Consider the following 72,089-nt stretch of genomic DNA (forward strand, 5'->3'; position numbering starts at 1 on the left):
GATAATTGAGACAAAAATTGAAAACAAATCTGCATCTTCTCTCCTAAACCAGCCGGCAGCCACCTCTCCCATTTCCACCATTGTTATCCTTCATTACACCTTGCTAACTTTGAAATTTTCACCATAAAATCCCTACCTTCCTTCATAAAAATTTAATATTACATCTTGAGCAAGTGTTTGGCTGCCAAGAAAAGCCAAGAAAGTGAAGGAAAAATTGAAGTTAGCTAAGGAAAAATTCTGCTCAAAGAGCTTAGTGCCCAATTTATTCTCTCTCACTCAATTCATGTTTAAGAACATGATTTAAGTTGAAATTGTAAGTTTAATGTATAAATTGAACTTTGAGAACTTGGAGACTTGAATAAAAATTAGGGTTTGCTCATGAAATAGTATATGAACATTCTAATGGTCAATTAGTGACCATTTGAGGTAATTTGATCATAACTTGGAGTGAATTGTAGCATTAGAAAACTGATTTGGTATGCTGCCTAGTGAGACCAGCAGGGTGGCTGTGAGTCCAGCCTGTTTGGACAGCCATAACTTGGGCTGTGCAGGTTCAATTTGTGTTTGACCAATTGGACATGAAACTAGACACATAATGACACAATTTTGGTGAAGAAACCATGCCCAAAAGACCAAAGCAAGTGGATCAAAAACTTGCCCCAATCCGGATGTCCTGCCACCAGATTCTGCAGAATGACCAAATGAACAGTGATTGTTCATTTGGCCATAACTCATTGTAGAATGGCTCAATTGACCTGAAATTTTTACAGCAACAAGTTAAGATATAGACCAACAACTTTCATGAACAAATCTACCCCAAATTATGACCAGAACCTATCCAACAAGGCAGTTGCATTCACTGTTCACTGCACTGTAGATATGGTCAGTTTTGAAATTTTTCAATCCGGCCAGTTGTGGTTTTTGGACCATAACGTGAGTTAAAAAACTCCAAATGGAGTGATTCCAAAAAATAAATTTAACTAGACAAAATAAGGAACAACTTTCATGTTTATCATTTTCTCAAATTCCCACTGCAACAGTAACTAATGGAACAGTAAAGTTAGGGTATAAAAACTGAAAATTCTGCTCCATTAGTTTTAAGCTTAGAAATGGTATTGGTGATTAATGCCAACAAGTTTTGAATGCACAATGTGGTATGTTGGGAGTGTTAAAACCAATGTACCTATTTTCTATGCAAAAGTCAATATTTTTGTTGACTAATGAAGTGAATAGTAACACCAAAGCTTGAAATTCAAAATTACAAAATTCAAAAGTATCAAATGCCCTAGTATACCTAACAAGATTGGTTTGGATAGTTTGGCATGCCAATAGGGTTCAGTTAGCAGTACTGCACATGGAATTATGCCATTCTGTGATTTCATGGCTTTTAGCCATTTTGACGTTGTGTTGAGATTTGGCCTTGTGCCTGATGTTATTACAGCTTATTAGCTGTTCAGTTGCACACCGGGAGATACATATGTGACCGATGGTGTGACGGCCCAAGGTACTTGATACCCAGTGCCAGTTTACCCGTTTATCCAGTCCAGTCGTCCAGTATAGGTTACTTGGGCAACCAAAAATGAAAGTGGATAAATTTAATGAAATAATGAATACAACAAGTATAAAATAAGTAAATCTACAAATACTCAACGAAAATTCATTTGCAATGAGATATCAATACATTCACTGCATATTTATTTTCTGTTATTTCTTTTTATTTTATTATTGGCACCACTAAGCATTATTGCTTAGCGCGTTGCTTTTGCCACGCGTAGGTTCTGGAGATACTGACCGAGAGCCCAGTAGACCACAGACTGGGTGAGACTTCCTACAGCTCTGCATAGTGTCCGTGTCACCTCACCATCTTCAGTGCGTTGGTAGGACATTAGGTTTTATTTTGGTATTTTGTAAATAAATTTTATTTTCTCATATGTAATTGAAACTTATGTAATGTATTTTGGTATTAATGTATATAGTGGAAATTGTGTTTGTGAATGAACAAGTGAATATTTATTTATGACTTTTACATGATTATCATATGATATGAATGATTGAGAAATGGAAATGTTGTTGAAAAACATATTGAGATTCTGTTGATGAAATGGAATTTGGGATTGATTGGAAATGATTATTGGAAGTGTTTTTCATAGGTTCCGAAGAACTGTTTTCTCCATTTTTAGCCGGTACTCTGCCGGATTTTCTATAAAATTTTCGGAACCTCAAATAAATTATAATTTCAATAAATGACTTAAATGAATTATATTTCACAAGTTATATTCAAAACTATGATAAAAATTAATTAGGGAAGGATAAAAATGATTAAGATAAAATAGAGTGTTCCGGTACACCGTGTGACATATCTTACTCGGATATACTGTAGACGGGTAAGGGGTGTCACAACCATGTTCAGTAATAAATTTGAGTATTTCTTATTGAATTGAGTATGATATGAAATGAATTAAAATTTGAGATATTGAAGTCATTTGAGAAATTGTTGAAAAGATGTTGGCGGCTAACTAAGATTGATAATATGATTATATTGGAAGTGTTTTTAATAGATTCAGAAGAACTGTTTTTCCAATTTACAGCCGGCACTCTGCCGGATTTTCTATAAAATTTGCAGAAAAATTCAGATTAATCAAAAATTGTAAATAAATGAATTAAAAAGGGTAAATTGTAATGGAAATATGAATTGGTGCTCTGACACACTGTGTGGCATATCTTACTCGGCTACACTGTAGAGAGGTAAGGGGTGTCACATTTAGTGGTATCAGAGCATCGGTTTAGGCATTTCTGGGTCTAGATAGAGTGCATACCATTGCATTGCATTTGTAAGTGTTGAGGTGATTTTTTTTGTTATTTTGATTAGGATATGGATCCTGCTTCTCAAGGAGCAGTTGATGAAGAGGTGGAGAGTCGTGCTCCCCCAAGAGCTGAATCTGGAGGTAGGGGAGAATCTGCTCCACCAGCAGCTGAGGCACCTGCCCAACCTCAGTTTGCATTATTTCAGCAAATGACCGAGTTTTACCGATAAATGATGGGGGCAATTCCACCACTACAACCACAGCCACAACCTCGACCAGCACCACAAAAGTCCCATATGGAGAAACTGCGAAAACATGGGGCTGTGGATTTCTTTGGAAAGAAGGAGGATGACCCTATGACAGCGAAAAACTAGTTGGATAGAACAATCAGAGTGTTGAAATAGCTTCATTGCACCCCCGAGCAGAACCTAAAGGGTGCTGTGTCCCTACTTCAAGATGATGCATACCAGTGGTGGGACACAGTAACCAGTGAGGTATAACCCGATCAAATCACTTGGGATTACTTCCTTACAGAGTTCAGGAAGAAGTATGTCAATAAAGTATATTTAGAAGAGAGAAGAAGAGAATTTATCAGTCTGAGACAGAGGCAATTATCAGTGGTAGAGTATGAGCGAGATTTCGTCAGACTAAGCCGGTATGAGAGGGAGATAGTCCCTACAAAGGCAGAGAGGTGCAGAAGATTCGAAGAAGGGCTCAATGACAATATCAAAGTCATGATAACAACATTGGAGATCACGGATTTTGCCAAATTAGTAGATGCTGCATCGAAAGTAGAAAGAGTCTGAATAAATGAGCAAAATAGAAGGGAAAGACAGCAGAAGAGGGGTCTAGGTCAGTCCAGTTCATTTTCTGCTCCCAATAAGAAGAGTAAGGGTCCTCCTGCTTAGGGTTCAGGACAACCACAAGGTCAAGGTCAGTCCCAAGGGTCCAGACCACAGTTCACACCTAGGAGAGGCTAGTCCACACCATCAGTGGGCAGCTCTCCAGGGACAGTGTTCAGGGGACCAACCCCAGTATCTTCTGCCTGTCCGTACTACCAGAAGTGGCATAAGGGGAACTATTGGTGATTGACCAGTGCATGCTTACGGTGTGGATCTACAGAACATCAGATCAAAAATTGTCCAAAGAGGACTACTATAGTTGCCCCAACACAAGCTGATAGGCCTGCCCCTACACCTCAAAGGGTAGGAAGCCCGGTAAATATGAGGCAGCTGGTCCATCACTGAGGCATGTATCTGAGTCAGCTGAGAGGCCAGAGGTCAGAGTACCTGCCAGAGCCTATGCTATAAGAGCTCAGGAGTAGCAAGATGCCCCGGACGTCATCAGGGGTACGTTCTCCCTCTGCAACACATCTGTGCATGCATTAGTGGATCCAGGATCCACTCATTCATACATCTGCATCAAACTACCCGTAGAGAGGGGAGTTTCAATAGAGGAGAGTGATCAAGACATTCTGGTCACAAATCCACTAGGCCACAGTGTGGTAGTGAATAAGGTGTATAAAGGTTGCCTGTTGAGGATTCAAGGGTATGAATTCTCGGCAGACCTAATTGCATTGCCCTTCCATGAGTTTGACGTGATTTTGGGATTGGACTGGTTGTCATGTAATCAGGCAATAGTTGATTGCAAATTAAAGAGGATTTCTATGAAAACTTATGAGGGTAATGAGATTACTGTTGTGGGTGAAAGGACAGATTTCCTGTCTAATGTTATCTCAGCCACAGTTGTAAGAAGATTGATGAGAAAAGGCTGTGAAGCTTACCTAGCACACGTGGTTGATACTAGGCAGGCTAAGCCGAATTTGTGTGATATACCCACAGTAAGAGACTTCCCAGATGTATTTCCTGAAGAATTGCCTGGTTTACCACCAGAAAGGGAAGTCGAATTTGCTATTGAAGTAATGTCGGGTACAACACCAATTTCCATTGCCCCTTATAGGATGGCACCCACTGAATTGAGGGAGTTGAAAATTCAGTTGCAGGAGTTACTTGATAAGGGGTTCATACGCCCCAGTGTGTCACCATGGGGAGCTCCGGTGCTGTTTGTGAAGAAGAAGGATGGAACCTTGAGATTGTGTATTAATTTTCGACAGTTGAACAAAGTAACTGTAAAGAATAAATATCCGTTGCCCAGAATTGACGATCTGTTTAATCAGTTAAAGGGAGCCGGTGTATTTTCAAAAATTGATCTCAGATCAGGGTGTCATCAGTTAAGGATAAAGGATGTAGATGTGTCAAAAACTGCATTCAGAACCCAGTATGGGCATTATAAATTTCTGGTGATGCCGTTTGGGTTAACAAATGCACCAGCAGTATTTATGGACCTTATGAACCATATCTTCCATCTATATTTAGATCAGTTTGTAGTGGTCTTTATTGATGATATTCTGGTGTATTCCAAGACCAGAGAAGAACATGATAAACATTTGAGGATTGTTCTGCAAACCCTGCAAGTAAAGAAGCTGTATGCTAAGCTGTCTAAGTGTGACTTCTGGATGAGTGAAATCTCTTTCCTTGGACAAATAGTATCAACTGAGGGGATTAGTGTGGATCCCAAAAAGATAGAAGCAGTGATAGAATGAAAGCTTCCCAGAAATACAACTGAGTTTAGAAGTTTCTTGGGGCTAGCTGGGTATTATAGAAGATTTGTGAAGGGGTTTTCTCTTATAGCTGCTCCAATAACCAAGTTATTACACAAAAATGTGAAATTTGGCTGGAACGATAAGTGCCAAGCTAGTTTTGAGAGGCTAAAGGCTATGTTGACAGAAGCACCAGTGTTAACATAGCTAATGTTGGGAAAAGATTTTGTGGTCTACAGTGATGCCTCGCATAATGGGTTAGGGTGTGTATTGATGCAAGAGGGGAAAGTGGTCGCCTATGCTTCCAGGCAGTTAAGGCCACATGAACGGAACTACCCTACTCATGACCTAGACTTAGCAGCAATTATCTTCGCACTGAAGATATGGAGGCATTATTTATATGGTGAAAAATCTACATATATACAGACCATAAAAGTCTGAAATACTTGCCAACCCAGAAGGAGCTCAATCTTAGACAGAGGCGATGGATTGAGCTCCTGAAGGACTATGATTGTGTGATAGATTACCATCCTGGGAAGGCAAATGTAGTTGCTGATGCCTTGAGCAAAAAGTCCATCACAGCTTTAAGATCACTAAATGCCCGTCTGTCCTTAGCTCAAGATGGAGCTATTTTGGCTGAGTTACAAGTAAGGCCATACCTGCTATAGTAGATACAAGATGGGCAGAAGGCAGATGAAAAATTAATGGCTATTGTGGGTAAAATTCCAGAGGGAAAGGAAACTGATTATGAGGTGAAAACAGATGGGTGTCTGTACTACAGAGGAAGAGTGTGTGTACCAGATGATGGGGAACTGAAGACTAGTATTCTGAAAAAAGCACACACTAGTGTTTATGCTATGCATTCGGGAAGCACAAAAATGTATAATGATTGGAAGCCTCATTATTGGTGGCCTTATATGAAGAAGGATATAGCTGACTATGTGAACAAGTGTTTGACATGTTAGAGAGTTAAAGCAGAACATCAAGTTCCATCAGGATTGCTACAGCTTATAAGCATACCTGAATGGAAATGGGACCGGGTCACTATGGATTTTGTTAATGGTCTACCTCTCACCCAGAAGAAGCATGATGCAGTATGGGTGATAGTGGATAGATTGACGAAGTCAGCACATTTTTTGCTAGTTAGGACTGACTACTCACAGGAGAAGCTAGCAGAATTGTATATCAGTGAGATTATTAGATTGCATGGAATCCCACTTTCCATCATATCTGATCGAGACCCAAGGTTTACATAGAGATTCTGGAAAAAGTTGCAAGAAGCCTTGGGCACACAACTCCACTTTAGCACGGCTTTTCATCCTCAGACAGATGGACAGTCGGAACGAGTAATCCAGGTAAACCGAAAAACTAATTGAATTTTCACAATTAATAAATTGAAATGATAGTAATAATGTGAATTATGTGATAGATCCTGGAGGATATGCTGAGGAGTTGTGTCATTGAGTTTGAGGGGAGTTGGGATAGATACCTCCCACTGGTAGAATTTACATATAACAATAGCTACCAAGCTAGCATTCAAATGGCCCCGTATGAAGCACTGTATGGGAGGAAGTGTAGAACCCTGGTATGTTGGACTGAATTGGGTGAAGATAAGCTGGTCGGACTAGACCCAGTGAAACAAACTGAGGAGAAGGTAAAGCTAATCAAAGCCAATTTGAAGGTTGCCTCAGATAGATAAAAATCCTATGCCAACTTGAAGAGAAAAGAAATAGAATATGCAGTTGGCGATAAAGTGTTTCTCAAGGTGTCACCGTGGAAGAAGGTACTAAAGTTTGGAAGAAAAGGTAAGTTGAGCCCTAGGTTCATTGGCCCATATGAAGTCATTGAACGTGTGGGACCAGTAGCCTACAGGCTAGCTTTACCACCAGAGCTGGACAAGATCCACAATGTGTTCCATGTGTCTATGCTAAGAAGATACCGCTTAGATCCTTCACATGTCATCTCCATGGCAGAAATTGAAGTATAACCAGACTTGACGTATGAAGAAGAACCCATACAGATCCTAGCTCGAGAAGTGAAAGAGTTGAGAAATAAGCAGATTCCACTAGTGAAAGTGCTTTGGAGGAACCACAACACCGAGGAGGCAACTTAGGAAAGTGAAGAGACGATGAGGCAACAGTTCCCTCAATTGTTTGCATCAGGTAAATTTTGAGGACGAAATTTAAATTAGAGGGGAAGAGTTGTAACACCCTCCCTGTAGCAACTCCGTACATTCTACTGTTTCGTTGACCAGTGTCGGTCCGGAAAGTTAGAACGTTCGGAAAAATATTTAAACTAAAGTGAGGAACCATAATTAACTCAAATATTAATAAGAAAAATTTAGAAAAAATTTTAGAAATAAAATACAACCAAGTTAAATGAGCCGGTGCCCTAGCGATGGGTAACCTAATGGGAAGTTGCGGTTCACGCAACTAGGAGCCCTAGACCCAAGGAAAAATTCATAAAATAACTTTTGGGGCTCTAAAGAAGGGTCATTGAAGTTCTTATGGCATTAGAATGCCAAAAAAATGCTTAGAAAATTTTTTCAATTGGTACAGACAATTTTAGTCTGTTAAGCCCAACAGAGGGCATTTTGGTCATTTCGCTTCAGAGGTCATTTTTAGCCGACTTGTCCAGTTAAGTAAATAATTATTATGACACAAAATATGAATAAATATTGCTAAAAATTGAATTGAAATTTGGTAGAAAAGAAAAGAAAGAAAAAGAAGTTAAATTGGGAATTATGATGTCATGCTTATGTAATTAAGAATTTCCACCCAATCGCCACTTAACAAAATGACTTAAGAGATAAAAGGGACATAAAATAAGATAAAAACAAAAAAAGAAAAATTCTAGCAGCCATTTCTTTCCAAACCAGCGGAAATATTAGAGAGAGAGAAAGAGAAGAGAAACTCTATGGAAGCTTAGGAAAGCTTGAAATCACCCACTAAATTACCTTGAAACTCAACTTTGTCTTAACAAAAAATTGTTCATACATCTTGGGCAAGCTAAAGATAGAAAAAGGAAATAGAAAGGAGGAGCTTTGATAAGCTTGGAATTTACTTCATTAAAGGTTAGTGACTAAACTTACTCTTTCTCTTTCAATTCATGTTGAAGGAGTGAAATTGAAAGCAAACTTACAAGAAAATTTAATAAACATCATGTGTATGTCTTGCTTAAAATTCTAGCAGCCTTGGGCTTGGTAGGGTTTTGAAGATTTTCTTGAATTAAAATGGTACCCTAGCTGCCCTTAACACTAACCTATTGTTTAGGATGGTGAAAGGTAAGTGAATGCATGATTTGAGATGGAATGGGTTAGGGTTTGGGTATGAAATTGAGACTTTGATCATGCAATGGTGAAAGTAAGTTTTAATGGTCAATTATGACTATTTGTTTATGTGTGAATGAGAAATGAAGTGGTTTGTGTAGTGGAAATTGAAGTTAGTGTTGCTGCCTTGGCTGATCTGCAGGACTAATCATGAGTCCAACAGGTTTCGGCAGCAATAACTGGAGTTGTAGAGGTTTAATTTGTGCAAGGCTAATTGGACATGAAACTAGACACATAATGACACAACTTTGGTGAAGAAACCATGCGCAGAAAATCAAACCAAGTTAACCTAAAGATTGCCCTAATCCGGGTGACCTGCATTCTGCCTGGGCAAAATGACCAAATGAACAATGTTTATGTTTTTGGTCATAACTCAGCGTAGAAAGGTCCAATTGACCTGAAATTTTACCAAAAAATATCTAAGACATAGGCCTACGACTTTTATGAAGAAACCTAACCCAAATTTTGACCATAACATGTTCAAAAGGTGACCTGCAGTCACTATACAAAACACTGTAGATTTGGTCAGTCCAGAAAATATGGGAAGTTGGCAATCCGGCCAGTCATGGTAATTAGGCCATAACTTGAGCTACAAAACTCCAAATGGAGTGATTCAAAAAAATAAATGTAACTAGACATAGTAAGGAACAACTTTCATGTTGACAACTTTGCCAAATTCCCACTGCAAAAATAACTAATGGAATAGTAAATACAAGGCTTGAAATCTAAAAATTTTGAACAACTAACATTAAGCTTGGATATGGTATTGGCAACCAATACCAACAATTTTAGAATGCAAAATGTGGTATGTTGGGAGTATTAAAACCAATGTACCTATTGTTTATGTAAAAGTCAATATTTTTGTTGACTAATGAAATGAATAGTAATACCTAAACTTAAATTTCAAGAATTGTATAAATTATGAGTGTAACATGCCCTAGTACACCTAGCAAGATTGGTTTGAATAGGTTGGCATGCTAATAGGGTTCTATTAGTAGTACTGCATATGGCTTCATGCCATTATGTGTTTTATGGCCTCACGTGCCATTCTGTGATAAAATAGTCTTTGGCTATGTTGATTGAGTTATTATACTTGGGTTTTATCCCTAATAATTATTACAGCTTATTAGCTGTTCTGTTGCATACTGGGAGACACAATGTGACCGATGGTGTGATGGTTCGAGGTACTTAGTACCCAGTGCCAGTTTACCCATTTATCCAGTCCAGTTGACTAGTATGGGTTACTCGGGCAATGATAATGAATCTTACCAAATTTTAATTGAATAATACTGCAATAAATGCCAGTAAACATACATTCTGCATATTCAATTTATTTTAGTTATTTTATTTTATATTGTCACCACTAAGCAGAATTGCTTAGCGCATCGCTTTTGCCACGCGCAGGTATTGGAGACATAGCTGGGAAGTCCAGCAGACTTCATACCGGGTGAACTTTCAGATCTGCACACAGAGTTTCGAGTCACCTCACATTTACAGTGCATTAGTAGGACATTAGGCTACTTTTGTTCTTTTGTATTTTGTAAACTTTTGTAATGTATATTATAAACTCATGTAACTATGCTTTTGATGTAATTATTTATGAACCATGTTCAATAAATTTGAGTATTTCTTATTGAATTGAGTATGATATGAAATGAATTGAAATTTGAGATATTGAAGTCATTTGAGAAATTGTTGAAAAGATGTTGGCGGCTAACTGAGATTGATAATATGATTATATTGGAAGTGTTTTTAACAGATTCAGAAGAACTATTTTTCCAATTTACAGCCGGCACTCTGCCGGATTTTTTATAAAATTTACGAAAAAATTCAGATTAATCAAAACTTGTAAATAAATGAATTAAAAAGGGTAAATTGTAATGGAAATATGAATTGGTGCTCCAACACACTGTGTAGCATATCTTACTCGGCTACACTGTAGACGGGTAAGGGGTGTCACATGATAACTATACCTTTACAGTTGTCAACATACCTATGTCATTACTCATCAACAGAATATCATCCACATATAAGATAAGGAAAAGTGATAGCACTATCACTAACCTTCTTATATACACATGGCTCATCCTCATTTTTGATAAAGCCAAATGACTTAATGGCTTTATCAAAGCGGATGTTCCAACTCCTCGAAGCTTGTTTTAACCCATAAATGGATCGCTTTAGCTTGCGCACTTTGAAACCATCTTGGGATTCAAAACCCCTAAGTTGTTCTGTGAAAATGTTTTCTTCAATGTATCCATTGAGAAAAGCTGTTTTGACATCCATCTGCCAAATCTCATAATCATAGTATGCAGCTACTGCTAATAGAATCCTAATTGATTTAAGCATGACAATAGGTGAGAAAGTTTCCTCATAGTCGATTCCTTGCCGTTAGCGAAACCCTTTCGTTACTAGCCTTTCCTTATAGGTCTCTACCTTTCCATCAGAACCAATTTTCTTCTTGAAAACCCATTTGTTCCCTATAGGTACAATACCTTCAGGTGGGTCAACAAGATCCCAAACTTGATTCTTATACATGGAATCAATTTCAGATTTCATAGCATCAATCCATTTTGAAGAGTTTATATCTGATATAGCTTCTTCATAGGTAAGTGGATCATCTCTATGATCTTCTTCTTCATGAGTAGACAACTTTGTTCTTCTTCATGAAGGAAACCATATCTCACTGGTGGGTGAGATACCCTGGTTGTTCTACGAGGAACAACTGTAGATGTTATATTACTAGGTGTAGGTTGACTAGATGGATCTATATCCATCTGATCTGTTGGTTGGTCAGAATTCTCCAATTCTAACTCTATTTGCCTTCCTTTGCCTCCTTTTTGAACAAACTGTTGTTCAAGAAATATAGCATCTCTACTTATCACAACCTTTTTGTGATGTAGGCAAATAAAAATAGTATCCAAAACTATCTTTTGGATATCCTACAAATCGACCCTTCTCTGATCTGGTTTCCAATTTATCAGTGTTCAGCTTTTTGATATAAGCTGGACAACCTAAAAACTTAACTTGCTTAAGACTTGCTTTTCTTCTATGCCATATCTCATAAGGTGTGGAAGAAACTGATTTTAATGGAATCCTATTCAGAATATACAAAGCTGATTTTAATGCAAATCCCCAAAAAGAGATTGGCATATCAGTATAGCTCATCATACTACGTACCATATCCAATAGGGTATGATTTCTCCTTTCAGATACACCATTCAGCTGTGGTGTTCCTGGAGGAGTCAGCTGGGAAACAATGCCGTGCTCTCTCAAGTATTCATCAAATTTAGTACTCAAATATTCACCTCCATGATCTGATCGAAGAGCTTTAATACTCTTTCCTATTTGATTTGCTACTTCAGATTTAAATTCTTTGAACTTTTCAAAGGATTCATGTTTGTATTTCATCAAATACAAATACCCAAATCTTGATTTATCATCAGTAAAGGTAATAAAGTAATGAAAACCACCTCTAGCCATTTCCTTAAATGGACCACATACATCACTATGTATGAGCTCCAAAATATTTTCAGCTCTTAGCCCTTGTCCAACAAAGGGTGATCTAGTCATTTTGCCCTGAAGGTAAGATTCACAAGTTGGAGTAGGCTCAGAGCCCAATGAAGATAGAATCCCCATTTTCTCCAGTTTTGCAATCCTATCTTCTGCAACATGACCTAACCTTCAGTGCCAAATATATTTTAAACTTGAGTTGATTTTCACCATGGCATTGCATTCATTTAGATCACTTGTATTCTTTTTGTGTTTGTCATTATTATCCAAATAATAAAGACCATCAGTCATATAACCCGAACTAACATATTTATTTCCAAAATAAATATTGCAAATATCATTTGTGAACTGAAATTCAAAGCCATTTCTAGTCAAACTAAATATAGAAATGATGTTCTTAAAAGCATTAGGTACATATAAAATATTATCCAAACACATAACATGTCCAAATATGTAAAAAGATTTAGATCCTATGGCTAAAGCTTCAACAGTTGAGCCATTGCCAATCCGGACTCTAACATCTCGAGAACATAAGCTGCTACTATTTACTAGTTCCTGCATATCATAAGAAATGTGAGAACTGGCACCAGTATCTAAAACCCAAGCTGTAGATGAACTATGAGTATCATCAGAATCTAAATAACAAGATATAGACATACCTTTCGAAGGTCTATCCTTCTTGTCCTTTAGAGAAGCAAGATACTCTGGGCAATTCCTTTTCCAGTGCCTATCCTTCTGGCAGTGGAAACACTTTCCTTTGCCTTCATCAGCTTTAGTCTTCCCTTTCTGTTTAGCTATTTTCTTGGAAGGACCAGGAATCTAAGGTTTCTTTTTCTTATTTCCCTTTTTCTTGTTGGACTTTCCAGTAGAAGAAGATGCAATCAAAGCTAACTCTTTTCCTTTATTGCCCGGCATATTCTCTTGGACAATAACCAGCATGTTGAGTAAACCAGCCAAGGTGCATTCTTGTTTAGTCATATGGAAATTTGTCACAAAATTGCCCAAACACTCAGGAAGGGACTGAAGGATGAAATCCGTCCGCAATTGGAAATCCATGTTAAAGTCTAGATGTTCCAGCTACTCAATCAGCCGAATCATCTTATGGATATGGTCCCCAATATTCTGTCCCTCAGACATCCTCATGTGGAATAGCTGTCTAGATATCTCATATCTAGCATTCCTGCTGTGCTCACCATACAACTCTTGTAGGTGAAGGAGGATCTCACTCGCACTCTGCATGTTCTCATGCTGCTTCTATAACTCATTAGTCATGGAAGCAAGCATTTAACATTTTGCTCTCATATCATGCTCCTTCCACTTGTCCAAAGTTTCATGTTCCTCTTGAGTGGCCTCTGGAGGTAAGGGACCAGGAACATTTGAGTCTAGAACATATCCTATATGTTCAAGGTTCAGGATAAGTTTCAAATTTCTTAGCCAATCAGACAGATTAGGTCCTATCAACCTATTGCGATCAAGTATGCTTGCTAGGATATTGGATGGTGGTGGTTGTTCTGTGCTCATTATTATCAGAAAATTAACTGTAGAAAATAACCAGATTAATTAGTAAATGTATCATGTAATTAACCAAAATGATTATGGTCTTTTAATCAAATTGGTCCTCCCACTAACTTAGCGAATCCTACACTTCCAAAGTAGAAAACAGAAATCCTAGTTGGATGGATTTCTAGTGGGTGATTGAATTCTTATAATTCTATTGATCATCCTCAGGTATATCCATTATTGGAATTACAATAAACTATAAGTGAGAAACTCCTTTCCCATCACATCTCATGGGAGGTTCAATCTTTTACCTAGCCCCTAATGCTCAAAATCTCAGGTACATCCATTATTGACTTATCTTGCATTAGTTAGGTTGGTTCCATTGAGCCAGTAATTATGCAAATAATTTTAATGTCCTCAGGCACATCAATATTGGCCACCAAACCATTTACATATTGACAACATTTCATGCTTAACAATTATTCTTAAGAAAATCTCTTAAATTAATTGCATCTTATGCAAGTATTTAAAATTTCTTAAAACAATTGCCTTAATAGAAGGCCTATGTTATAATTACTTTAATTATAGCATTTCCAACTTAATCATTTGTTTGGAAGATTTTATGGTCATCCTAATTACTATTAAGAGTTCACTTTGCACATTATCCAATTAGCATGCATATATCATATACTTGCATACATTCCCATACATCTCATGCATTCATGGATAATAAATAAATATGGTATGATCATGGACTTTTCTAAGGGATTCAGTTCTGAGCCACCAAGAATTGAATCAGGGCATTCCTAGGTACATTTCATTCATTCATTTTACAAGAGTTGCTGAAGGAGTATATAATCAACACTTGATCTTGAATTCCTCCCACTGGTCCTACCAATGCTTTTGACCTCCTTAATCTTCTTGCAATCCAATTACATAGTAATCCTTGGCATACCAAGGCGAATTTACAAGAACTAAATAAATGAAATTACAACCCAAAATTATTACAACCTTAATAATACATGCCCAAAAATAAATTAAAATAAATAAATTAATTTACAACCCAAAGAAACATAAAAGAAATAAATCCAATCACATTGGTCTTTTATAGTCCATGATCATCCATCATACATATCACTATTTAACAATTAAATAAAACATACATACTTAAATTAAATTGAATATCTCATATTCAACTTAAAAATCCAGATTTGAATATGATTCAAACAAATTTAAAAATTTAAATTTGAATCACATTCAAACAAATTTAAAAATTTTAGATTTTTGGATGAGTCATGTCCTTATTGTGAAGTATCCTCAATTGTGAACCTATTTATGATACTTTGTGCTAGAAATAGTCACTCATATTCTTAACAACTTAAGAATAGAATTTCTAACAAAATATTAATGGACCTTTTCTATTACACATAAATATATTATGTAAATGGAAAAGTGAAAATGCCTTTTATTAATAAAAGATGTACAAGATACATATTAAATGATATGCTCTAGGGCATACTACTAACAAAAAATAAATGCTAAGGACTTATCGGGTATTATGGAAAAGATGAATAAAAACCCAGTAAGAGTACAATTTGGTCAATTAATTTCAAGAGTTCAAAATTAACCAAAAATGAGACAAATTGAGTTAATGAAGCTTGATTAGTTTAATTAATTATGATTAGAAAAATTTAAACCTAATTAAGAAAAAGTCAAATTCAAGTGAAGAAGAAAGACCACTTAATTACAAGTTTGCCATCACCACTTAATTACAATTTTGCCATTAATGATTTAATTAGAATAAATATCAAGAAAAAAGGAAAAAAATCACATATTCTTCTTCTTATTTCCTTGTGCCGTCCACCTTCTCCCTCATCCTTCCTCCATTTTTGATTTTCCAAGCTTTGGTTCACCTGAATTCTTAACATCGTTCACCCCTAAAAGCCTAAACTATCTTCAATTTGGTGAGAGCTCTTCATCTAAACAAGAAATTTCAATTGATATCAGAGCCACTATATTTGCCATTTAGATTGTTGATTATATCATTTAATTGTGTATTTTGATCATGAGATGATTGATCCATTGCTGGTTGCAAAGGAATGGTGGCGGCATGGTGATGAACACCAATGGTGCGCACACTTTGTGGTCTCCAATGGTGTGTGCAAGGTTTGGGATTTTGAATCTACAATTATTGTATGATATAAAAGCTCATCCTATGACTAATTAAATTGTTTAATTAGAGTTTTAATCACACAATTAAATTTTGATTTAAATCTAAAATTTTTAAATTTGTTTGAATGTGATTCAAATTTAAATTTTTAAATTTGTTTGAATTATATTCAAATCTGGATTTTTAAGTTGAATATGAGATATTCAATTTAATTTAAGTATGTATGTTTTATTTAATTGTTAAATAGTGATATGTATGATGGATGATCATGGACTATAAAAGACCAATGTGATTGGATTTATTTTTTTTTATGTTTCTTTGGGATTGTAAATTAATTAATTTATTTTAATTTATTTTTGGGCATGTATTATTAAGGTTGTAATAATTTTGGGTTGTAATTTCATTTATTTAGTTCTTGTAAATTCGCCTTGGTATGCCAAGGATTACTATGTAATTGGATTGCAAGAAGATTAAGGAGGTCAAGAGCATTGGTAGGACCAGTGGGAGGAATTCAAGATCAAGTGTTGATTATGTACTCCTTCAGCAACTCTTGTAAAATGAATGAATGAAATTCACCTAGGAATGCCCTGATTCAATTCTTGGTGGCTCAGAATTGAATCCCTTAGAAAAGTCCATGATCATACCATATTTATTTATTATCCATGAATGCATGAGATGTATGGAAATGTATGCAAGTATATGATATATGCATGCTAATTGGATAATGTGCAAAGTGAGACCTTAATAGTAATTAGGATGACCATAAAGTCTTCCAAACAAATGATTAAGTTGGAAATGCTATAATTAATGCAAGATAAGTCAATAATGGATGTACCTGAGATTTTGAGCATTAGGGGCTAGGTAAAAGATTGAACCTCACATGAGATGTGATGGGCAAGGAGTTGCTCACTTATAGTTTATTGTAATTCCAATAATGGATGTACCTGAGGATGATCAATAGAATTATAAGAATTCAATCACCCATTAGAAATCCATCCAACTAGGATTTCCGTTTTCTACTTTGAAAGTGTAGGATTCGCTAAGTTAGTGGGAGGACCAATTTGATTAAAAGACCATAATTTTTTTGATTAATTATATGTTACATTTACTAATTAATCTGGTTATTTTCTACAGTTAATTTTCTAATAATAATGAGCACAGAACAACCACCACCATCCAATATCCTTGCAAGCATACTTGATCGCAATAGATTGACAGGACTTAATCTATCTGATTAGCTAAGAAATTTGAAACTTATCCTATACCTTGAACATATTGGATATGTTCTAGACTCACAGGTTCCTGGTCCCTTACCTCCAAAGGCCACACAAGAGGAACATGAAACTTTGGACAAGTGGAAGGAGCATGATATGAGAGCCAAGTGTTACATGCTTGCTTCTATGCGTAATGAGTTACAGAAGCAGCATGAGAACATGCAGAGTGCGAGTGAGATCCTCCTTCACCTATAAGAGTTGTATGGTGAGCACAGCAAGAATGCTAGGTATGAGAAATCTAGGCAGCTGTTCTGCATTAGGATGTCTAAGGGACAAAACGTTGGGAATCATGTCCATAAGATGATTCGGCTGATTGAGCAGCTAGAACATCTTGACTTTAACATGGATTTTTAACTGCAAATGGATTTGATCCTTCAGTCCCTTCCTGAGTCTTTTGGAAATTTTGTAACAAATTTCCACATGACTAAACAGGAATGCACCTTGGCTGGTTTACTCAACATGCTAGTTATTGACTAAAAGAATATGCCGGGCAATAAAGGAAAAGAGGTAGCTTTGATTGCATCTTCTTCTGCTGGAAAGTCCAATAAGAAGAAGGGCAATAAGAAAAAGAAACCTCAGATTTCTAGTCCTTCCAAGAAAATAGCTAAGCAGAAAGGGAAGACTAAAGCTGATGGAGGCAAAGGAAAGTGTTTCCACTGCCAGAAGGATGGGCACTGTAAAAGGAATTGCCTAGAGTATCTTGCTTCTCTGAAGGACAAGAAGGATACACCTTTGAAAGGTATGTCCATATCTTGTTATTTATATTTTGATGATAGTCATAGTTCATCTACAGCTTGGGTTTTAGATACTGGTGTCAGTTCTCACATTTCTTGTGATATGCAGGAACTAGCAAATAGTAGCAGCTTGCGTTCTCGAGATGTTAAACTTTGTATTGGCGATGGCTCAACTATTGAAGTTTTAGCCATAGGATCTAAATCTTTTTACATGTCTCAACATGTTTTGTGTTTGGATAATATTTTATATGTACCTGATGCTTTTAAGAACATCATTTCTATATCTAGTTTGACTAGAAATGGCTATGAATTTCAGTTCGTAGATGATGTTTTCAATATTTATTTTGGAAATAAATATGTTGGTTCGAGTTATATAAATGATGGCCTTTATTGTTTGGATAATAATGACAAACACAAAATGAATGCAAGTGATCTAAATGAATGTAATGCCATGGTGAAAATCAACTTAAGTTCAAAATATATTTGGCACTTAAGGTTAGGTCATGTTGCAGAAGATAGGATTACAAAACTGGAGAAAATGGGGATTCTATCCTCATTGGGTTTTGAACCTACTCCAACCTTTGAATCCTGCCTTTAGGGAAAAATGACTAGATCAACCTTTGTTGGACAAGGGCTAAGAGCTAAAAATATTTTGGAGCTAATAAATAGTGATGTATGTGGTCCATTTAAAGAAATGGCTAAAGGCGGTTTTCATTATTTTATTACCTTTACTAATGATAAATCAAGGTTTGGGTATTTGTATTTGATGAAATATAAACATGAATCCTTTAAAAAGTTTAAAGAATTTAAATCTGAAGTAGAAAATCAAATAGGAAAAAGTATTAAAGCTCTTCGATCAGATCGTGGAGGTGAATATTTGAGTACTGAATTTGATGAATACTTAAGAGAGCACAGCATTGTTTCCGACTCCTCTAGGAACAACCCAGCTGAATGGTGTATCTGAAAGGAGAAATCGTACCCTATTGGATATGGTACGTAGTATGATGAGCTATACTGATATGCCAATCTCCTTTTGGGGATTTGCATTAGAATCAACTTTGTATATGCTGAATAGGATTCCATCAAAATCAGTATCTTCCACACCTTATGAGATATGGCATTGAAGAAAACCAAGTCTTAAGCATATTAAGATTTGGGGTGTCCAACTTATATCAAAAAGCTGAACACTGATAAATTGGAAACCAGATCAGAAAAGGGTCGATTTGTTGGATATCTAAAAGATAGTTTTAGATATTATTTTTATTTGCCTACATTACAAAAGGTTGTGATAAGTAGAGATGCCACATTTCTTGAACAACAGTTTGTTCAAGAAGGAGGCAAAGGAAGGCAAATAGAGTTGGAATTGGAGAATTCTGACCAACCAACAGATCAGATAGATATAGATCCATCTAGTCAACCTACACCTATTTATAAAACATCTACAGCTGTTCCTCGTAAAACAACCAGGATATCTCACTCACAAATGAGATATGGTTTCCTTCATGAAGAAGAACAAGAGTTGTCTACTCATGAAGCAGTTGATCATGGAGATGATCCACTTACCTATGAAGAAGCTATATCAGATATAGACTCTTGAAAATGGATTGATGCTATGAAATCCGAGATTGATTCAATGTATAAGAATTAAGTGTGGGATCTTGTTGACCCACCTGAAGGTATTGTACCTATAGGGAACAAATGGGTTTTCAAGAAGAAAATTGATTCTGATGGAAAGGTAGACCTTTAAGGCAAGGCTAGCAGCGAAAGGGTTTTGCCAAAGGCAAGGAATCAACTATGAGGAGACTTTTTTGCCTGTTGCCATGCTTAAATCAATTAGGATTCTATTAGCAATAGCTGCATATTATGACTATGAAATTTGGTAAATGGATGTTAAAACAGCTTTTCTCAATGGATACATTGAAGAAAACATTTTCATGGAACAATCTAGGGGTTTTGAATCCCAAGATGGTTCCAAAGTATGCAAGCTAAAGCGATCCATTTGTGGGTTGAAATAAGCTTCGAGGAGTTGGAACATCCGTTTTGATAAAGCTATTAAGTCATTTCGTTTTATCAAAAATAAGGATGAGCCATGTGTGTATAAGAAGGTCAGTGATAGTGCTATCACTTTCCTTGTCTTATATGTGGATGATATTCTATTGATGGGTAATAACACAGGTATGTTGACAACTGTCAAGGTATGATTGTCAAATACATTCTCCATGAAAGACTTAGGGGAGGCAACCTATATTCTTGGGATTCGCATATATAGAGATAGAGTGAAAAGAATAATTGGTTTATCCCAAAGTCTATACTTGGAAAAGGTATTAAAGAGGTTTAACATGCTTGATTCCAAGAGAAGATTGTTATCAGTGAGACATGGTATCCACCTTTCTAAAGAGATGTCTCCAAAGACACCTGAAGAAAGAGATAAAATGGCCAGGATTCCATACACTTCGGCTATTGGAAGTTTGATGTATGCAATGTTGTGTACTGGGCCGGATATTGCATATGCTGTTAGTTTGACTAACAGGTATCAATCCAATCCAGGTTTGGAACACTGGATAGCTGTCAAGAATATCCTTAAATACTTGAGAAGAACTAAGGATTTATTCTTGATTTAAGGAGGTGGAGACTTACACTTGGATGGTTATACTGATTCTGATTTTTAATCAGATATCAATGATAGAAAGTCTATCTCTGGGTATGTGTTCATTTATAATGGAGGTGCAGTCAGTTGAAAGAGTTCCTAAACAGTGCATTGCAGATTCCACTACCGAAATTTGAGTATATTCTTTGCATCGGATCTTTGCAAAGGAAGCTGTTTGGATAAAGAAGTTCATGACAGAACTTGCAGTAGTTCCTTCCATTGAGTCAGCAGTTTCACTTCACTGTGACCACAATGGAGCAGTCATATAGGCTAAGGAATCCCGGTCTCACCAGATATCCAAACACATAGAAAAGCACTATCCCATTATCAGAGAAATAGTTGGGCGAGGCGATGTAGCCATGCAGAAAATAGCATTAGCTGAAAATCCAGCTGATCCATTCACTAAGCCTATGTCACAAACTCAGCTAGACTGACATCTTGAGAAGATGGGTCTAAGATATTGTAATGAATGGCTCTAGTGCTAGTGGGAGATTATTAGTAGTATGCCCTAGAGCATATCATTTAGTATGGATCTTGTACAAATTTTATTAATAAAAGGCATTTTCACTTTTCCATTTACATAATATATTTATGTGTAATAGAAAAGGTTCATTGATATTTTGTTAGAAATTCTATTCTTAAGTTGTTAAGAATATGAGTGATAGTATTTCTAGCACAAAGTATTATAAATTGGTTCACAATCGAGGATACTTCACAATAAGGACATAACATATCCAGAAAGATTGTAATCATGTTTGTTCCCAAGTTATTTATACGAGATATAAATAAGGTGGAATGGTGAGTCTCATGCCATATAACAAACATGATAGGCACTTATACATGATAAGTAGGCTGAACCAGTGACATTTATGACAAACACATGGAGTTTACTCTTATCAATGGATTGTCATAAATCATATTAGTGCATATAATTTTTAGACCTAAGATAGAACATTTATCTTGTATATAGGTGGTTTGAGTTTGATACTACTTTCATACTTGTACTGTGTATGGGTATATGGGCATATGTTGGCTCCTGCTAGTTATATATGGAGGTAGGTGTTGATCAAGATGGAATCTGTTCCTCTAAGTAAATAGTATTAAAATCCTATGTTCATTTAATTGTTCTTGATGTTTCAAGTTCCTGGCTAGGACAGATAGATTTAATCAGAAAAGAGTTTCTGATGAGAAAATCTTTTTAATCAAGAACTGGAATTAAGATAGAACATAATATTCATAGCAAATGGGGTTTGACATAAACCATGACTCCAGCTCGAATTGGGATTTTATAACAGAGAGATTCTAGTGCATGGTAACATATGATTATAGGTTCATTGAAGGTAAACCTTATTACTGATTGGGTGGCTATGGCATGCTATGCTAGGTGTTAACCATAGTCTATGAGTTGCATAAAATGATTTAGAGAAATCATTTATGGTAAGAAAGAGTTCTAATGATATTAAGAGTTGATATCATATCTCATTGCCAATTAATGATGAGCCTAGTAAGTCACACACATACACAAGTAATCACCAAATTAAATATGATTTAATTAATTAATTAAAGAGTTTAATTAATTAATTAAATAGGTTTAGTTTACAATTAGATTGCGAAGTCCCTAGCATGACTTGAAACCAAATCTAGGTTATTGGATGTATAGTATAAGTTAAATTTATATTTAAAGTGTTTAAATATGAATTTAATTAATGAGAAATTAAATAATAGAGATTTAATTAATTAATTTATATTTGATATAAATTGATTAGAAGAAGAGAAATAATTATTTTGGGTTGAGAACTCAAAATCAAGACACAGGGGTATTTTGCTCATTTCACAGGGTGATATGTGGCACCATGAGATGGTGACACATGGTACTACACATAAGCTTGCCATATATCTTTTAATCATGTAAGATGATCAAAGTCAAGATAAAATATAATTTTGACACTTGGCACAATGTGATTGGGTCAATTAAACCTAGAGCTAATCAAAAGGTGACATGTAGCAAGGGTTTTAAGTGGTGACCTAGCTATATAAGTGTAAGGATGAAAGAATAAAAAAAATATAAGGTGCTATTCTCTCTTTGGTGTCTCCACCCTTGGTTGCCTCTCCTTCTCTTCTTCTTCATCTCTCATCAATTCAAAGAGATTAGACAACAATCTCTTGAATTAAAAATACTAGAAATCGTTTCTAGTGTCCTATTTACATCTATATTCTCTCAAAAGGCAAAACTTGATTTTCTAATTGATTGGGAAAGCTTTAGAAGCTGTTCAAGGGCTGCCATTGGTGATCTTGGTGTGGACTGTTAGTAGTATGCCCTAGAGCATATCATTTAGTATGTATCTTGTACATATTTTTATTAATAAAAGGCATTTCCACTTTTCCGTTTACATAATATATTTATGTGTAATAGAAAAGGTCCATTGATATTTTGTTAGAAATATTATTCCTAAGTTGTTAAGAAAATGAGTGATAATATTTCTAGCACAAAGTATCATAAATAGGTTCACAATCGAGGATACTTCATAATAAGGACATGACTTATCCAGAAAGATTGTATTCATGTTTGTTCCCAAGTTATTTATATGAGATATAAATAAGATGGAATGGTGAGTCTCATGCTATATAACAAACATGATAGGCACTTATAAATGATAAGTAGGCTGAACCAGTAACACTTATGACAAGCACATGGAGTTTACTCTTGTCAATGTTTTATCATAAATCATATCAGTGCATATAATCTTTAGACCTGAGATAGCACAGTTATCTTGTTTATAGGTAGTTTGAGTTTGATACTACTTTCATACTTGTACTGTGTATGGGTATATGGGCATCTGTTAGCTCCTACTAGTTATATATGGAGGTAGGTATTGATCAAGATGGAATCTGTTCCTCTAAGTAAATAGAGATAAAATCCTATGTTCATTTAATTGTTCTTGATGTTTCAAGTTCCTGGCTAGGACAAATAGATTTATTCAGAAAAGAGTTTGTGATGAGAAAATCTTTTTAATCAAGAACTGGAATTAAAAGAGAACATAATATTCATAGCAAATGGAGTTTGACATAAACCATGACTCCAGCTTGAGTTGGGATTTTGTAACAGAGAGATTCTAGTGCATGGTAACATATGATTATAGGTTCATTTAAGGTAAACCTTATTACTAATTGGGTGGTCATGGCATGCTATGCTAGGTGTTAACCATGGTCTATGAGGTTCATAAAATGATTTAGAGAAATCATTTATGGTAAAAAAGAGTTCTGATGATATTAAGAGTTGATATCATGTCTCATTGCCAATTAGTGATGAGCCTAGTAAGTCACACACTTACACAAGTTATCACCTATTTAAATATGATTTAATTAATTAATTAAAGAGTTTAATTGATTAATTAAATAAGTTTGGTTTGCAATTAAATTGCAAAGTCCCTAGCATGACTTGAAACCAAATCTAGATTATTGGATGTATAGTATAAGTAAAATTTATATTTAAAGTGTTTAAATATGAATTTAATTAATGAGAAATTAATTAATAGAGATTAATTAATTAATTTATATTTGATATAAATTGATTAGAAGAAGAAAAATAATTATGGGCATTTTGGTCATTTCAGAGTGTGACACGTGGCATCATGAGATGGTGACATATGGGATTACACATAAGCTTGCCAAATGTTTTTTAATCATGTAAGATGATTAAAATCAAGATTAAATATAGGTTTGACACTTGGCACAATGTGATTGGGTCACTTAAACCTAGAGCTAATCAAAGGGTGACATGTGGCAAGGGTTTAATGTGTTAACCTAGCTATTGAAGTGTTGTTATGAAAAGAAAAGCAACCAGAAGCCACTCCTCTCCTTTGTCACGCCACTTTGAGGCTTTTAATCTATTCTTCTTCATCTCTCATCAATTCAAAGAGATTAGCCATCAATCTCTTGAATTAAGAACACTAGAAATTGTTTCTAGTGTCCTGTTTACATTTCTAATCTCTTAAAAGGCAGAACTTGAATTTCTAATTAATAGAAAAAGCTTTAGAAGCTGTTCAAGGGCTGCCATAGGTGTTCTTGGTGTGGAAAAGCTAGAGGGACAACATCTGGTGTCCTGAAGGCGAATCGCAAAGGCGCAGACACGCTGCAGTGCATCAAGAGGTTAGTGTAATTGTTCTTGATTTAATCTAGGATTCTAAAATTAATCTGATTAATTTTAAAATCTTAAATGGAAAATACAGATCCAAAAACATATTAAAAGAGTTTTAATATGTTGTTTATCATTGAAATCAAACAGATAAAAATAAATCTTGCATGATGCATGTGACCCTAGGTGAAAATTTTTGAATTCAATGGTATAAACTTGTGTATTTCACGCTTTCGTTCCTTCAATTGGTATCAGAGCCACTATATTTGCCATTTAGATTGTTGATTATATGATTTAATTGTGTGATTTGATCATGAGATGATTGATCCATTGCTGGTTGGATCAAGAGGTGTGGCGGCATGCTTGATGAACTCCAACATGGTGCGCATGGCTTGGGAAGATCATGGTGCGCATGGTTGTTATTAAATTCTGCAATTGTTGCATGATGAAAGGTTCATCATATGACTAATTAAAATGTTTAATTAGGATTTTTAATCACACAATTAAATTATGATTCAAATCAGAATTTTAAAAATTGTTTGAATGTGATTCAAATCTGAATTTTAAAAGTTGTTTGAATGTGATTCAAATCTGAATTTTTAAAGTTGTTTGAATCATATTTAAATCTGATTTTTTAAAATTGATTGAATAAAATTCAGATCTGATTTTTTAAAAAATGTTTGAATATGATTCAAATCTGATTTTTTTAAAAATGTTTGAATGAGATTCAAATCTAAATTTTTAAGTTGTTTGAATGTGATTCAAATCTGAATTTTTAAATTTATTTGAATCATATTCAAATCTGGATTTTTAAGTTGAATATGAGATATTCAATTTAATTTAAGTATGTATATTTTATTTAATTGTTAAATAGTGATATGCATGATGGATGATAATGAACTATAAAAGACCAATGTGATTGGATTTATTTCTTTTATGTTTCTTTGGGATTGTAAATTAATTAATTTATTTTAATTTATTTTGGGCATGTATTATTAAGTTTGTAATAATTTTTGGGTTGTAATTTCATTTATTTAAGTTCTTGTAAATTCGCCTTGTTATGCCAAGGATTACCATGTAATATTGGATTGCAAGAAGTTCAAGGAGGTCAAGAGCATTGGTGGGACCAGTGGGAGGAATTCAAGATCAAGTGTTAATTATGTACTCCTTCAGCAACTCTTGTAAAATGAATGAATGAATGAAATGCACCTAGGAATTCCCTGATTCAATTCTTGGTGGCTCATAATTGAATCCCTTAGAAAGTCCATGATCATACCATATTTATTGTTTATCCATGAATGCATGAGATGTATGGGAATGTATGCTATTATATGATATATGCATGCTAATTGGATAATGTGCAAAGTGAGACCTTAATAGTAATTAGAATGACCATAAAATCTTCCAAACAAATGATTAAGTTGGAAATGCTATAATTAAAGTAATTATAACATAGGCCCTCCATTGGGGCAATTATTTTAAGAAATTTTAAATAGTTGCATAAGATGCAATTAATTTAAGAGATTTTCTTAAGAATAATTGTTAAGCATGAGATGTTGTAAATATGTAAATGGTTTAGTGGCCAATATTGGATGTACTTGAGGACATTAAAATTATTTGCATAATTACTGGCTCAATGGGATCAACTAAACTAATGCAAGATAAGTCAATAATGGATGTACCTGAGATTTTGAGCATTAGGGGCTAGGTAAAGGATTGAACCTCACATGAGATGTGATGGGCAAGGAGTTGCTCACTTATAGTTTATTATAATTCCAATAATGGATGTACCTGAAGATGATTAATAGAATTATAAGAATTCAATCACCTACTAGAAATCTATCCAACTAGGATTTTCGTTTTCTACTTTGGAAGTGTAGGATTCGCTAAGTTAGTGGGAGGACCAATTTGATTAAAAGACCATAATCATTTTGGTTAATTAATCTGGTTATTTTCTGTAGTTAATTTTCTGATAAAAATGAGCACAAAACAACCACCACCATCCAATATCCTTGCAAGCATACTTGATCACAATAGGTTGACAGGACCTAATCTGTCTGATTGGCTAAGAAATTTGAAACTTGTCCTGAACCTTGAATATATAGGATATGTTCTAGATTCAAATGTTCCTGGTCCCTTACCTCCAGAGGCCACACAAGAGGAACATGAAACTTTGGACAAGTGGAAGGAGCATGATATGGAGCTAAGTGTTACATGCTTGCTTCCATGAGTAATAAGTTACATAAGCAACATGAGAACATGCAGAGTGCGAGTGAGATCCTCCTTCACCTACAAGAGTTGTATGGTGAGCACAGCAGGAATGCTAGGTATGAGATATCTAGACAGCTATTCCGTATGAGGATGTCTGAGGGACAGAATGTTGGGGATCATGTCCACAAGATAATTCGGCTGATTGAACAGTTAGAACATCTTGACTTCAACATGGATTTCCAACTACAGACGGATTTGATCCTTTAGTCCCTTCCTAAGTCTTTTGGGAATTTTGTGACAAATTTCCATATGACTAAACAGGAATGCACCTTAGCTGGTTTACTCAACATGCTGGTTATTGCCCAAAAGAATATGTCAGGCAATAAAGAAAAAGAGGTAGCTTTGGTTGCATCTTCTTCTGCTGGAAAGTCCAACAAGAAGAAGGGCAATGAGAAAAAGAAACCTCAGATTCCTGGTCCTTCCAAGAAAATAGCTAAATAGAAAAGGAAGACTAAAGTTGATGGAGGCAAAGGAAAGTATTTCCACTGCCAAAAGGATGGGCAATGGAAAAGGAACTGCCCAGAGTATCTTGCTTCTCTGAAGGACAAGAAGGATACACCTTCGAAAGGTATGTCCATATCTTGTTATTTAGATTCTGATGATACTCATAGTTCATCTACAGCTTGGGTTTTAGATACTGGTGCCAGTTCTCACATTTCTAATGATATGCAGGAACTAGCAAACAGTAGAAGCTTGCGTTCTCAAGATATTAGAGTTCGGATTGGCAATGGCTCAACTGTTGAAGCTTTAGCCATAGGATCTAAATCTTTTTACATGTTTGGACATGTTTTGTGTTTGGATAATATTTTATATGTACCTGATGCTTTTAAGAACATCATTTCTATATCTAGTTTGACTAGAAATGGCTATGAATTTCAGTTCACAGATGATGTTTGCAATATTTATTTTGGAAATAAATATGTTGGTTCGGGTTATATGAATGATGGTCTTTATTATTTGGATAATAATGACAAACACAAATTGAATGCAAGTGATCTAAAAGAATGCAATGCCATGGTGAAAACCAACTCAAGTTTAAAATATATTTGGCACTTAAGGTTATGTCATGTTGCAGAAGATAGGATTGCAAAACTGGAGAAAATGGGGATTTTATCCTCATTGGGCTCTATGCCTACTCCAACTTGTGAATCTTGCCTTCAGGGCAAAATGACTAGATCACCCTTTGTTGGACAAGGGCTAAGAGCTGAAAATATTTTGGAGCTAATACATAGTGATGTATGTGGTCCATTGAAAGAAATGGCTAGAGGGGGTTTTCATTATTTTATTACCTTTACTGATGATAAATCAAGGTTTGGGTATTTGTATTTGATGAAATATAAACATGAATCCTTTGAAAAGTTTAAAGAATTTAAATATGAAGTAGAAAATCAAACAGGAAAGAGTATTAAAGCTCTTCGATCAGATCGTGGAGGTGAATATTTGAGTACTGAATTTGATGAATACTTGAGAGAGCATGGCATTGTTTCTCGGTGACTCCTCCAGAACGCCATACAACCGAATGGTGTATCTGAAAGGAGAAATCGTACCCTATTGGATATGGTACGTAGTATGATGAGCTATCTTGATATGCCAATCTTCTTTTGGGATTTGCATTAGAATCAGCTTTGTATATTCTGAATAGGATTCCATCAAAATCAGTTTCTTCCACACCTTATGAGATATGGCATGGAAGAAAACCAAGTCTTAAGCATGTTAAGATTTGGGGTTATCCAGCTTATATCAAAAAGCTAAACACTGATAAATTAGAGACCATATCAGAAAAAGGTCGATTTGTTGGATATCCAAAAGATAGTTTTGGATATTATTTTTATTTGCCTACTTCATAAAAGGTTGTGATAAGTAGAGATGCCACATTTCTTGAACAACAGTTTGTTCAAGAAGGAGGCAAAGGAAGGCAAATAGAGTTAGAATTGGAGAATTCTGACCAACCAACAGATCAGATGGATATAGATCCATCTAGTCAACCTATACCCGTTGATGAAACATCTACAGCTGTTCCTCGTAGAATAACCAGGGTATCTCACCCACCAGTGAGATATGGTTTTCTTTATGTAGAAGAACAAGAGCTGTCTACTCATGAAGAAGTAGATCAAGGAGATGATCCACTTACCTATGAAGAAGCTATATCAGATATAGACTCTTCAAAATGGATTGATGCTATGAAATTCGAAATTGATTCCATGTATAAGAATCAAGTTTGGGATCTTGTTAACCCACCTGAAGGTATTGTACCTATAGGGAACAAATGGGTTTTCAAGAAGAAAATTGGTTTTGATGGAAAGGTAGAGACCTATAAGGCAAGGCTAGTAGCGAAAGGGTTTCGCCAAAGGCAAGGAATCGACTATGAGGAGACTTTCTCGCCTGTTGCCATGCTTAAATCAATTAGGATTTTATTAGCAATAGCTGCATACTATGATTATGAGATTTGGCAGATGGATGTCAAAACAGCTTTTCTCAATGGATACATTGAAGAAAACATTTTCATGGAACAACCTAGGGGTTTTGAATCCCAAGATGGTTCCAAGGTATGCAAACTAAAGCGATCCATTTATGGGTTGAAACAAGCTTCGAGGAGTTGGAACATCCGTTTTGATGAAGCCATTAAATCCTTTGGTTTTATCAAAAATGAGGATGAGCCATGTGTATATAAGAAGGTTAGTGACAGTGCTATCACTTTCCTTGTTTTACATGTGGATGACATATTGTTGATGGGTAATGACACAGGTATGTTGACAACTATAAAGGTATGGTTATCAAATACATTCTCCATGAAAGAGATAGGGGAGGAAACCTATATTCTTGGGATTCACATCTATAGAGATAGAGCGAAAAGAATAATTGGTTTATCCCAAAGTCTATACTTGGAAAAGGTGTTAAAGAGGTTTAACATGCTTGATTCCAAGAGAGGATTGTTACCAGTGAGACATGGTAGCCATCTTTCTAAAGAGATGTCTCCAAAGACACCTGAAGAAAGAGATAAGATGGCCAGGATTCCATATGCTTCGGCTATTGGAAGTTTAATGTATGCAATGTTGTGTACTAGGTCGGATATCGCATATGCTGTTAGTTTGACTAGCAGGTATCAATCCAATCCAGGTTTGGAACACTGGATAGCTGTCAAGAATATCCTTAAGTACTTGAGAAGAACTAAGGATTTATTCTTGATTTATGGAGGTGGAGACTTGCAATTGGATGGTTATACTGATTCTCATTTCCAATCAGATATCGATGATAGAAAGTCTACCTCTGGATATGTGTTCATTTGTAATGGACGTGCAGTCAGTTGGAAGAGTTCCAAATAGAGCACTACTGCAAATTCCACTACAAAGGCTGAGTATATTCTCGCATCGAGATCTCGCAAAGGAAGTCGCTTTGGATAAAGAAGTTCGTGATAGAACTTACAGTAGTTCCTTCCATTGAGTCAGCAGTTCCACTACACTGTGACAATAATGGAGCAGTCATACAGGCTAAGGAACCAAGGTTTCACCAGAAATCCAAACACATAGAAAGGCGCTACCACATTATCAGAGAAATAGTTGGGCGAGGCGATGTAGCCATGCAGAAAATAGCATCAGCTGAAAATCCAGCTGATCCCTTCACTAAGCCTATGTCATAGACTCAGTTAGACCGACATCTTGAGAAGATAGGTCTAAGATGTTGTAATGAATGGCTCTAGTGCTAGTGGGAGATTGTTAGTAGTATGTCCTAGAGCATATCATTTAGTATGTATCTTAGACATATTTTTATTAATAAAAGGCATTTTCACTTTTCCATTTACATAATATATTTATGTGTAATAGAAAAGGTCCATTGATATTTTGTTAGAAATATTATTCTTAAGTTGTTAAGAATATGAGTGACAATATTTCTAGCACAAAGTATCATAAATAGGTTCACAATCGAGGATACTTCATAATAAGGACATGACTTATCCAGAAAGATTATATTCATGTTTGTTCCCAAGTTATTTATATGAGATATAAATAAGATGGAATGGTGAGTCTCATGCCATATAACAAACATGATAGACACTTATAAATGATAAGTAGGCCGAACCAGTGACACTTATGACAAGCACATGGAGTTTACTCTTGTCAATGTTTTGTCATAAATCATATCAGTGCATATAATCTTTAGACACGAGATAGCACGATTATCTTGTATATAGGTAGTTTGAGTTTGATCTCGCTTTCATACTTGTACTGTGTATGGGTATATGGGCATGTTGGCTCCTACTAGTTATATATGGAGGTAGGTGTTGATCAAGATGGAATCTATTCCTCTAAGTAAATAGAGATAAAATCCTATGTTCATTTAATTGTTCTTGATGTTTCAAGTTCCTGGCCAGGACAGATAGATTTATTCAGAAAAGAGTTTGTGATGAGAAAATCTTTTTAATCAAGAACTAGAATTAAAAGAGAACATAATATTCATAGCAAATGGAGTTTGACATAAACCATGACTCCAGCTTGAGTTGGGATTTTGTAACAGAGAGATTCTAGTGCATGGTAACATATGATTATAGGTTCATTTAAGGTAAACCTTATTACTAATTGGGTGGCCATGGCATGCTATGCTAGGTGTTAACCATGGTCTATGAGGTTTATAAAATGATTTAGAGAAATCATTTATGGTAAGAAAGAGTTCTGATGATATTAAGAGTTGATATCATGTCTCATTGCCAATTAGTGATGAGCCTAGTAAGTCACACACATACACAAGTTATCACCTATTTAAATATGATTTAATTAATTAATTAAAGAGTTTAATTGATTAATTAAATAGGTTTGGTTTGCAATTAAATTGCAAAGTCCCTAGCATGACTTGAAACCAAATCTAGATTATTGGATGTATAGTATAAGTTAAATTTATATTTAAAGTGTTTAAATATGAATTTAATTAATGAGAAATTAATTAATAGAGATTAATTAATTAATTTATATTTGATATAAATTGATTAGAAGAAGAAAAATAATTATTTTGGGTTAAGAACTCAAAATTAAGACACAGGGGCATTTTGGTCATTTCAGAGTGTGACACGTGGCATCATGAGATGGTGACATATGGGATTATACATATGCTTGCCAAATGTTTTTTAATCATGTAAGATGATTAAAATCCAGATTAAATATAGGTTTGACACTTGGCACAATGTGATTGGGTCACTTAAACCTAGAGCTAATTAAAGGGTGACATGTGGCAAGGGTTTAATGTGTTAACCTAGCTATTTAAGTGTTGTTATGAAAAGAAAAGCAACCAGCAGCCACTCCTCTCCTTTGTCACGCCACTTTGACGCTTTTTATCTATTCTTCTTCATCTCTCATCAATTCAAAGAGATTAGCCATCAATCTCTTGAATTAAGAACACTAGAAATTGTTTTTAGTGTCCTGTTTACATCTCTAATCTCTTAAAAGGTAGAACTTGAATTTCTAATTAAAAGAAAAAGCTTTAGAAGCTGTTCAAGGGCTGCCATAGGTGTTTTTGGTGTGGAAAAGCTAGAGGGACAACATCTAGTGTCCTAAAGATGAATCTCAAAGGCGCAGACACGCTGCAGTGCATCAAGTTGTTAGTGTAATCGTTCTTGATTTAATCTAGGGTTCTAAAATTAATCTGATTAATTTTAAAATCTTAAATGACAAATACAGATCCAAAAACATATTAAAAGAGTTTTAATATGTTGTTTATCATTGAAATCAAACAGATAAAAATAAATCTTGCATAATGCATGTGACCCTAGGTGAAAATTTTTGAATTCAATGGTATAAACTTGTGTATTTCACGCTTTCGTTCCTTCATGGACAAGCTAGAGGGACAACATTTGGTGTCCTAGGCGCATCCCAAAGGTGCCAAACACACTGTAGTGCATTAAAAGGTTAGTGCATTTGTTCTTGATCTAATCAAGGGTTCTAATGAATTAATCTGATTAATTTTAAAATCTTAAATGGCAAATGTAGATCCAAAAACATATTAAAAGAGTTTTAATATGCTGTTTATCATTGAAATCAAATAGATAAAAATGAATCTTGCATGATGCATGTGACCCTAGGTGAAAATTTTTGAATTCAATGGTATAATCTTGTGTTTTTCACGCTTCCGCTCGTTCATCATATTCTACTATGTTATTAGTACAGCCAAATCTTAGCTTAACAACTATTGGAAAATGTTTCCCGTCTGGGGTTTGACTACTCCAATCCCATTACTGGATAAATTGACTACTCCGTCGAAATACATTTCCCACACACCATCTGGTCCCTCAGCCTCACTGCCTACTGCATTAATATACTCATTTGGGAATCTGAAATCCAGAGCCTCATAATCATTGATTGGGTTTTCAGCTAGGAGATCAACTATCACACTTCCTTTTACTGCCTTTCTTATCATATAGACAATGTCTTATTGAGAAAGTATGACCTGCCATTTTGCTATTCTTCTAGGTATGAACGGGCTTTCAAATACGTACTTAATTGGATCCATTTTGGAGATGAGTCACGTTTTATGATTCAACATGTAATGTTTGAGTCAATTCGCTGTCCATGCCAATGCACAATAGGTTTTTTCCAGGAATAAGTATCTTGACTCGCATTCGTTAAATTTCTTGCTTAAATAGTAAATGGATTTTTCCTTCCTCCCAGTGTCATCATGTTGTCCCAGAACACAACCCATCGAGTTTTGCTGAATTGCCATGTATAGAATTAACGGCCTACCCGTTACCAAAGGAACCAATGCTAGCGGATTTGACAAGTGCTACTTAATCTTTTCAAAAGCTTCTTGACAAGCTTGATCCCATTTGGTGGTATTGTTCTTTTTAAGTAACTTGAAAATGGGTTCAGCCTTGGCGATGAGGTTGGAGATGAATCTTGAAATGTGGTTCAATTTTCCCAGGAAACTACGCACATCCCTTTCCGTCTCTGGGGATGGCATTTCTTAAATGGCTTGAACTTTGTCTGGATCCACTTCTATTCCTTTCTCACTTACTATAAATCCCAACAGCTTTCCTGATCTTGCTTCAAACACACATTTAGCTGGGTTTAACTTTAGCTGATTCTTTTTGAGGCTTTCGAATACTTTTCTTAATACTCGTACATGGCTTTCAGTCCCTCTGGATTTAATGATCATGTCATTCATATAAACATCCACTTCTTTGTGCATCATGTAATGGAATAATGTGACCATGGCACGTTAGTAGGTAGCCCCTGAGTTCTTTAGCCCAAAGGGCATCACCCGGTAGTAAGACTCCCTACTGGGTGATAAAGGAAATCTTTTCTTTGTCGTCATTATCCATTAAAATCTGATTGTATCCTGAGGGTCCATCAATACATGAACATCTCTCCAATCCTGTAGCATTGTCCACTAGCACATCTATATGTGGGAGAGGGAAATTATCTTTCAAACTTGCCTTATTAAGGTCCTTGTAGTCAACACATACTCTTACCCTTCCATCCTTTTTCATTACGGGGACGACATTAGCTACCCATTCAGGGTATTTTACCACCTCTAAGAATCCGGCATCGTATTGCTTTTCAACTTTATCCCTGACCTTGAGCAGTGTGTTAGGGTTCATTCTCCTTAATTTTTGTTTAACTGGGACTGTATCAGGAATCCAGGGAATTTTATGCGTGACAATTTGGGGATCCAGTCTTGGCATATCATCATAACCCCAAGTGAATACGTCAATGAATTCTTTTAGCAATTGAATCATGTCTTCTAATTCTTCGTTATTCACTATTTTGAGTTCCTTCTTATTTTCCTCTGTCCCCAAATTTAAAGTACTCATTTCATCTCCACAGGATACCAGAGTGAGTTCATCTGCTTCCCCCTGCTCTTTCACAGGCTCTTCTTCGGAATCACTTATGTCAATGGCGATTATGGGACTTTGAAAGTTAACACAAGGGATTTCAGAGTTGATTGGATTATTATGGGTGGGTTGGTTAATGGTCCTAAAGAAATAAAAATGGAGTATATTAAAGATTAAATTTTAACGATGAACTTTTAAAAGAAAATATTGGACACAGAGCTTGGGAAAGTGCACTATTAATTTGTTAATCATTTAATCATAAGAAAAGGTCTAAATGAATGCAATGCCATGATGAAAATCAACTCAAGTTCAAAATATATCTGGCACTTAAGGTTAGGTCATGTTGCAGAAGATAGGATTGCAAAGCTGAAGAAAATGGGGATTTTATCCTCATTAGATTCTAAACCTAATCCAACTTGTGAATCCTACCTTCAGGGAAAAATGACTAGATCACCCTTTGTTGGACAAGGACTAAGAGCTGAAAATATTTTGGAGCTAATATATAGTGATGTATGTGGTCCATTTAAGAAAATGGCTAGAGGAGGTTTTCACTACTTTATTACCTTTACTGATGATAAATCAAGGTTTGGATATTTGTATTTGATGAAATACAAACATGAATCCTTTGAAAAGTTTAAAGAATTTAAATCTGAAGTAGAAAATCAAACAGGAAAAAGTATTAAAACTCTTCGATCAGATCGTGGAGGTGAATACTTAAGTACTGAATTTGATGAATACTTGAAAGAGCATGGCATTGTTTCCCAGCTGACTCCTCCAGGAACGCCACAGTTGAATGGTGTATCTAAAAGGAGAAATCGTACCCTATTAGATATGGTACGTAGTATGATGAGATATACTAACATGCCAATCTCCTTTTGGGGATTTTCATTAGAATCAGCTTTGCATATTCTGAATAGGATTCCATCAAAATCAGTTTCTTCCACACCTTATGAGATATGGCATGGAAGAAAATCGAGTCTTCAGCATGTTAAGATTTGGGGTTCTCCAACTTATATAAAAAAGCTGAACATTGATATATTGGAAACCATATCAGCAAAAGGTCGATATGTTGGATATCCAAAAGAAAGTTTTTGATATTATTTTTATTTGCCTACATCACAAAAGGTTGTGGTAAGTAGAGATGCCGTATTTCTTGAACAATAGTTTATTCAAGAAGGAGGCAAAGGAAGGCAAATAGAGTTAGAATTGGAAAATTCTAACTAACCAACAGATCAAATGGATATAGATCCATCTAGTCAACCTACACCTATTAATGAAAGATCTACAGTAATTCCTCACAGATCGACTAGGATATCTCACCCACCAGTGAGATATGGTTGTCTTCATGAAGATGAACAAGAGTTGTTTACTCATGAAGAAGTAGATCATGGAGATGATCCTCTTACCTATGAAGAAGCTATATCAGATATAGACTCTTCAAAATGGATTGAAGCTATGAAATCCAAAATTGATTCCATGCATAAGAATCAAGTTTGGGACCTTATTGACCCGCCTGAAGGTATTGTACCTATAGGGAATAAATGGGTTTTTAAGAAGAAAATCAGTTCTGATGAAAATGTAGAGACCTATAAAGCAAGGTTAGTAGCGAAAGGGTTTCGCCAAAGGCAAGGAATTGACTATGAGGAGACTTTCTTGCCTGTTGCCATGCTTAAATCAATTAGGATTCTATTAGCAATAGCTGCATACTATGATTATGAGATTTGGTAGATGGATGTCAAAATAGCTTTTCTCAATGGATACATTGATGAAAACATTTTCATGGAACAACCTAGGGGTTTTGAATCCCAAGATGGTTCTAAGGTATGCAAGCTAAAGCGATCCATTTATGGGTTGAAATAAGCTTCGAGGAGTTGGAACATCTATTTTGATGAAGCCATTAAGTCATTTGATTTTATCAAAAATATGAATAAACCATGTGTATATAAAAAGGTTAGTGATAGTGTTATCACTTTCCTTGTCTTATATATGGATGACATTCTATTGATAGGTAATGACATAGGTATGTTGACAACTATCAAGGTATGGTTGTCAAATACATTCTCCATGAAAGACTTAGGGGAGGCAACCTATATTCTTGAAATTCACATTTATAGAGATAGAGTGAAAATAATAATTAGTTTATCCCAAAGTTTATACTTGGAAAAGGTGTTAAAGAGGTTTGACATGCTTGATTCCAAGAGAGGATTGTTAGCAGTAAGACATGGTATCCACCTTTCTAAAGAGATGTCTCAAAAGACACATGAAGAAAGAGATAAAATGGTCAGGATTCCATATGCTTTGGCTATTGAAAGTTTGATGTATGCAATGATGTGTACTAGGTCGGATATCGCACATGCTATTAGTTTGACTAGCAAGTTTCAATCCAATCCAGGTTTAGAACACTGGATAGCTATCAAAAATATCTTTAAGTACTTGAGAAGAACTAAGGATTTATGGAGGTGGTGACTTGCAATTGGATGATTATATTAATTCTAATTTCCAATCAGATATCGATGATAGGAAGTCTACCTCTGGGAGTCTACCTCTGGGTTTGTGTCCATTTGTAATAGAGGTGCAGTCAGTTGGAAGAGTTCCAAACAGAGTACGACTGCTGATTCCACTACAGAGGCTGAGTATATTACTGCATCAAATGCTGTAAAAGAGGTTGTTTGGATAAAGAAGTTCATGTCAGAACTTGCAGTAGTTCCTTCCATTGAGTCAGTAGTTCCTCTCTACTGTGACAATAATGGAGCGGTTATACAGGCTAAGGAATCCTGGTCTCTCTAGAAATCCAACCACATAGAAAGGCGCTACCACATTATCAGAGAGATAGTTGGGCGAGGCGATGTAGCCATGCAGAAAATAGCATCAGCTGAAAATCTAGCTGATCCATTCACGAAGCCTATGTCACAAGCTCAGTTAGACCGACATCTTGAGAAGATAGGTCTAAGTTATTGTAATGCATGGCTCTAGTGCTGTGGGAGATTGTTAGTAGTATGCCCTAGAGCATATCATTTAGTATATATCTTGTACATATTTTATTAATAAAAGGCAATTTCACTTTTTCGTTTTACATTATGTATTTATGTGTAATAGAAAAGGTCCATTGATATTTTGTTAGAAATTCTATTCTTAAGTTGTTAAGAATATTAGTGACAGTATTTCTAGTACAAAGTATTATAAATTGGTTCACAATCGAGGATACTTCACACAGGACATGACTTATCTAGAAAGATTGTAATCATGTTTGTTCCCAAGGTATTTATATGAGATATAAATAAGATGGAGTGGTGTGTCTCATGCCACATATCAAACATAATAGGCACTTATACATGATAAGTAGGCCGAACTAGTGACGCATATGACAAGCACATGGAGTTTACTCTTGTCAATGCATTGTCATATATCATATCAGTGCATATAGTCTTTAGACCTGAGATAACACAGTTATCTTGTATATAGGTGGTTTGAGTTTGATACTACTTTCATACTTGTACTGTGTATGGGTATATGGGCATGTGTTGGCTTCTACTAGTTATATATGGAGATAGGTGTTGATCAAGATGGAATTTGTTGCCCCAAGTAAATAGGGATAAAATCCTATGTTCATTTAATTATTCTTGATGTTTCAAGTTCCTGGCCAGAACTGATAGATTTAGTCAGAAAAGTTTCTGACAAGAAAATCTAATTAATCAAGAACTGGAATTAAAGGAGAACATAATGTTCATAACAAATGGGGTTTGACATTAACCATGACTCCAGCTCAAATTGGGATTTTATAATAGAGAGATTATAGTGCATGGTAACATATGATTAAAGATTCATTTAAGGTATTCCTTATTACTGATTGGGTGGCCATGGCACGCTATGCTGGTGTCAACCATGGTCTATGAGATGCCTAAAAAGATTTAGAGAAATCATTCATGGTAAGAAAGAGTTCTGATGATATTAAGAGTTGATATCATATCTCATTGCCAATTAGTAATGAGCCTAGTGAATCACACATATACACAAGTTAATCACCAAGTTGAATGCGATTTAATTGATTAATTAAAGAGTTTAATTAATTAATTAAATAGGTTTGGTTTGCAATGAGATTGAAAAGTCCCTAGCATGGCTTGAAACCAAATCTAGGTTATTGGATGTATAGTATAAGTTAAATTTACATTTAAAATGTTTAAATATGAATTTAATTGTGAGAAATTAATTAATAGAGATTAATTAATTTATATTTGATATAAATTGATTAGAAAAGGAGAAATAATGATTTTGGGTTGAGAACACAAAATTACAACATAAGGGTAATTTGGTCATTTCACATGGTGACATATGGCACCATGAGATGGTGACACATGGCATCATATAAGTTTCCCATTTATCTTCCTATCATGCAAGGTGATCAAAGTCAAGATTAAGTCTAGCTTTGACACTTGGCTTAATGTGATTAAGTCAATTAAAAATAAGATGCAATGTGGTGGTGACATGTGGCAAAGGGTTTAAGTGATTACTTGACCTAATTATAAAAGGGAAAAGAAAAGAAGAAACAAATAATACTCTCTCTTGTCTCAAGTGTGGCGGCACCTTTTCTCTCCCACTCCTCTTCTTACTTTTGAAGGAACGGAAGCGTGAAAAACACAAGTTTATACCATTGAATTCAAAAATTTTCACCTAGGGTCACATGTATCATGCAAGATTTATTTTTATCTATTTGATTTCAATGATAAACAACATATTAATACTCTTTTAATATGTTTTTGGATCTGCATTTGCCATTTAAGATTTTTAAATTAATCAGATTATTTTTAGAACCCTAGATTAAATCAAGAACGATTACACTAACCTCTTGATGCACTGCAGCGTGTCTGTGCCTTTGAGATTCATCTTCAGGACACCAGATGTTGTTCCTCTAGCTTGTCCACACCAAGAACACCTATAGCAGCCCTTGAACAACTTCTAAAGCTTTTTCTATTAATTAGAAATTCAAGTTCTGCCTTTTAAGAGATTAGAGATGTAAATAGGACACTAAAAACAATTTCTAGTATTCTTAATTCAAGAGATTGATGGCTAATCTCTTTAAATTGATGAGAGATGAAGAAGAATAGATGGAGAACCTCAAAATGGCATGAAAAAGGAGGAGTGGCTGCTGGTTTTATTTTTCTTTTTCATAACAACACTTATATAGCTAGGTTAACACATTAAACCCTTGCTACATGTCACCCTTTGATTAGCTCTAAGTTTAAGTGACCCAATCACATTGTGCCAAGTTTCAAACCTATATTTAATCTTGATTTTAATCATCTTACATGATTAAAAAACATTTGGCAAGCTTATGTATAATCCCATGTGTCACCATCTCATGGTGCCACGTGTCATACTGTGAAATGACCAAAATGCCCCTGTGTCTTAATTTTGAGTTCTCAACCCAAAATAATTATTTTTCTTCTTCTAATTAATTTATATCAAATATAAATTAATTAATTAATCTCTATTAATTAATTTTTTATTAATTAAATTTATATTTAAACACTTTAAATAAAAATTTAACTTATACTATACATCCAATAATTTAGATTTGGTTTTAAGTCATGCTAGGGACTTTAGAATCTAATTGCAAACCAAACCTATTTAATTAATCAATTAAACTCTTTAATTAATTAATTAAATCATATTTAAATAGGTGATAACTTGTGTATGTGTGTGACTTACTAGGCTCATCACTAATTGGCAATGAGACATGATATCAACTCTTAATATCATCAGAACTCTTTCTTACCATAAATGATTTCTCTAAATCATTTTATGCAACTCATAGACCATAGTTAACACCTAGCATAGCATGCCATGGACACCCAATTAGTAATAAGGTTTACTTTAAATAAACCTATAATCATATGTTACCATGCACTAGAATCTCTCTATTACAAAATCCTAGCTCAAGCTGGAGTCATGGTTTATGTCAAACCCCATTTGCTATGAATATTATGTTCTCTTGTAATTCCAGTTCTTGATTAAAAAGATTTTCTCATCAGAAACTCTTTTCTGAATAAATCTATCTGTCCTGGCCAGGAACTTGAAACATCAAGAGCAATTAAATGAACATAGGATTTTATCTCTATTTACTTAGAGGAACAGATTCCATCTTGATCAACACCTACCTCCATATATAACTAGTAGGAGCCAACACATGCCCATATACCCATACATAGTACAAGTATGAAAGCAGTATCAAACTCAAACTACCTATATACAAGATAACTGTGCTATCTCAGGTCTAAAGATTATATGCACTGATATGATTTATGACAAAATATTGACAAGAGTAAACTTCATGTGCTTGTCATAAGTGTCACTGGTTCGGCCTACTTATCATGTATAAGTGCCTATCATGTTTGTTATATGGCATGAGACTCACCATTCCATCTTATTTATATCTCATATAAATAACTTGGGAACAAACATGAATACAACCTTTCTGGATAAGTCATGTCCTTATTATGAAGTATCCTCAATTGTGAACCTATTTATGATACTTTGTATTAGAAATACTGTCACTCATATTCTTAACAACTTAAGAATAGAATTTCTAAAAAAATATCAATGGACCTTTTCTATTACACATAAATATATTATGTAAACGGAAAAGTGGAAATGCCTTTTATTAATAAAAACATGTACAAGATACATACTAAATGATATACTCTATGGCATACTACTAACAATCTCCCACTAGCACTAGAGCCATTCATTACAATATCTTAGACATATCTTCTCAAGATGTCGGTCTAGCTAAGTTTGTGACATAGGCTTAGTGAATGGATCAGCTAGATTTTCAGCTGATGCTATTTTCTTCATGGCTATATCGACTCATCCAACTATTTCTCTGATAATGTGGTAGCACCTTTCTATGTGTTTGGATTTCTGGTGAGACCTTGGTTCCTTAGCCTGTATGACTGCTCCATTATTGTCACGAAGGTAGTGGAATCACCGACTCAATGGAAGGAACTATTGTAAGTTCTGTCATGAACTTCTTTATCCAAATAGCTTCCTTTGCAGCATCTGATGCAGTAATATACTCAGCCTCTGTAGTGGAATCTACAGTCGTGCTCTGTTTGGAACTCTTCTAACTAACTGCACGTCCATTACAAATGAACACATATCCAGAGGTAGACTTTCTATCATCGATATTTGATTGAAAATCAGAATCAGTATAACCATCCAATTGCAAGTCTCCACCTCTATATATCAAGAATAAATTCTTAGTTCTTCTCAAGTACTTAAGGATATTCTTGACAGCTATCTAGTGTTCCAAACCTGGATTGGATTGATACCTGCTAGTCAAACTAACAGCATATGCGATATCCGGCCTAGTACACAACATTGCATACATTAAACTTCCAATAGCCGAAGCATATGGAATCCTGGCCATCTTATCTCTTTCTTCAGGTGTCTTTGGAGACATCTCTTTAGAAAGGTGGATACCATGTCTCACTGGTAATAATCCTCTCTTGGAATCAAGCATGTTAAACCTCTTTAACACCTTTTCCAAGTATAGACTTTGGGATGAACCAATTATTCTTTTCGCTCTATCTCTATAGATGCAAATCCCAAGAATATAGGTTGCCTCCCCTAAGTCATTCATGGAGAATGTATTTGACAACCATACCTTTACAGTTGTCAACATACCTATGTCATTACCCATCAACAGTATGTCATCAAGATATCAGACAAGGAAAGTGATAGCACTATCACTAACCTTCTTATATACACATGGCTCATCCTCATTTTTGATAAATCCAAAGGATTTAATGGCTTCATCAAAACAGATGTTCCAGTTCCTCGAAGCTTGTTTCATCAACGGGTATAGGTTGACTAGATGGATCTATATCCATCTGATCTGTTGGTTGATCAGAATTCTCCAATTATAACTCTATTTGCCTTCCTTTGCCTCCTTTTTGAACAAATTGTTGTTCAAGAAATGTGGCATCTCTACTTATCATAACCTTTTGTGAAGTAGGCAAATAAAAATAATATCCAAAACTATCTTTTGGATATCCAACAAATTGACCCTTTTTTGATCTGGTTTCCAATTTATCAGTGTTCAGCTTTTTGATATAAGCTGGACAACCCCAAATCTTAACATGCTTAAAACTTGGTTTTCTTCCATGCCATATCTCATAAGGTGTGAAAGAAACTGATTTTGATGGAATCCTATTCAAAATATACAAAGCTAATTCTAATGCAAATCCCCAAAAGGAGATTGGCATATCTGTATAGCTCATCATACTACGTACCATATCCAATAGGGTACGATTTCTCCTTTCAAATACACCATTCAACTATGGTGTTCCAGTAGGAGTCAGCTGGGAAACAATGCCATGCTCTCTCAAGTATTCGTCAAATTCAGTACTCAAATATTCTCCTCCACGATCTGATCGAAGAGCTTTAATACTCTTTCCTGTTTGATTTTCAGCTTCATATTTAAATTCTTTGAACTTTTCAATGGATTCATGTTTGTATTTCATCAAATACAAATACCCAAACCTTGATTTATCATCAGTAAAGGTAATAAAGTAATAAAAATTGTCTTTAACCATTTCCTTAAATGGATCACATACATCACTATGTATTAGTTCCAAAATATTTTCAGCTCTTAACCCTTGTCCAACAAAGGGTGATCTAGTCATTTTGCCCTGAAGGCAAGATTCACAAGTTGAAGTAGGCTCAGAGCCCAATGAGGATAAAATCCCCATTTTCTCCAATTTTGCAATCCTATCATCTACAACATGACCTAATCTTAAATGCCAAATATATTTTGAACTTGAGTTAATTTTCATCATGGCATTGCATTCTTTTAGATTGCTATACATTGGGCAGTTCCTTTTCCAGTGCCCATCCTTTTGGCAGTGGAAACACTTTTCTTTGCCTTCATCAGCTTTAGTCTTCCTTTTCTGTTTAGCTATTTTCTTGGAAGGACCAGGAATCTGAGGTTTCTTTTTCTTATTGCCTTTTCTTCTTGTTGGACTTTCCAGCAGAAGAAGATGCAACCAAAGCTACCTCTTTTCCTTTATTGCCTGGCATATTCTTTTGGGCAATAACCAGCATGTTGAGTAATTCAGCTAAGGTGCATTCCTGTTTAGTCATATGGAAATTTGTCACAAAATTCCCAAAAGACTCAGGAAGGGACTGAAGGATCAAATCCGTTTGTAGTTGGAAATCCATGTTGAAGTCAAGATGTTCCAACTGCTCAATCAGCCGAATCATCTTGTGGACATGATCCCCAACATTCTGTCCCTCAGACATCCTCATACGGAATAACTGTTTAGATATCTCATACCTAGCATTCTCTTTGTGCTCACCATACAACTCTTGTAGGTGAAGGAGGATCTCACTAGCACTCTGCATGTTCTCATGTTGCTTCTGTAACTCATTACTCATGGAAGCAAGCATGTAACACTTAGCTCTCATATCATGCTCCTTCCACTTGTCCAAAGTATCATGTTCCTCTTGTGTGGCCTCTGGAGGTAAGGGACCAGGAACATTTGAATATAGAACATATCCTATATGTTCAAGGTTCGAGACAAGTTTCAAATTTCTTAGCCAATCGCATGATTAGGTCTGTCAACTGTTGTGATCAAGTATGCTTGCAAGGATATTGGATGGTGGTGGTTGTTTTGTGCTCATTTTTATCGAGAAAATTAATCGCAGAAAATAACCAGATTAATTAGTAAATGTATCATGTAATTAACCAAAATGATTATGGTCTTTTAATCAAATTGGTCCTCCCACTAACTTAGCGAATCCTACACTTCCAAAGTAGAAATCGGAAATCCTAGTTGGATGGATTTCTAGTGGGTGATTGAATTCTTATAATTCTATTGATCATCCTCGGTACATCCATTATTGGAATTACAATAAACTATAAGAGAGCAACTCCTTGCCCATCACATCTCATGTGAGTTTCAATCAGTTTACTAGCCCCTAATGCTCACAATCTAACGTACATCCAATATTGACTTATCTTGCATTAGTTAAGTTGATCCCATTGAGCCAGTAATTATGCAAATAATTTTAATGTCCTCAGGTACATCCAATATTGGCCACCAAACCATTTACATATTTACAACATCTCATGCTTAACAATTATTCTTAAGAAAATCTCTTAAATTAATTGCATCTCATGCAACTATTTAAAATTTCTTAAAATAATTGCCCCAATGGAGGGCTTATGTTATAATTACTTTAATTATAGCATTTCCAACTTAATCATTTGTTTGGAAGATTTTATAGCCATCCTAATTACTATTAAGGTCTCACTTTGCACATTATCCATTTAGCATGCATATATCATATAATTGCATACATTCCCATACATCTCATGCATTCATGGATAAGCAGTAAATATGGTATGATCATGGACTTTCTAAGGGATTCAATTCTGAGCCACCAAGAATTGAATCAGGGCATTCCTAGGTGCATTTCATTCATTCATTTTACAAGAGTTGCTGAAGGAGTACATAATCAACACTTGATATTGAATTCCTCCCACTGGTCCCACCAATGCTCTTGACCTCCTTGAACTTCTTACAATCCAATATTACATAGTAATCCTTGGCATACCAAGGCGAATTTACAAGAACTTAAATAAATGAAATTACAACCCAAAAATATTACAAACTTAATAACACATGCCCAAAATAAATTAAAATAAATTAATTAATTTACAATCCCAAAGAAACATAAAAGAAATAAATCCAATCACATTGGTCTTTTATAGTCCATGATCATCCATCATGCATATCACTATTTAACAATTAAATAAAATATACATTCTTAAATTAAATTGAATATCTCATATTCAACTTAAAATTCCAGATTTGAATATGATTCAAATAAATTTAAAAATTCAGATTTGAATCTCATTCAAACAAATTTAAAAATTCAGATTTGAATCACATTCAAACAACTTCAAAAATTCAGATTTGAATCACATTCAAACATTTTTTTTAAAAATCAGATTTGAATCACATTCAAATATTTTTTAAAAAATCAGATCTGAATTTTATTGAATCAATTTTAAAAATCAGATTTAAATATGATTCAAACAACTTTAAAAATTCAGATTTGAATCACATTCAAACAACTTTTAAAATTCAGATTTGAATCACATTCAAACATTTTTAAAATTCTGATTTGAATCATAATTTAATTGTGTGATTAAAACAACTAATTAAACACTTTAATTAGTCAAAGAATAGGCCTTAGATCATACAACAATTGCAGAATTAAAAGCCAAACCTTGAATCACCCATGGAACCATTGTTGCCGCCACCAATGGTGGCTTCTCCATGTGTGACGCCACATCTCATGATCCAACCAGCAATGAATCTCTTGATCTCATGATCAAACACACAATTAAATTATATAATCAACAATCTAAATGGCAAATATAGTGGCTCTGATACCAATTGAAGGAACGGAAGCGTGAAAAACACAAGATTATACCATTGAATTCAAAAATTTTCACCTAGGGTCACAAGCACCATGCAAGATTTATTTTTATCTATTTGATTTCAATGATAAACAACATATTAAAACTCTTTTAATATGTTTTTGGATCTGTATTTGCCATTTAAGATTTTAAAATTAATCAGATTAATTTTAGAACCCTAGATTAAATCAAGAACGATTACACTAACCTCTTGATGTCTTTGGCGCAATGTCTGCGCTTTGAGATTCGTCTTCAGGACACCAGATGTTGTCCCTCTAGCTTGTCCACACCAAGAACACCTATGGCAGCCCTTGAACAGCTTCTAAAGCCTTTTCTATTAATTAGAAATTCAAGTTCTGCCTTTTAAGAGATTAGAGATGCAAACAGGACACTAGAAACAATTTCTAGTGTTCTTAATTCAAGAGATTGATGGCTAATCTCTTTGAATTGATGAGAGATGAAGAGAAATAGCTGGAGAGGCTCAAAGTGGCGTGACATATGAGAGGAGAGGCTGCTGGTTGTGTTTTCTTTTCATAACCCCACTTAAATAGCTAGGTTAACACATTAAACCCTAGCCACATGTCACCTTTTGATTAGCTCTAGGTTTAAGTGACCCAATCACATTGTGCCAAGTGTCAAACCTATATTTAATCTTGATTTTAATCATCTTACATGATTAAAAATATTTGGCAAGCTTATGTGTTATGCCATGTGTCACCATCTCATGGTGCCACGTGTCACAATCGTAAAATGACCAAAATGCCTCGTGTCTTAATTTTGAGTTCTTAACCCAAAATAATTATTTTCTTCTTCTAATTAATTTATATCAAATATAAATTAATTAATTAATCTCTATTAATTAATTTCTCATCAATTAAATTCATATTTAAACACTTTAAATATAAATTTAATTTATACTACACATCCAATAATCTAGATTTGGTTTCAAGTCATGCTAGGGACTTTGCAATTTTATTGCAAACCAAATCTATTTAATTAATCAATTAAACTCTTTAATTAATTAATTAAATCATATTTAAATAGGTGATAACTTGTGTATGTGTGTGACTTACTAGGCTCATCACTAATTGGCAATGAGACATGATATCAACTCTTAATATCATCGAACTCTTTCTTACCATAAATGATTTCTCTAAATCATTTTATGAACCTCATAGACCATGGTTAACACCTAGCATAGCATGCCATGGCCACCCAATTAGTAATAAGATTTACCTTAAATGAACCTATAATCATATGTTACCATGCACTAGAATCTCTCTTACAAAATCCCAACTCAAGCCGAGTCATGGTTTATGTCAAACTCCATTTGCTATGAATATTATGTTCTCTTTTAATTCCAGTTCTTGATTAAAAGATTTTTCTCATCGAAACTCTTTTACGAATAAATCTATCTGTCTGGCCAGAACTTGAAACATCAAGAACAATTAAATGAACATAGGATTTTATCTCTATTTACTTAGAGGAACAGATTCCTTCTTGATCAACACCTACCTCCATATATAACTAGCAGGAGCCAACACATGCCCATATACCCATACATAGTACAAGTATGAAAGCGATCAAACTCAAACTACCTATATACAAGATAACTGTGCTATCTCAGTCTAAAGATTATATGCCTCGATATGATTTATGACAAAACATTGACAAGAGTAAACTCCATGTGCTTGTCATAAGTGTCACCTAGTTCGACCTACTTATCATTTATAAGTGCCTATCATGTTTGTTATATGGCATGAGACTCACCATTCCATCTTATTTATATCTCATATAAATAACTTGGGAACAAACATGAATACAATCTTTCTGGATAAGTCATGTCCTTATTATGAAGTATCCTCGATTGTGAACCTATTTATGATACTTTGTGCTAGAAATATTGTCACTCATATTCTTAACAACTTAAGAATAATATTTCTAACAAAATATCAATGGACCTTTTCTATTACACATAAATATATTATGTAAACGGAAAAGTGGAAATGCCTTTTATTATTAAAAATATGTACAAGATACATACTAAATGATATGCTCTAGGGCATACTACTAACACTATCTACATGCATTGCTGAGGAGGTGACAAACGTTGACACTCTGCAGATCCAGACTCCAAAATTTATGTTTAGTATTCGCTGGGCTTTAACTTCGGTACCTGCGCGAGAAAACAATTCCATCGCGCTAAGCATTGCTGCTTAGTGGTGGAATAATATAGCAAAAAGATAAAATATACAAATAAAGAAAGAACGAAGCATAATTTGAATATTTAAGAATCAATTTAATTTAATACAATGTGTCTAATATTAATTATCTTTTGTTCTAATTTGTTCCGCTTTGGAAGCGTTTGATTCCTAAATTCACAGTGATAATGTACAATATACATAATTAATAAAAATACTCAGTTAAATTTATGCTTATATTATCATGTAAGTCACATTTGCAATATTTATGTATGGTATAATTTCTTTGCTAATCTTTTAGCATTTTCTCTATACTTGCTAGGTTGTTTTAGATTATCTCATAATGAGTAAATTTTAATAACGGTCCAGTTCATTTTGATTCTTTCTAATAAATAACTATTCTAATTTATTTTAGGTCATCTCACTCATTTATTTTATTTGATTTCTAATATTTTAAATTGCTAATATTCTTAACTTATCTCAATAAATACATTGCCCAAGTAACCTACGACAGGCTGACTAAACTGGATAACGGGTCGTTGGCACTGGACACCGCGGTGCCTCAGGCCGTCATACCATGGGACGCAGAACGTCAACCATGTATGCAGTCAGTATGGCTAAAAAGCCATGATAACACATAATTGGGCATAAAAGCCATGAATACAGGCATAAAGCCATGAATACAGGCATAAAGCCATGAATGTGGGCATAAAACCATGAATACAGGCATAAAGCCTTTCGCAGTACTGCTAAAACAATACCCTATTGGCATGCCAAACTATCCAATCTGACACACATGTCTAGGCAATACAAGGGCACATAATATCATTAAATATTAATATATTGTGTTTTATGAGTTTATTATTTCATGATAAATTTCAATTATAATTCATACATTCATTTGATCATTTATATGATCACAATTCACATCAATTATCCTTTTATACCATTGTACTCAAAATGCTTCTCCTCTCTACAATAATGAGAACTAATGTCTCATTCATGCATTAATATAGTTCCTTTATTCATTCATTATGTTATTCATATTAATCACAATTCTAAACAATGGTTTACATGTGCCATTGTATTCAAAACATTTTTGCTTTTCTCATTTATACATTCAAGAATCTACTTATGTAATTTCAAATTTTATATTTCCAGTTGAGTTATTAATATTTTATGAATTCCATTTGTGATGGGCATATAAGCCTTAACTATCTATTCACATCAGTTAGGTGACTATTTTTTTCATGTTTCAAGTAATCCATAAACATTTCATGGATTTCAAATTTATGGTCTTAATTTCTTTTTAACAATTTTGACTAGGATGCATAGTCTACATTTGTCATACAATTCTAAGCATTTAAGCTTAGAATTGGTTCTAGGTCTTCATCTTAATTTACTAATCATTTTGATTACTATTCCCTTACTAGTCAACCAAAATGTTGACTTTTTCATACTTAATGGATATATTAATTCTAATTACACCAAGATCCCACATTTTGAGTTTTACCTTCGCTAGTACTAATTGTCAATTGCAATTTAAAGTTCCCTAGATGTATTTCTAAATTTTCATACCTTAATTTGTTCTACTAATCTAGTTATTGTACTTTGTGTCTTTGTATTACTATTCATATTACTATTCACTCAAATTGTTGACTTTTTAATACATAATAAATTTATTGAATCTAAGTTCTCAAAGATACCACATTTTGCATTTCAAATTTGTTGGTATTGGTTGCCAATACCATTTCCAAGCTTATTGGATACTTTTGAATTCTTCAAGTTTTGGTGTCACTATTCACCTCATTAGTCAACAAAAATGTTGACTTTTGGATAGAAAATAGGTACATGGGTTTTGGCATTCCCAATATGCCACATTTTGCATTTAAAACTTGTTAGAATTGATCACCAAATCCATTTCCAAACTTAGCACTAAAGGGCAGAATTTTCAGTTTTTGTACCATAAGTTTACTGTTCCATTAGGGACTGTTACAGTGGAAATTTGAGGAAATGGTAAACATGAAAGTTGTTCCTTATTTTGTCTAGTTGAATTTCCTTTTTTCAATCACTCCATTTGGAGTCTTTTAGCTCCAGATATGGTCCAAAAACCACAGCTGGCCGGATTTCCAAAACTGCCGAGTTACTATATCTACAGTAACATGAACAGTGACTATGATTGCATTTTTGAATTGGTTCTGGCCATAATTTAGGGTAGGTTTCTTCATAAAAGTTGTTTTTCTATGTCTTAACTTGTTGCTGTAAAAATTTCAGGTCAATTGACCATTTCTACAGTGAGTGATGGCCAAATGAACAGTTACTGTTCATTTGGTCATTTCTGCAGGTGCTGTTGCAGGGTATCCGGATTGGAGCCAACTTTTGGTCCACTTGCTTTGGTCTTTTGGGCATGGTTTCTTCAGAAAAAATGTGCCATTATAAGTCTAGTTTCATGTCCAATTGGCCAAACACCAATTGGACCAACACAGCCAATGATATGGCAGTCCAAACAGGCTGGACTCACAGCCTCATTTCTGCTGTCTTTGGGCAGCCTTCCCATTTCACTTTGCCATGCATTAGCTCACTTCAAATTATGATTAACTTGCCTTAAATGGTCACTAATTGACCATTAGAATGTCCATTAATCATTTCATAAGCCAAGTCCACATTTTACTCCCAAAACCCTAGCTCAAATTCATGGTTCACACAACACACACCAATTAAACATACTAATCACACTTCTCATCATAATCAAGCAAGTTATCCATTTTATTTACAATAAAACACTTCAAATCCTACTCCTACACAAGCTGGTTGGATTCTTAGTCTAACATATATCCATCAATTTAATCATTTATCATATAATTCTAGTATAACTCACTTTATTTTCATCATTTATCATGTAATTCTAGTGTAATTCACTTTATTTTCATCATTATAAGAGGAAGAAGTAAGAATTTAGCACTAACCTTAGGAGGGCAGAATTTTCCCTTGTAAATTCCTCACTTTCTTTTGTTTTCTTGGCTGCCAAACACCTTCCCAAGAGGTAAGGATAATTTTTAATGAAGAGACATAAGGTTTAGTGGTGAGAATTCAAGGTTTGGAAGAGAGAAAATGAAATGAATTTTAATGGAGGAAGAAAAGGTTCACGTCTAAAATTGGGAAGAAGAAGAAAGCTGCATTTTTCATTCATTTTCTGCCCATTTTATTGATTTTAAATGGGTTATATGTTAGTAGTATGCCCTAGAGCATATCATTTAGTATGTATCTTGTACATATTTTTAATAATAAAAGGCATTTCCACTTTTCCGTTTACATAATATATTTATGTGTAATAGAAAAGGTCCATTGATATTTTGTTAGAAATATTATTCTTAAGTTGTTAAGAATATGAGTGACAATATTTCTAGCACAAAGTATCATAAATAGGTTCACAATCGAGGATACTTCATAATAAGGACATGACTTATCCAGAAAGATTGTATTCATGTTTGTTCCCAAGTTATTTATATGAGATATAAATAAGATGGAATGGTGAGTCTCATGCCATATAACAAACTTGATAGGCACTTATAAATGATAAGTAGGCCGAACCAGTGACACTTATGACAAGCACATGGAGTTTACTCTTGTCAATGTTTTGTCATAAATCATATCAGTGCATATAATCTTTAGACCTGAGATAGCACGATTATCTTGTATATAGGTAGTTTGAGTTTGATCTCGCTTTCATACTTGTACTATGTATGGGTATATGGGCATGTGTTGGCTCTGCTAGTTATATATGGAGGTAGGTGTTGATCAAGAAGGAATCATTCCTCTAAGTAAATAGAGATAAAATCCTATGTTCATTTAATTGTTCTTGATGTTTCAAGTTCTGGCCAGACAGATAGATTTATTCGTAAAAGAGTTTCGATGAGAAAATCTTTTAATCAAGAACTGGAATTAAAAGAGAACATAATATTCATAGCAAATGGAGTTTGACATAAACCATGACTCGGCTTAAGTTGGGATTTTGTAATGCAGAGATTCTAGTGCATGGTAACATATGATTATAGGTTCATTTAAGGTAAATCTTATTACTAATTGGGTGGCCATGGCATGCTATGCTAGGTGTTAACCATGGTCTATGAGGTTCATAAAATGATTTAGAGAAATCATTTATGGTAAGAAAGAGTTCGATGATATTAAGAGTTGATATCATGTCTCATTGCCAATTAGTGATGAGCCTAGTAAGTCACACACATACACAAGTTATCACCTATTTAAATATGATTTAATTAATTAATTAAAGAGTTTAATTGATTAATTAAATAGATTTGGTTTGCAATAAAATTGCAAAGTCCCTAGCATGACTTGAAACCAAATCTAGATTATTGGATGTGTAGTATAAATTAAATTTATATTTAAAGTGTTTAAATATGAATTTAATTGATGAGAAATTAATTAATAGAGATTAATTAATTAATTTATATTTGATATAAATTAATTAGAAGAAGAAAATAATTATGTGGGGTTCAGAACTCAAAATTAAGACACAGGGCATTTTGGTCATTTCACGATGTGACACGTGGCACCATGAGATGATGAAACATTGCATAACACATCAGCTTTCCAAATGTATTATAATCATGTAAGATGATTAAAATCAAGATTAAATATAGGTTTGACACTTGGCACAATGTGATTGGGTCACTTAAACCTAGAGCTAATCAAAAGGTGACATGTGGCTAGGGTTTAATGTGTTAACCTAGCTATTTAAGTGTGGTTATGAAAAGAAAACATAACCAGCAGCCTCTCCTCTCAATTGTCACGCCACTTTGAGCCTCTCCAGCTATTTCTCTTCATCTCTCATCAATTCAAAGAGATTAGCCATCAATCTCTTGAAGTAAGAACGCTAGAAATTGTTTCTAGTGTCCTGTTTACATCTCTAATCTCTTAAAAGGCAGAACTTGAATTTCTAATTAATAGAAAAGGCTTTAGAAGCTATTCAAGGGCTGCCATAGGTGTTCTTGGTGTGGACAAGCTAGAGGGACAACATCTGGTGTCCTGAAGACGAATCTCAAAGGCGCAGACACGCTGCAGCACATCAAGAGGTTAGTGTAATCGTTCTTGATTTAATCTAGGTTCTAAAATTAATCTGATTAATTTTAAAATCTTAAATGGCAAATACAGATCCAAAAACATATTAAAAGAGTTTTAATATGTTGTTTATCATTGAAATCAAATAGATAAAAATAAATCTTGCATGGTGCATGTGACCCTAGGTGAAAATTTTTGAATTCAATGGTATAATCTTGTGTTTTTCACGCCTTCCTTCAATTGGTATCGAGCCACTATATTTGCCATTTAGATTGTTGATTATATAATTTAATTGTGTGTTTGATCATGAGATCAAGAGATTCATTGCTGGTTGGATCATGAGATGTGGCGTCACACATGGAGAAGCCACCATTGGTGGCGGCAACAATGGTTCCATGGGTGATTCAAGGTTTGGCTTTTAATTCTGCAATTGTTGTATGATCTAAGGCCTATTCTTTGACTAATTAAAGGGTTTAATTAGTTGTTTTAATCACACTATTAAATTATGATTCAACTGAGTTTTATAAATAATGTTTGAATGTGATTCAAATCTGAATTTTAAAAGTTGTTTGAATGAGATTCAAATCTGAATTTTTAAAGTTGTTTGATTCATATTTAAATCTGATTTTTAAAATTGATTCAATAAAATTCAGATCTGATTTTTTAAAAATATTTGAATGTGATTCAAATCTGATTTTTAAAAATGTTTGAATGTGATTCAAATCTGAATTTTTGAAGTTGTTTGAATGTGATTCAAATCTGAATTTTTAAATTTGTTTGAATGAGATTCAAATCTGAATTTTTAAATTTATTTGAATCATATTCAAATCTGAATTTTAAGTTGAATATGAGATATTCAATTTAATTTAAGAATGTATGTTTTATTTAATTGTTAAATAGTGATATGCATGATGGATGATCATGGACTATAAAAGACCAATGTGATTGGATTTATTTCTTTTATGTTTCTTTGGGATTGTAAATTAATTAATTTATTTTAATTTATTTTGGGCATGTATTATTAAGTTTGTAATATTTTTGGGTTGTAATTTCATTTATTTAAGTTCTTGTAAATTCGCCTTGGTATGCCAAGGATTACTATGTAATATTGGATTGCAAGAAGTTCAAGGAGGTCAAGAGCATTGGTGGGACCAGTGGGAGGAATTCAATATCAAGTGTTGATTATGTACTCCTTCAGCAACTCTTGTAAAATGAATGAATGAAATGCACCTAGGAATGCCCTGATTAAATTCTTGGTGGCTCATAATTGAATCCCTTAGAAAGTCCATGATCATACCATATTTAATGCTTATCCATGAATGCATGAGATGTATGGGAATGTATGCAATTATATGATATATGCATGCTAAATGGATAATGTGCAAAGTGAGACCTTAATAGTAATTAGGATGGCTATAAAATCTTCCAAACAAATGATTAAGTTGGAAATGCTATAATTAAAGTAATTATAACATAAGCCCTCCATTGGGGCAATTATTTTAAGAAATTTTAAATAGTTGCATGAGATGCAATTAATTTAAGAGATTTTCTTAAGAATAATTGTTAAGCATGAGATGTTGTAAATATGTAAATGGTTTGGTGGCCAATATTGGATGTACATGAGGACATTAAAATTATTTGCATAATTATCGCTCAATGGGATCAACTTAACTAATGCAAGATAAGTCAATATTGGATGTACCGAGATTTTGAGCATTAGGGGCTAGTAAAGGATTGAACCTCACATGAGATTTGATGGGCAAGGAGTTGCTCACTTATAGTTTATTGTAATTCCAATAATGGATGTAGATGATCAATAGAATTATAAGAATTCAATCACCCACTAGAAATCCATCCAACTAGGATTTCCGTTTTCTACTTTGGAAGTGTAGGATTCGCTAAGTTAGTGGGAGGACCAATTTGATTAAAAGACCATAATCATTTTGGTTAATTACATGATACATTTACTAATTAATCGTTATTTTCTCAGCGATTAATTTTCTGATAAAAATGAGCACAAAACAACCACCACCATCCAATATCCTTGCAAGCATACTTGATCACAACAGTTGACAGACCTAACTGTCTGATTGGCTAAGAAATTTGAAACTTGTCTCAACCTTGAACATATAGGATATGTTCTATATTCAAATGTTCCTGGTCCCTTACCTCCAGAGGCCACACAAGAGGAACATGATACTTTGGACAAGTGGAAGGAGCATGATATGAGAGCTAAGTGTTACATGCTTGCTTCCATGAGTAATGAGTTACAGAAGCAACATGAGAACATGCAGAGTGCTAGTGAGATCCTCCTTCACCTACAAGAGTTGTATGGTGAGCACAACAGGAATGCTAGGTATGAGATATCTAGACAGCTATTCCGTATGAGGATGTCTGAGGGACAGAATGTTGGGGATCATGTCCACAAGATGATTCGGCTGATTGAGCAGTTGGAACATCTTGACTTCAACATGGATTTCCAACTACAAACGGATTTGATCCTTCAGTCCCTTCCTGAGTCTTTTGGGAATTTTGTGACAAATTTCCATATGACTAAACAGGAATGCACCTTAGCTGGTTTACTCAACATGCTGGTTATTGCCCAAAAGAATATGCCGGGCAATAAAGGAAAAGAGGTAGCTTTGATTTCTTCTTCTTCTGTTGGAAAGTCCAACAAGAAGAAGGGCAATAAGAAAAAGAAGTCTCAGATTCCTAGTCCTTCTAAGAAAATAGCTAAACAGAAAAGGAAAACCAAAGCTGACAAAGGCAAAGGAAAGTGTTTCTACTGCCAATAGGAAAGTGTTTCCATTGCCAACAGGAAAGTGTTTCCATTGCTAGTAAGAAAATGTTTCCACTGGCCAGAGTATAGAAATCTAAATGAATGCAATGCCATGGTGAAAACCAACTCAAGTTCAAAATATATTTGGCACTTAAGGTTATGTCATGTTGCAGAAGATAGGATTGCAAAATTGGAGAAAATGGGGATTCTATCCTCATTGGGCTCTGAGCCTACTCCAACTTGTGAATCTTGCCTTCAAGGCAAAATGACTAGATCACCCTGTGTTGGACAAGGGCTAGGAGCTGAAAATATTTTGGAGCTAATACATAGTGATGTATGTGGTCCATTTAAAGAAATGGCTAGAGGGGGCTTTCATTATTTTATTACCTTTACTGATGATAAATCAAGGTTTGGGTATTTGTATTTGATGAAATACAAACATGAATCCTTTGAAAAGTTTAAGGAATTTAAATCTGAAGTAGAAAATCAAACAGGAAAAAGTATTAAAGCTCTTCGATCAGATCGTGGAGGTGAATATTTGAGTAATCGAATTTGATGAATACTTGAGAGAGCATGGCATTGTTTCTCACCGACTCTCCAGAACGCCACAATTGAATGGTGTATCTCGAATAAGAAATCGTACTATTGGATATGGTACGTAGTATGATGAGCTATACCGATATGCCAATCTCCTTTGGGGATTTGCATTAGAATCACTTTATATATTCGAATAGGATTTCATCAAAATCGCTTTCTTCCACACCTTATGAGATATGGCATGGAAGAAAACCAAGTCTTAAGCATGTTAAGATTTGGGGTTGTCCAGCTTATATCAAAAAGCTGAACACTGATAAATTGGAGACCAGATCAGAAAGAGGTCGATTTGTTGGATATCCAAAAGATAGTTTTGGATATTATTTTTATTTGCCTACTTCACAAAAGGTTGTGATAAGTAGAGATGCCACATTTCTTGAACAACAGTTTGTTCAAGAAGGAGGCAAAGGAAGGCAAATAGAGTTAGAATTGCAGAATTCTGACCAACCAATGCATCGATGGATATAGATACATCTAGTCAACCTAAACCAAATGAATAAACATCTACAGCTGTTACTCGTAGAACAAATATGGTATCTCACCCACCAGTGAGATATGGTTTTCTTCATGAAGAAGAACAAGAGTTATCTACTCATGAAGAAGTAGATCATGGAGATGATCCACTTACCTATGAAGAAGCTATATCAGATATAGACTCTTCAAAATGGATTGATGCTATGAAATCCGAGATTGATTCCATGTATAAGAATCAAGTTTGGGATCTTGTTGACCCACCTGAAGGTATTGTACCTATAGGGAACAATTGGGTTTTCAAGAAGAAAATTGGTTCTGATGGAAAGGTAGAGACCTATAAGGCAAGGCTAGTATCGAAAGGGTTTCTCCAAAGGCAAGGACTAGACTATGAGGAGACTTTCTCGCCTGTTGCCATGCTTAAATCAATTAGGATTTTATTAGCAATAGCTGCATACTATGATTATGAGATTTGGTAGATGGATGTCAAAACAGCTTTTCTCAATGGATATATTGAAGAAAACATTTTCATGGAACAACCTAAGGGATTTGAATCCCAAGATGGTTCCAAGGTATGCAAGCTAAAGCGATCCATTTATGGGTTGAAACAAGCTTCAAGGAGTTGGAACATCCGTTTTGATGAAGCCATTAAATCTTTTGGTTTTATCAAAAATGAGGATGAGCCATGTGTATATAAGAAGGTTAGTGACAGTGCTATCACTTTCCTTGTCTTATATGTGGATGACATACTGTTGAGGGGTAATGATACAGGTATGTTGACGACTATAAAGGTATGGTTGTCAAATACATTCTCCATGAAAGACTTAGGGGAGGCAACCTATATTCTTGGGATTCGCATCTATAGAGATAGAGCGAAAAGAATAATTGGTTTATCCCAAAGTCTATACTTGGAAAAGGTGTTAAAGAGGTTTAACATGCTTGATTCCAAGAGAGGATTGTTACCAGTGAGACATGGTATCCACCTTTCTAAAGAGATGTCTCCAAAGACACCTGAAGAAAGAGATAAGATGGCCAGGATTCCATATGCTTCGGCTATTGGAAGTTTAATGTATGCAATGTTGTGTACTAGGCCGGATATCGCATATGTCGTTAGTTTGACTAGCGGTATCAATCCAATCCAGTGTTTGGAACATCGATAGTCACAAGAATATTCTTAAGTACTTAAGAAGAACTAAGGATTTATTCTTGATTTATGGAGGTGGAGACTTGCAATTGGATGGTTATACTGATTCTGATTTCCAATCAGATATCGATGATAGAAAGTCTACCTCTGTATATGTGTTCATTTGTAATGGAGGTGCAGTCAGTTGGAAGAGTTCCAAACAGAGCACGCATCGCAGATTCCACTATCGAGGTGAGTATATTCTGCATCGGATCTGCAAAGAAGATATTTGGATGAAGAAGTTCGTGATGAACTTACAGTAGTTCCTTCCATTGAGTTAGCGGTTCCATTACCTTTGTGACAACAATGGAGCGATCATCTGAGCTAAGGAACCAAGGTCTCACCAGAAATCCAAACACATAGAAAAGCGCTACCACATTATCAGAGAAATAGTTGGGCGAGGCGATGTAGCCATGTAGAAAATAGCATCAGTTGAAAATTCAGCTGATCCATTCACTAAGCCTTTGTCATAAGCTCAGTTAGACCGACATCTTGAGAAGATAGGTCTAAGATATTGTAATGAATGGCTCTAGTGCTAGTGGAAGATTGTTAGTAGTATGCCCTAGAGCATATCATTTAGTATGTATCTTGTACATATTTTTAATAATAAAAGGCATTTCCACTTTTCCGTTTACATAATATATTTATGTGTAATAGAAAAGGTCCATTGATATTTTGTTAGAAATATTATTCTTAAGTTGTTAAGAATATGAGTGACAATATTTCTAGCACAAAGTATCATAAATAGGTTCACAATCGAGGATACTTCATAATAAGGACATGACTTATCCAGAAAGATTGTATTCATGTTTGTTCCCAAGTTATTTATATGAGATATAAATAAGATGGAATGGTGAGTCTCATGCCATATAACAAACTTGATAGGCACTTATAAATGATAAGTAGGCCGAACCAGTGACACTTATGACAAGCACATGGAGTTTACTCTTGTCAATGTTTTGTCATAAATCATATCGATGCATATAATCTTTAGACACGAGATAGCACAGTTATCTTGTATATAGGTAGTTTGAGTTTGATACTGCTTTCATACTTGTACTATGTATGGGTATATGGGCATGTGTTAGCTCCGGCTAGTTATATATGGAGGTAGGTGTTGATCAAGAAGGAATCTGTTCCTCTAAGTAAATAGAGATAAAATCCTATGTTCATTTAATTGTTCTTGATGTTTCAAGTTCTGGCCAGACAGATAGATTTATTGAGAAAGAGTTTCGATGAGAAAAATCTTTTAATCAAGAACTGGAATTAAAAGAGAACATAATATTCATAGCAAATGGAGTTTGACATAAACCATGACTCGGCTTAAGTTGGGATTTTGTAATGAGAGAGATTCTAGTGCATGGTAACATATGATTATAGGTTCATTTAAGGTAAATCTTATTACTAATTGGGTGGCCATGGCATGCTATGCTAGGTGTTAACCATGGTCTATGAGGTTCATAAAATGATTTAGAGAAATCATTTATGGTAAGAAAGAGTTCTGATGATATTAAGAGTTGATATCATGTCTCATTGCCAATTAGTGATGAGCCTAGTAAGTCACACACATACACAAGTTATCACCTATTTAAATATGATTTAATTAATTAATTAAAGAGTTTAATTGATTAATTAAATAGATTTGGTTTGCAATAAAATTGCAAAGTCCCTAGCATGACTTGAAACCAAATCTAGATTATTGGATGTGTAGTATAAATTAAATTTATATTTAAAGTGTTTAAATATGAATTTAATTGATGAGAAATTAATTAATAGAGATTAATTAATTAATTTATATTTGATATAAATTAATTAGAAGAAGAAAATAATTATTTTGGGTTAAGAACTCAAAATTAAGACACAGGGGCATTTTGGTCATTTCACAGTGTGACACGTGGCACCATGAGATGGTGACACATGGCATAACACATAAGCTTTCCAAATGTTTTTTAATCATGTAAGATGATTAAAATCAAGATTAAATATAGGTTTGACACTTGGCACAATGTGATTGGGTCACTTAAACCTAGAGCTAATCAAAAGGTGACATGTGGCTAGGGTTTAATGTGTTAACCTAGCTATTTAAGTGTGGTTATGAAAAGAAAACATAACCAGCAGCCTCTCCTCTCAATTGTGACGCCACTTTGAGCCTCTCCAGCTATTTCTCTTCATCTCTCATCAATTCAAAGAGATTAGCCATCAATCTCTTGAAGTAAGAACGCTAGAAATTGTTTCTAGTGTCCTGTTTACATCTCTAATCTCTTAAAAGGCAAAACTTGAATTTCTAATTAATAGAAAAGGCTTTAGAAGCTATTCAAAGGCTGCCATAGGTGTTCTTGGTGTGGACAAGCTAGAGGGACAACATCTGGTGTCCTGAAGACGAATCTCAAAGGCGCAGACACGCTGCAGCACATCAAGAGGTTAGTGTAATCGTTCTTGATTTAATCTAGGGTTCTAAAATTAATCTGATTAATTTTAAAATCTTAAATGGCAAATACAGATCCAAAAACATATTAAAAGAGTTTTAATATGTTGTTTATCATTGAAATCAAATAGATAAAAATAAATCTTGCATGGTGCATGTGACCCTAGGTGAAAATTTTTGAATTCAATGGTATAATCTTGTGTTTTTCACGCTTCCGTTCCTTCATTATAGCCATGTGTCAACACTTGAGTGGGTGAAGGCACACTAATGACATCATGTGATGTCATAAATTCTCATTTAATTCATTTTTTTTTCTTTTCTTTTCTACTCATTTTCAATTCAATTTTTAGTGATATTTATTCACATTTTATGTCATAATAATTATTTACTTAACTGGACAAGTCGGCCAAAAATCACCTCTGAAGGCGAAATGACCAAAATGCCCTCCGTTTGGCTTAACGGGTCAAAATTGTCTGTACCGATTGAAAAATTTTTCTAGGTATTTTCTTGGCATTCTAATGCCATAGGAACCTCAATGACCCTTCTCTGGAGTCCCAAAAATTATTTTATGAATTTTTCCTCGGGTCTAGGGCTCCTCGTTGCGAGAACCGCAACTTCACTCTGGTTACCCATCGCTTGGGCACCGGCTCGTTTAACTTGGTTGTATTTTATTTCTAAAATTTTTACTAAATTTTTCTTATCAATATTTGAGTTATTTATGGTTCCTCACTTTAGTTTAAATATTTTTTCGAACGTTCTAGCTGTCCGGACCGACACCGGTCACCGGAACAGTAGAATGTACTGAGTTGCTACCGGGAGGGGTGTTACAAATCTCACTCGCACTCAACATGTTCTCATGCTGCTTCTGTAACTCATTACTCATGGAAGCAAGCATGTAACACTTAGCTCTCATATCATGCTCCTTCCACTTGTCCAAAGTTTCATGTTCCTATTGTGTGGCCTCTGGAGGTAAGGGACCAAGAACATTTGAATCTAGAACATATCCTATATGTTCAAGGTTCAGGACAAGTTTCAAATTTCTTAGCTAATCAGACAGATTAAGTCCTGTCAACTTATTGCGATCAAGTATGCTTGCAAGGGTATTGGATGGTGGTGGTTGTTCTGTGCTCATTTTTATCAGAAAATTAACTGCAGAAAATAACCAGATTAATAAGTAAATGTATCATGTAATTAACCAAAATGATTATGGTCTTTTAATCAAATTGGTCCCCCGACTAACTTAGCGAATCCTGCACTTCCAAAGTAGAAAACGGAAATCCTAGTTGGATGGATTTCTAGTGGGTGATTGAATTCTTATAATTCTATTGATCATCCTCGGGTACATCCATTATTGGAATTACAATAAACTATAAGTGAGCAACTCCTTGCCCATCACATCTCATGTGAGGTTCAATCCTTTACCTAGCCCCTAATGCTCAAAATCTCAGGTACATCCATTATTGACTTATCTTGCATTAGTTAAATTGATCCTATTGAGCCAGTAATTATGCAAATAATTTTAATGTCCTCAGGTACATCCAATATTGGCCACCAAACCATTTACATATTTACAACATCTCATTCTTAACAATTATTCTTAAGAAAATCTTTTAAATTAATTGCATCTTATGCAACTATTTAAAATTTCTTAAAATAATTGCCCCAATGGAGGGCCTATGTTATAATTACTTTAATTATAGCATTTCCAACTTAATCATTTGTTTGGAAGATTTTATGGTCATCCTAATTACTATTTAGGTCTCACTTTGCACATTATCTATTTAGCATGCATATATCATATAATTGCATATATTCCCATACATCTCATGCATTCATGCATAAGCAGTAAATATGGTATGTTCATGGACTTTCTAAGGGATTCAATTTTGAGCCACCAAGAATTGAATCAAGGCATTCCTAGGTGCATTTCATTCATTCATTTTACAAGAGTTGCTAAAGGAGTACATAATCAACACTTGATCTTGAATTCCTCCCACTGGTCCCAATGCTCTTGACCTCCTTGAACTTCTTACAATCCAATATTACATAGTAATCCTTGGCATACCAAGGCGAATTTTCAAGAACTTAAATAAATGAAATTACAACCCAAAAATTATTACAAACTTAATAATACATGCCCAAAATAAATTAAAATAAATTAATTAATTTACAATCCCAAAGAAACATAAAAGAAATAAATCCAATCACATTGGTCTTTTATAGTCCATGATCATCCATCATACATATCACTATTTAACAATTAAATAAAACATACATACTTAAATTAAATTGAATATCTCATATTGAACTTAAAAATCCAGATTTAAATATGATTCAAATAAATTTAAACATTCAGATTTGAATCTCATTCAAACAAATTTAAAAATTCAGATTTGAATCACATTCAAACAACCTTAAAAATTTAGATTTGAATCACATTCAAATATTTTTAAAAAATCAGATTTGAATCACATTCAAACAGTTTTTAAAAAATCAAATCTGAATATTATTCAATCAACTTTAAAAAATCAGATTTAAATATGATTCAAACAACTTTAAAAATTTAAATTTGAATCACATTCAAACAATTTTTAAAATTCAGATTTGAATCACATTCAAACAATTTTTAAAATTCTGATTTGAATCATAATTTAATTGTGTTATTAAAACTACTAATTAAACACTTTAATTAGTCAAAGAATAGGCCTTAGATCATACAACAATTGCAGAATTAAAAGCCAAACCTTTAACCACCCATGGAAGCCAAACCATGCGCACCATTGATAGTGTTTTTCAAGCATGCCGCCAAACCTCCATTGCAACCAGCAATGGATAAATCATCTCATGATCATAACACACAATTAAATCATATAATCAACAATCTAACTGGCAAATATAGTGGCTCTGATACCAATTGAAGGAACGGAAGCATAAAAAACACAAGTTTATACCATTGAATTCAAAAATTTTCACTTAAGGTCACATGCATCATGCAAGATTTATTTTTATCTATTTGCTTTCAATGATAAACAACATATTAAAACTCTTTTAATATGTTTTTGGATCTGTATTTTCCATTTAAGATTTTTAAATTAATCAGATTAATTTTAGAACCCTAGATTAAATCAAGAACGATTACACTAACCTCTTGATGAACTGCAGCGTGTCTGCACCTTTGAGATTCGTCTTCAGGACACCAGATGTTGTCCCTCTAGCTTGTCCACACCAAGAACACCTATGGCAGCCCTTGAACAGCTTCTAAAACTTTTTCTATTAATTAGAAATTCAAGTTCTGCCTTTTAAGAAATTAGAGATGTAAACAGGACACTAGAAACAATTTCTAGTGTTCTTAATTCAAGAGATTGATGGCTAATCTCTTTAAATTGATGAGAGGTGAAGAAGAGTAGATGGAGAATCTCAAAATGGCATGACAAAGGAGGAGTGGCTACTGATTGTATTTTTCTTTTTCATAACAGCACTTATATAGCTAGGTTAACACATTAAACCCTTGCCACATGTCACCCTTTGATTAGCTCTAGGTTTAAGTGACCCAATCACATTGTCCCAAGTGTCAAACCTATATTTAATCTTGATTTTAATCATCTTACATTATAAAAAAATATTTGGCAAGCTTATGTGTAATCTCATGTGTCACCATCTCATGGTGCCATGTGTCATACTATGAAATGACCAAAATGCCCCTGTGTCTTAATTTTGAGTTCTCAACCCAAAATAATTATTTTTTCTTCTTCTAATTAATTTATATCAAATATAAATTAATTAATTAATCTCTATTAATTAATTTCTCATTAATTAAATTCATATTTAAATACTTTAAATATAAATTTAACTTATACTATACATCCAATAATCTAGATTTGGTTTTAAGTCATGCTAGGGACTTTACAATCTAATTGCAAATCAAACCTATTTAATTAATCAATTAAACTCTTTAATTAATTAATTAAATCATATTTAAATAGGTGATAACTTGTGTATGTGTGTGACTTACTAGGCTCATCACTAATTGGCAATGAGACATGATATCAACTCTCAATATCATCAGAACTCTTTCTTACCATAAATGATTTCTCTAAATCATTTTATGTAACTCATAAACCATGGTTAACACCTAGCATAGGATGCCATGGACACCCAATTAGTAATAAGGTTTACCTTAAATGAACCTATAATCATATGTTACCATGCACTGGAATCTCTCTGTTACAAAATCCCAACTCAAGCTGGAGTCATGGTTTATGTCAAACCCCATTTGCTATTAATATTATGTTTTCTTTTAATTCCAGTTCTTGATTAAAAAGATTTTCTTATTAGAAACTCTTTTCTGAATAAATTTATATGTCTTGGCCAAGAACTTGAAACATCAAGAATAATTAAATGAACATAGGATTTTATCTCTATTTACTTAGAGGAACAGATTCTATCTTGATCAACACCTACCTTCATATATAACTAGTAGGAGCCAACACATGCCCATATACCCATATACAGTACAAGTATGAAAGCAGTATCAAACTCAAACTACCTATATACAAGATAACTGTGCTATCTTAGGTCTAAAGATTATATGCACTGATATGATTTATGACAAAACATTGACAAGAGTAAACTCCATGTGCTTGTCATAAGTGTCACTGGTTCGGCCTACTTATCATGTATAAGTGCCTATCATGTTTGTTATATGGCATGAGACTCACCATTCCATTTTATTTATATCTCATATAAATAACTTGGGAACAAACATGAATATAATCTTTCTAGATAAGTCATGTCCTTATTATGAAGTATCCTCGATTGTGAACCTATTTGTAATACTTTGTACTAGAAATACTGTCACTAATATTCTTAACAACTTAAGAATAGAATTTCTAACAAAATATCAATGGACCTTTTCTATTACACATAAATATATTATGTAAACGAAAAAGTGGAAATGCCTTTTATTAATAAAACCATGTACAAGATACATACTAAATGATATGCTCTAGGGCATACTACTAACAACTTTCTCATCAATTCAAAGAGAATAACACAAATTCCTTTGAAATAAAATTGCTAGAAATTGTTTTTAGTGTCCTATACACACATACAACCTCTCTAAAAGCAAAAATCCAAATTATAATTGGTTGGCAAGGCTTAAGAAGCTGATTTGGGGGCTGCCCATTAGTGATCTTGGTGTGGACAAGCTAGAGGGACAACCCTTGGGGTCCTAGGTGCTTCCTAAAGGTGCCAATTGCATCCATAGTGTATCAAAGGGGTTAGTGCTCAAACTCCTTTTTTAAACTATGGTTTAATTGAATTAATTTGTTAATTCACAATCTTGAATGGAAAACATAGATCCTAATACATATTAAAAGTTTTTTACTATGCAATTGAGTATTGAAATTAATTAGGCACATAAGAGATGTGGCATGATGCATGAAACCCTATAAGAAAATTTTTAAATTCAATGCTCTAATGAACAAATCACCATGCTTCCGCTCCTTCAATCCTAACCCGAAGTGACCATTTTTTCGATTAGCTAACACAGGTTTGACAATTCCTTGTAAGGTAGCGCTTAATCCCTTGCCCTCCTCATAGCCAATTTTCAGCATCACTTTTGCAACTATGGCCGCAGCTCCCCTATCTCTCAGGGTAGTTCCTTGGAATTCCAATGCTTAGAATGAACTCTCTAGGGATCATTCAGTTAATTCCACATAAGAAACTGACTAGGGCTTAGTGACTAGCATAGCTTCTTCCCCTCTCATGTGATGATTTTGCCATTCATGACATTTTTGATCCTTTGTGCAGACTTAAGGGCACCGCATTTGCTGAATGGATCCAGGGCCTTCCTAATAGCATAGTGTATGCTGGTTCAATATCTATTACCTAGAATGTAACATCGAAAGTACATGCCCCAATTTGAAGTGGCAAGTCAATATCTCCTAGTACATCTCTCTTCGTGCCATCAAATGCCCTCACAATCATGGCACTTTGGCATACCCCAGATGGGTCTACTAGGAGTCTTGCTAGGGTTGCATTAGGTAAGACATTGAGCACCGAGCCATTGCCAATCAAGACTTTAGTGACCATAGATCCTTTACACTTAACTGTCACATGCAGAGCTTTGGTATGCTTCAAGCCAGCCAGTCTATTTCGTCTTCTGAGAAAGTAACAAAATTGGATGCCTGAATTTGTCCAACCATTTTCTCAAATTACCTTGGTGTGATATCGGGGGTTACAAAGGCCTGGTCCATAACCCTCTATAAGGCACGGCTATGCACTTCCATGCTCAATATTAATGACAGCAAGGAGATTTGAGCAGGTGTCTTCTTTAATTATTCAATCACGTTATACTAACTCTGCTTCATAATCTGCAACAACATTTCATCTTCCTCTTTCTTTTCACTGGACTCTACTCTTTCTACCACTTCCCCCCCTTTTCTACATTCATGGGCGACTCTCCTACCTCCAGTTTCCCTTTATTTTTATTTTCATCAGTGCCATAACACCTCCCACTTCTAGTAATAAATTCTACTTCTTGATTTGGTATGGGTGAGTCATTTTGTTAGGACAGGTTTTGGTGTGAATTGGAGAGCAGTATCATTAGAGGGGCCTGTATAGGTCATTTTGAAGTGAGCATGGGGGGTGAAACATGGTTTAGGGGTGGTGATGGGTTGAGTATAGGTATGGTTGAGGGTAGGAGTAGAAGTGTTACTAGATGCACTCTGTGTAAAAACTTGGAAATTATAATTCCACGGTGCAGCATGAGTATTACTAACCGGCAACTGTGGTGGGGTTCGTATGACTGTTAGGGGTGGTGTTAGTAGTGTTGGTGTGGTAGGTGCAGAAAAAACCATCTTAGGAGCGGATCTTGAGATGTCTTCACCATATATGACAGTGTTTACTTTCTTTTCTTCTTTTGACTTCAATTGACACCTCAAGATTTTAAGTGAAACCATTCTCCAGATTTCCTCTTTGAATTCACCACAGTTTTGCACCACTAGGCCTAGCCGATTATTTTAAGAGTCAAGTCCTTGTGAGTGTATATGCCCTTCCTATACTGCCATTGTGAGAATTTCATTAAAGTACGGGATCAACTGATTTACTTCCATAAACAAGTTCTCATCTAGGGACTTTGCCATATTCACACTATTCCCTTTTCCCGTATCATGATGGGGTAATGGGTTTGAAGTGACATTAGGAGCAGAGCTATTTCTTTCAATCTTCAACCACCGATTCCTAATCAGGGATTGTACCTTTCCTCGAAGTGCTCCATAGTTATCTGTTGAATGTCTCACAGCCCTGCCATGATATTCACATCTGGCACTGGCATCATACCACCTGGGATATGGCAGCTGGACGGGGTCTAATGGGATGGGCACTATCTGATTGATACCCAATAAGTAATGGTAGATTTCACTGAGTGGGAGGGGTAATGGCAGATCAGGATTCCTTAATGGCCTTGAATCAGGTTGAGGACAGGTGGTCTGAATGGAGCAGGTTGTTCAGGTGGTCTAAGATTGTAAGTAGCTTGGGGAGGATATTGTGGGCGAGAATAATTTGGAAATGGGGAAGGAACATTAACTACTATTAGGCATTGGGCCGGAGGGTATGTCACACCCTACCCCTCTGTAAGGCATAACATGATCCCGTAGTATACCTAATGAATTACCAACTCCGTCTACTGATAACCCATTAAGTACACTACAAGGGATTTTAAAAAACTTTTCTTACTTCTTTTACAGTGGTGAGCACTATTTATAGGTGTTAAAGACTTTGATGAACTGAAGTGAAACAACTAACTCATTTGGTTTATTTAGAATTTCTGTAAAAATTTTGGCAGAGTGCCATCTATATTTTGGACAAAACAGTTCTTCAGAAAACTCAGTAAAAGCACTTCAATATGTATTTGCAAATCTCAACTAGAACATTTTTCTCATCTCAAATCCATAGTGATTTTTCAAAGACTGAGATACAAGAAATATAATACAAAACTATTTAAGTAAATGAAATCTCAGATTTACATTCACGATAATTTACATTTAATTACATACCAAAATATTTTACAAGAGTTTCTATACAACTGCTCAAATAATTTACATACATATTATTACATGCTTACATCAAAACCTATGTACATGGGTATATCTATGATATACCCGAGCCGATCTGAATGTATCCTCAAAGCAACTTAATCATCGCTCTATGCTCGCTTACTCATGACAAAGATGCAAAGCTATCATTGAGTGGTGAACTCGATGGTGCACAACTATAATTTAAAACATAGTACGATATACATTGACAAATTTTACAGTAAATAATTTGAGAATCTGAATATTGATCAAATTCCAAAACTCAAAATATTCATTGCCAATAATGTAAATCATTTGTATAAATGACTTGGAGCACAAAATTCAATTTATCAAATCATGACTATCCATTTAAGTAATTCCAAAAAAATCAATTATACATAAACCATAATTGAAATCACCATTCCTTACCATTCAAAAGCCATTCTCAGATCTCAAAAATCATTATGTATCTCAAAATCATATCAGTATCTCAAAAGTCATTATGCATCTCAAAACCATGTTGTATCTCAAAAATCAATCTTTATCTCACTAACTATGCAAGACTAATCCGAAGGGCCATATTCGATGTGATTCTAACTCCCTATGGTCGGGAGGTCGACCGATTCTAACTCCCTATGGTCGGGAGGTCGAATCATCGTGCATGCACCATCACAATAATGAATCTTCCGCAAGGGCCATAACGATAAAATAAACTTAGATCTAACCTCAAATCGAGGAGAATCTAAGCCTGCACGTACCATGGTAATCAAAACACAACTCACTCCATTGTCTTCTCAACAAATGAGAGAGCAGTAATAACCTAGTCAAGCATCTATAGTGAGATATAAAACAATATCACAATCCTTTTAGTGAGCATAAATCACAATATAATTCGATTTAAAGTCAATTCCAATATCCAATAATTTTTATGCTCATCACAATTCAAATCATAAACATGCATTTTTCCATGAAAATTACCATCACAATTCAAAACATGTTCTATCACAATTTTCCAAAACATAATTTATTCGATCCATAACAATGCTTAATACTTATGGAAATACCATTTCACAAAACCAAATTCATACATACTATAACAATTTCAATAATCATTGAATTAAATCCAATGCTTGTTAAACATAATACATAAGAAAAGTATGTCATTTAATCATATGAAATATTCAAAGCAAAATCAGTTGAAAACTAGTTGTGCACAAACCTCTGATGACTGTCTTCGATCCGACTCGTGTTTCCTTCCTTTTCTGAGTCCTTGTTAATCGAGAAACACAATTTGAAGTGTTTGATTACTAAATTAAATCGTCTCTATCGATGGTGTTTGGTAAATAATGCACTAAACTCAATTATTCACTTAATCACCTAATATACCGACCTCGCTATGCGTTTTAGGTAAATTAGGTTTTAGTGTCGTTAATATGTCACATTCGATAGGGTTTTAGGTTTGGTACGCTTTACCAAAGTCATTTCCTTGTTTAGTGCATTTTAATGCAAATTCTCGGATTTGAACACCGGTTTGACCTAACAGGACGATCTAGTTCCCTCGGTTTTCGGTCTCGGTCGAAACTACAAACTTGTAGATCTAGGTCTTATTGCACGCGTGCAAAATTTCAGGTCAATCCGAGTTAAGTAGACCAAGTTATGGTCATTACACTATTGCTGGTCAAGTGGTACCATTTTAGGTCAATTTTAGGTCAAATTGGTCAATTCTGGTTCGGCCAGTTTTTCGACCCGAACTTGTGCAAGTTGTTTGACTTGCTTATGGTCATTTCTGGGCTTTGGTGTCTTCATAAGACTTGTAGGTATGGGTCTTAACTATTCTTGGTCAAAATTTCAGGTCAATTGGACCTGTTTTGAGTGAGTTATGGCCTAAACACTCACTGCTGCCCAATTGGTCATTTTTCAGGTCCTAATTGCACCTAATCCGAATTGGTCATTTTTTTAGGTCACCTTGCAAGCAGAATTTTGGCATGGTTTCTCAATGAAAGTTGGCACATTTTGTGCCTAGTTTCACCTCAAATTGGTCTCATACCAATTGAGGTTACACATTCAAGGTTATAGGCTAAAATATACACTGCCCTCAATATGCATTTCACACCCCAACTTCAAATACACACTTACCTTTGCCATTTGTTTACTTACCTACCAAACTGTTTTGGCACATTACCAAAAGCATTTTCTAAATTACATTAACATTATTTTGGGCAGATTCCAATCACCCTCAACACACCAAATATCATTCACAATTACAATTTCTAAGTACCATTACAAACACACCTAAACATTACAAACTTTACATACACTTTACAATGTTAATTTACATACATATCATCAATCCTTCTAGGTCAATATTCTGCCCACACTTCCTTCAATATATACCATTACTCAAGTGTCCACAAGCTGCCACAAACCATTCTTCAACATCACATTGCCGTCCCATATACCAATTCCCATCAAAGTGCATAATTCACCATATAAACATGAAATAATTCACTAAGTTACTAAATCACCATGATTAACATTATTTCTCATCAATTATATGCACAAATACCTCATCAAAAACGTGACTCATGGCTGTCCAAAATGAAAACAACAATAACCCTTCAAACTCAAAATTTTCCTTCACCAATCTAACACCCATAACATGAACATAAACTTTAACAAAGAATTTCTCAAAAATGCAAACTTACCTTTAATTGTAACTTGCTAAACCTTCACCAAACTTCTCAAAATTGGTATCAATATCTTCCTTATGATGTGTAGACAAACTTTCATGAAGATAGGTGTGGGAAAAGGAGGCTTGATCATGGAGTTGTAATGGTTTGAAGGTGGGTGGCCATGGGAGAGGTTTGAGAGTTTCATTCACGGCAATGGGACTTTTCAATTGAGGAAGATGAATTGCAGATTGTTTAATGAACCTACACCTGCCCATTTTATGTTTAATTTATCCTATAGTGGCCCACTCACTCAAAGTAATCATATAATAAG

Source organism: Hevea brasiliensis, chromosome 15 (assembly GCF_030052815.1).
Source record: "Hevea brasiliensis isolate MT/VB/25A 57/8 chromosome 15, ASM3005281v1, whole genome shotgun sequence".
In the NCBI taxonomy this organism is placed as follows: Eukaryota; Viridiplantae; Streptophyta; class Magnoliopsida; order Malpighiales; family Euphorbiaceae; genus Hevea; species Hevea brasiliensis.